The sequence below is a fragment of the Eleutherodactylus coqui genome, chromosome 1 (assembly GCF_035609145.1).
Source record: "Eleutherodactylus coqui strain aEleCoq1 chromosome 1, aEleCoq1.hap1, whole genome shotgun sequence".
Classification (NCBI taxonomy): Eukaryota; Metazoa; Chordata; class Amphibia; order Anura; family Eleutherodactylidae; genus Eleutherodactylus; species Eleutherodactylus coqui.
The window spans coordinates 430,936,587-431,008,675 of record NC_089837.1 but is presented as its reverse complement, the minus strand read 5'-3'; the positions used below and the strand labels follow the sequence as shown (position 1 = coordinate 431,008,675).

Here is a 72,089-nt window from a genome sequence, read left to right as displayed (position 1 = left end):
AGGCAGGTACTCGGTAAGGACGATACTCGCTCGAGTATCTGTCCTTACCGAGTACGCTCGCTCATCTCTACCTGCGATATCCACTCTCATAAATCGCTATCTGCTCATCTAAGTGGATATGTGAATGTTCTATTCTTTTAATGTGTGCCTAGTACCGCGGATTCCGCAATAGATATCCAGTCTTGTGAGACAAGCCTCATTTGTGTTGTACCCTTTCCCCATTGTACAATGTCCCGATTGCTTGGCATGGACTAATGACCGCTCTCTACTGCTTTAGGACTTGGTTAAGAGCCACCTGATGTACGCTGTAAGGGAAGAAGTGGAAGTCCTCAAAGAGCAAATCAAGGAGCTGATTGAGAAGAACTCGCAGCTGGAACAGGAAAACAGCTTGTTAAAGACCCTGGCGAGCCCCGAGCAGCTCGCCCAGTTCCAGGCTCAGCTTCAGAGTGGTTCTCCACCCTCCTCCTCATCTTCCTCATCATCACAGCCTGCAGCAAGCACCTCGGCACCGGCACAGCCAGCCTCACAAAGCTCGGGCCCACCCGCATAGCTGCTTTAGCTCTTCACAATCCCTTGGGGCTCTCCAGTCCATAAGATGACCTATCCAGCGAGCGTACATCTACACCATCCTGACAAGTGCTGAAGAGTTCTGTTACCATCAGGTCTTATTATTCCGCAGAGCCCCCATATAATACCATCTGATGGTAGCATGGTTGTGAGTGCTTGGAGTTTGACATTTACTGAGGAGGTGGCCAGAATCTCAGCCTTCTTTTCTAGCTATGAAGTGTCCTAATAATTTCAGTGACTGCCGAGTTCACCAGATTCTCTCACCCTTGGATGTGCCTCCGATCTGCACTTATTTATAAGGAGCCGGTAGTACTACGTGCCTCCTGCTTACCGCAACTACCAGCTTCCCACTATTCAGTATTACAGAGCTGGGTCACTCCACCTCCTTTATGAAGCGTGTTGCATTGGGAATGGTCTGGTCTACAGCGGACTACAAGCGACATTGTACATACACAGGACACCGCCTTGTATGCCAGCTGCCATTCCTTCACATGTTTTCTTCTTTCGTTTGTGTTTTTTTTACTTTGTTTTCTGCACGGCTGTCGACGGTGCAACTATGGCAGGCATAAAGGTTGGAATGTAATGGATTGGACTGTAAGTAGCTTCTCTGCACCACGGAGGAGGATTTTATGCCACATAGACACATTCCCGATGGGGTTAAGGTATATTGAAGTGTACTCCCTGATTTCGCTACACATTGGTCAGCTGAGCCCTTCATCTTTGCAATATCTCTCATGAATCGGATTGGATCCCTTCTGAGAAGATGCAGTTGGAAAATAGGAATATTATTTCAATGAAGTTTATTTGCCTACTGTATATTTGTGTATGTAGTGTAAGTACTCTGTAAAATAGGACAAACTTGTAAGTACTACTTAGGTTGTACAGATTGAAATTTAGTGGTTTCATTGGATGAACTGAAATTTTTTTTTTTCTTCTTTGTTTTTTTTTTTTTTTTTAAAGCTGCTACCCTTTACGTGGCCGGAAGAACTGGAGATGCAGGTTCTCCCGGCAGTAAAGGCGTTAGCCAAGAGCACACCCGCACAACTGTTTTAGGGTAGAGTTAGGCAACACGTGGCTCTGTAGTTGTTATGGAAGTACAAGTCTCGCAGCATGCGCTGTCAGATACTGGTTGACAGGGCATGCTGGGACTTGTGGTTCAACAAAAGCTGGCGAGTCATAGATTGCAACAGTCTGGATAAGGATGTGGCAGATTCATGCCATGTCTTGTGTACTCTTTTATTGAATTTTTTTTGCCTTGGCTGGTGAGTATCTTTCTGAAGTAAAATCCAGTTCACTGAAGTTTTTTCTTTTTTTTTGGTTTAATCACTCCAGATACTGACCACTTTCTGCTAACCTAATGGAATATTTGAGCTGTAAGGTAGTATGCATACGTTGTGCATGTTCTCTAAACAGTTGTAACACGTCATTGTATTTAACTGTTGCACTTGTCAACTTTCAATAAAGCATACATTGTTGGTAAAGAAGAGTCGGAGTACTTCAGCTTGCTCTTTCCGTGACCAGACCCGTAGGACGATGTGTAGGATCATTTCTCCCGTTAGCCGGATCTCTCAGGAATGTAGGACTTTCCTCGGGAAAGACGCTGCGTTGGCAGATTCCAGAACGTAGGGAGTTACAGCTGATCTTCAGGAGACACGGCTTCACCTTAGACCAAGCCATGAAGGATTTCCCATGCAAACAGCCTGCAGGCACATGAAGATTACATGGAAAATGTGGCGTGGTTTTACAAATCCTGAGAGCTGGGATGTTGGCATGAGATGTTAGTCTATTACAGCAGCCGTATTATATGACTTTCAGTGATCTTCAGCCATTTCTGAGGATATTTTTCCATACCCGCTTTAGTTTCAGAAGCGTTTTACTACATTTGGCCGTCTGCCTTCTTCCAAATCCCCAGTGTGCGCCCCTTTCTTTCTGCTTGTTCAGGGTGTGGTCACGAAACATTGCTGATCATTTCTTGCCTATTTTTAGTATTTTCCAAGATACTTTTTCTCATTTTTTTGTTTTGGTATTATGGCGGCATGTCCTTATAACGATGTCCTCTATGTATAAAACTGCGCTGTGGTTTTCAGTATAAACGGAGACCACAATGCGGTATCAGGTCTCGTGGGTTCTTCTGAAATGTCCAGCTTTTTCCTGAGAAAACGGCACAAGCAGCGCTGAGCGCTATTTCTATTTGCTCGGTGTGATGGTCTGTTATAGCCTAATATATAAACTTCTATAGTAGTGTCTTGAGTATATATACTGTACATACAGTGGATGTAAGAAGCCTACACATCCCAGTTAACATGCCATGTTTATGTAATGTTAAAGAATCCAACAAAGATCAATCATTCCGGATTTATTTCCACCCTTTGGTGTGACCCGTTATCTGTATGATTCCATTGGGGAAAAAAATGAAATCTGGAAAAAAAAAAATGTGTGTGTGTGATATATATATATTATAAATTTAAAGCGGTTGCATAAATATTCACACCCTAAAACTAATACTTTGTGGTACCCTTTGTCTCTAAGACAGCATTCAGTCTTTTTGAGTCGGTGTCTATCGGCATGGCACATCTTGACTTGGCAATCTTTGCCCACTCTTCCTTGCAAAAGTGCTCCAAATTCAGATTGCGAGGGCATCTCCGGTGTAGTGCCCTCTTCAGGTCAACCTGCAGATCTTCAATAGGATTCGGGTCTGGACCCTGGTTGAGTTATTCCAAAACTTCAATCATCTTCTGGAAAAGCCATTCTTTTGTTGATCTGGGGGAATGCTTTGGGTCGTTATCCAGCTGATAGGTGACATTTATTGGCAGCTTTTTAGCAGAGGCCTGACGGTTTTGTGCCACAATGGACTGATATTTGCAAGTGTTATAATCCCCCCCCCCCCCCCCCCAACCTTGACTAAAGCCCCAGTTCCAGCAGAAAAATAGCCCCAAAGCATAACGCTGCCTCCACCACCTTCACTGTGGGTATGGTGATCTTTTGGTGGTGCGCAGTATTGGTTTTGTACCAAAAATACCTTATGAAATTATGGCCAAACAGTTTAACCTTGGCTCATCCGACTAACATGTTCTCCCACATATTTCTTGGATTGGATGTATTTCTTTGTTTGAAAATGCTTCCATCTTGTCCCCCATCTCCCACAGCCCAGACATATGAAGAATACAGGAGATGGTTGTCACATGCCCTACACAACCAGTACTTGCCAGGAATCCCTACAGCAACAGTAAAGGAGCTGCAGGCCTCTTGGCAGCCTCTTGGGACAATTTTATTCTGGTCTTTTCATCAATTTTTGAGGGACGTCCAGTTCTTGGTGATGTCACTGTTGTGCCAAATTTAATCCACTTCCTAATGACTGGCTTCACCGTGTTCTAAGTCATATGTAATGCCTTGGAGATTGTACGGTACCCTTTTCCTGACTGGTACCTTCCAGCAGTCAGTTCCCTTTGATGATCTGTAAGCCCTTTACGGCTTTTGCTGAAAAATGCAAGAAAATGTCGGGAAAATCTTTCTAGAACTTTATATGTGATTGGCTAATTCTGTACACGTATTGTATAAACCACCAAATCTAGGAGGGTGTTCACACTTATACAACTACATTATGTTTAGTTTTGTTGTATTGTTCCACCCTAAATGATGCGCTTGGTTTTCATTGGACTTGTACAGATAACGGGTCGCACTGAAGGTGGAAACAAATCTGAAATGGGCCATCTGTCGGATTTTTTAACCTGACAAAAGCCTGGCATTTTAGCAGGGGTGTGTAGACTTTTACATCCACTGTAGACGCAGTTGAGCGATTTGTAAGCAAGGACTAAATTATGTGATGCCAGATATCGCACTATGCAATAAGCAGTTTGGAGAAGACAGCCCTATGGATGTATGTAGTCCATTCCTGTGGAGTGAATTATGCAGCATTCACAGTACAAGCCACGTGGAGGGGGTTCAACAATCTTTGGTGGAAATTTTCTGCAAAGAATTCGTAGCGTTCTTGAAAAATGCTGCAGAGTTTAAATCCGCAGCATGTCTATTTATCCTGTGGAATTTGACCCTGGCAATGCAAGGGTTAAACTTCGCTGCCGATCTGCAATTTAAAAACCTGGCCAAGTCCGCACCGTCTAGGTCTGCCACGGATCTCCACTGTCATCGCTGCGGGTATTCCGTTGCAGAACGCCCACAACAATTTTGCTTCTGTAAAGTCCTTTTACAGAGGCTGATTCTTTGCAATCCACAATCCAGCATGTCGATGGGCACTTGTTGTTTCAGTGACATGGCAGAGGATCGCTAGTATGGGCACTATCATTGATACTATCGTTCCTCCCTATACTGTGGCATTCGTCAGCAGCACATTCCTCTCTATACAGGGAAATAATGCTGCTGATGCACCCACGCATGAATGATGCGATCAGCTGATGTATGAGTGTTGGCTGACCATTAGCATATCCACACGGGCCAATCAGGAAAATGAACACTCGTACGTTCATGCACGATCATCGGCTGGTGTACAAGGTCCTTTATATTGACACCTCATAAGAAAAGATTTTCCGGACAGGTCATCAATAGTTGATCAGTGAGGTTCCCGAGCAGCGAGCGCAGCAAGGCCGGACATCGTCTGTGGTAGGGGCTGGAACACGGTTCAGCTCTTCATTGCGGTCAGTCGTAAGTGTAGTAGAAAGCATGACTCCCATTGATTTCGATGGATGGAAAGCCATTGTTACACCTTTGGTCTGGACCACTAATGACTGATATATCCGGGCTTACTGCACTGACCGGGTCCGAGAATCAGGTAATCGTTGGGTATCCTGCGCTTAGCTCCCCGACGATCAACTATTTATGAGCTATCCTGAGGATAGTCAGCAATAGCAAATGCCTCTTTAAATCTGATTAGTTTTTGCTGTGTATGGTTGAAATTCTTTTCTATGCATCAATCGGAATATGGGCAAATGTCATTATAGTGATTATTTTCTAATATACTTTGCAATTTCAGAAATGGCAGGACTTTTCCTAATCTCCATAAATCCCTTCTATCTGTTGCCGTTACCGCTATACTACATGGCACGCAACAATTGTACTTCATATGTGATTACCACTGAACAGAAGCCTTCATCCCGGGCCAATGCTTTCCCTATGTTATAGCAGTCCATAGTCAGGAGGACAATTGTGGACTACAGACTCCTACTGAACAGTCCGGTCGTCTATATTTAGTGGGGAAAGTGGCATCGTGTGACTGAAAACACCCTGCGGCTGCCATGCTTCATATACTGAGCGCATAGCAGGACAATTTCTATACAGTCCTGAAAACTAGTATGTCGTTTAATCCTTGGAGGGCTTCTCCATATTATTGCAGTGTTCTGCTCATGACAATATTTGTATCTATGGTCGGCTGTTTTTGCATTCTGCCATCTGTCTAATGCATTTTTAATAGTTACGTAATGAAGTCTTGATGAGTGCTCACGGCTTAGTGATGTGAGGTGTGACTAACATGGCACGGCTCAGGATTAATGGACAGGCTGGAGACCTCCTACTACATGATGCAACGCACGGTGGAGAGGAGATGTTTAAGCAGCTTGTATGATTTATCCCCATTCATGTAGAATCGGTAGTAGTTCAGCAATGGTGTCGCCATTAATGCTTATCTTGCTGTGGAGCTGCATCCTTAAGGAACTGCAGTGGATTGCTGTTCTGTCAGGGGTATCGCCCTCATCTTGGCGGTGAGGCGGGGTATCGCCCTCATCTTGGCGGTGAGGCGGGGTATCGCCCTCATCTTGGCGGTGAGGCGGGGTATCGCCCTCATCTTGGCGGTGAGGCGGGGTATCGCCCTCATCTTGGCGGTGAGGCGGGGTATCGCCCTCATCTCGGCGGTGGGGCGCGCCTCAGTCTGCTGCACCTATAATAATGCTCATTTAATCAGATTTCTTATTCATACGGAATCTGCAAATGTAAAGATGAGACATTTACTACACTTCGATGATCAAGGATGCTTTATTTCCTGGAGCAGGTAGTGCATGGTTTTGCTATGATGGGATGTGAGGATGCGCGTAGTGTTCTATTCTGGCGTCTTTTATCATGGGGTATTGCAGCAATTGCTACAAAAGCATGTCTTGTTGCTGCAATTTTGGATCGTTTAGTATGGAGCAGACGTTTAGGCTTCACTCCTGCGCTGTTTGTGTTGTGGCAGGCATGGGATCGGAGATGACCGTTCTCGAGGTTTCTCCAGTTTCCTTTGGCAAACTCTGAAACGCTTACGCAGACTATGGTTTCATCCGCTCAGCCGTAAGGATAAAGGGAACCTGTCATGACATTCGGGCCCCATAAACTACTTTATGGGGCTAAAACGTGAGGAAACAGATTCTGTGTTTTGATATTCACCGGCCGCTCTATTCCAGCGCTGTGTCCCTCACCTTTCAACCCCATGACAGTTTCCCTTCTAAGGTCCTTTTAAACGGGGCGATGATCGGCCGAACAAACATTTGTTCCTGATCATTATGCAGTGTAGATATACCTAGTAATGACAAAATAGAATGTTCATCATTCATCACCTCTCCTATGTGGGCATAAAAATGATGGTTTGTCAGCGGCACATGGCCTTGTGGGAGTGGGGAAGGGCTGCTCACAATGTAAACTGGTTCATACAGATGACCGCTATCAGCAATACTTGTAGCATGTAAGACTAATGAGCGCTGATCAACTTGCTATGTTGTCAGCTGATGCTCGTTATAGGCAATCTGCCAGTGTAAATGGACTTTTAGGATATATTCACACATGACAGATTTGATGCAGAAACTTCTGAGCCTGGCCCATCGACTTCCAAAAGTTCGCTGCAATCAACCCCATTCTGACATATAGAGTTTCTGCAATGAATGTGTCTCGTATGAACATGGCCTTATAGGGGGAAACCACAAAATAAGATCAAGGCAAATGGTAAGGGGTATTGTATATCTTGTGCACTGCAACCTGCGATACTCTCAGGGAATGGTACAATGTAAACACTGGACATGCTGAATTATGGGAGTAGGGTGGCCATTGTTCCCAGCGTCTTCAAGACACACTAATAATTTCTAAGATTATAATCTTTGTCCTTTCAGCCCAATTCACACTTTGTGACTTTGGTTTAACCAAAAGTAGTAGTGAAGGCAAAAAGGGATGAGAGAGAGCTGGTGACAGCTGGGGCTTTGGTACTTCTAAAATGTTACTTCTATGTGTCACTCATGTTCTTGAACCAGTCTTGCAGTTGCGGATCATTGCCTCTGTGAATTGTGAGCCTGTTCTGTCCATTCCTCCCCTGCTGGGACGGCATTACACTAGAATACTCCAGCCTTATAATGTAGGCAGTGTGTTTTACAGGTTACACGACGTCGTAGGAAACACTTTTTTTTTTTTGAGAGTCGGAATATTTGAAATCTAAATGTCACTGGTCATTCGGTGCCAGAACTAGAGTCTGGGCGTACGTCCCAACGACGAGGGCGCCGGGTCATTCTGAATGGTAATGATCTGAGAACGGTGAGCGGTTAAAGGTAGCTTTACACGGGCCAACCGTCAGGCAACTGATTGACTAGCTCTCCTGTGCTTTCAGACGGGCAATAGTCATTTAGTGAATGGGGGTTCGAAGTAAGGTAGAAACACAGCAGCCCTCACCAAAACCAAATATGGGGACGTTCCTTCTTTCACACCCTGAGTGCCTATAAGATCGGATCCAGATCCAAAATACTTGTAGAACAAGAAAGCAGTAGGTTCAGGTGCAACGTGTATACACCCATCAGGATACTTCTTTATTCCTCAAACATCATAGAGAATATGCGACGTTTCGACCCGGGTCTGTGAAGCTGAATGGAGGTGGCACGCCAGAGAAGTCTTCCGTCCCCTTCCTCCATTCATTGCAAGCAAGCAGTTGTTTAAAGATTGAACGAGTCCTGTTTAAACTGAGCGAGAAGTTGCTCACGCCTCGCTTTGTTTCACTGAGCTGAAATGACGTGAATAGCTCAGCGACTTGTGTTGGTGACACAGCACGACTAGCGCTGACATTGGCTGTTTCAAGCTCTTGGGCGGTTACACCACATGTAAAAGTGCCTTTTGTCTTATCTTACCCACACACAGATTTAAGTAGGTCTCCACCAGCACATCTCAGCTCTGCAGGTTCCATCCAGCTACCATGTCTTTCCTGATAAGATGATACTGGAATATCAAGCTGGAATAGATAGTCCCACGTGGCCATCCTCCTCTTCTATAGTAAGTAATTATGTTAGGGCCCAATTACACGTAGAGCTTGGCGCTCAAAAAAACAAAAGTGCGCCATAATCATTACATCTAAATGCGGGCCATCGTGCACTTTTCATTCGCTTTTTGTTTGTCGCCCAGTTTCATAAAAATCATCGTTATTTTGCTCACTTCTTACTTTTAAACACTCCCCACTGTGTTTTACATAGGAATGTGAGAACTGAAGGAGAAGTGAGCGATTCTCAATGATCATCTGCCTGTCTAAGCAGGCTAGTGCGAACCAATTAGTGGTGATGTTACTCGCTCGTGCAAACGACACTTGTCCCATGTAAAAGGGCCATTAGGGTATGAAATGTCATCTACTACTTATTGTAAGCTACGACTCTCTAAGGCATTGTAATACCGCACTCTGCAGAAGATGTCTTCCTTCATGTCTAGAATCCCGAGGAGGATTCGCCGGCGCTGTCATGTGGAGTGATTTAGGCCACCCCTTAGGAGCACATGGAACTGATGTCTATACGATACCTTCTTCCAGCATCACAGGCAACGTGCACAAAAATACATTTTCCAGAAATGCCTTTTCTTGTGGATTCACTGCTATTTGTATAAGCAGGACGAGCCCAACATTGGAGAAATAGAAGAGTGTAGATTATGATGTCACTTTATGATGCAATGCACAGACCGGCGGCGATCATTGCACCCCTTATTTTCTCCATGCCATCGGTGTCTGCTGTGGGGATGTGCTGAAACCTCTGTGCATAGGACGTTACTACTCGAAGGACTGGAAGAAAGTCATTTTCAGCTGAAAGCAGATTTGAAATGTACATTAACCCCTCCCTGCCGCAACCTTTATTTGAAATGAAAAAACAAACTTTTAGATTTTTCCTCCAACTTATCCAAATGAGGGCTTGTTTTTGCAGGCTGAAGTATATATTTCAGTGGTAGCATTTAATGTATCATGTAATATATTGGAAAACTTGGAGTGAAATTAAAGAAAAAATTTTTTTTTTTGTTTTTTTTGGGGGGGGGGGGGGAGTGGGGGTAAGGTTTTACAGTATTCAGGGTGCAATAAGTGACATGTTAACTATATCCTGTGGGCCAGTATAATTAATGCAATGCCAAATGTTATGTACCTTCTTTATCTTGTACAGAAAAAAAAACCCTAAGCCTGGGTTCTCACACCCCGGAATCCCAGCGGAAATCTTGCGGTTTGGCCGCAGCGAAAAAACGCAAGATTTCCACTGGGAAAGCACTGCTTCAAAACCCGCGGCACTTAGCTGCTGGTTTTGGAGCAGCTTGACCGCACGCTTTTTTGTTGCGGACGGTGCTTCCATACAGGAGAGTGCGACCACAGCTGAAAAAATAATGAACATACTGCGGCCAGGGAATCCGCATCCCAACGCCAGCTTTGCCACAACGGATTTGCCGTCCCGTGGCGAAATTCCGGACGGAATTTACGCGGCAAATCTGCCCTGTGTGAACCTAGCTTAAAAGGACAAATTCTGCCAGGTGAACAAAACAGCCAAGCATGGGCCTTCTCCGAAGAAAAGCTGTAAAACTTTCGAAAATTTTGTGTTCAGAGACTGAAATGGGAGGAGAACACAAACAGCACCTTTTTTGAGGTCACTGTGTGCTCTTCATGGAAACATGAGAGCTCTAGCGCTGTATTTTCATATTGGCTTATTTCACATCTGGGATGAGGAGGAAACCTTGTGGAGGCTGGTGAAGGAGAGTTCAGCAGTTCCACCACCAGCAGCTCCTGGAGGGCACAGTGTGTGGTATTGATATACATCTATGCTCAGCCATACTCCCCCCTGCACACGGGTGGAAGTTCTGCGGCGGGATATCCCGCGGAATTTCCGCCCCTGGATGCCTGCATAGGATTGCATTGCAAAACGCAATCCTAGGCAGACGGCTGCAATTTGTTCACATGAAAATACACGTAGAAAACAAATCGCAGCATGTTCTATTTCTGTGTGGGTCTCGCATGCAGCGGGGCATGCAAGCGCCTCTGAAGCCTCATTTACATGCAATGATTATTGTTCAATTGATAATTGTTGCATGTAAATGCTACCATGATTTTTAGGTGAGCATAAAATCTATCTTTCAGCTGGAGAGATAATAGTGATCGCACGCTGTGTTCTCCACAGGAGCAGCTGATTACATTGTATTCAGCTGACAGCCTGTGGCAGCCTGGGCAAGGACAAGGAAGCAGAGTGCAAAGTCCAGACCACATGCTGGGTTTTGCAAACAGCTGCTGGAGGCTCATTTACATGCAAAGTACTAATGGGCATATAGAACTGTCAATTTTTCAATTGTTTTAAGGATTCTTTGTGTGTAAATAAGCCTTAAAGCATGTTGTGTAAGCTCTGGCCACTGGTCCAGCTTAGACATCCAGAAGTCAACGGGCCAATGCCATGTCTGATTACATCCACGTGGGAGCTGACATACTCTTGGACCAACTTGGATAAGCGCTATCTGTGCGTCCTACTCTGTGCTTTTGCTGTAGGCTGGGACAGGCTGAAAAAACTATGCCACATCTCTGGTGTTGGTGTCTGCTTCCTGCTCGTCTACCATGAATCGCAGAACTTCGATCTATTGCAGCTGCATCCCCGCGGCCATGGGAAAATGCTCTGCTCAAGCAGCGTAACAGTTTGCCCTCATACTGCTCCATTTTGAGCTCTTCCTGCACTGCTGAAATGCAAATTGTTATTTTGGCCTTGTAGAAGAAATCAAAGAGGATGGCACCCAGTAATGTTTTGATGTGGGTTATGCAACGGTCCTTCTTCAAGCACTGTAGCATAAAAGTACTCGTATGCATCAAAGTGCCCAAAGGTGATGGCTAGAGATGAGCGAGTATTGTTTTTAGCGAGTACCTGCCCGCACGTGAGAAAAGATTCGGGTGGTGGGGGAGAACGGGGGAGGGGGGGGGGGGGGGAGAGATCTCTCGCTCACTCCCGCAACACACCGCTCACCCCCACCCGAATCTTTTCTCGTGCAGGCAGGTACTCGCTAAGGACAATACTCGCTCGAGTATTTGCCCTTAGCCAGTATGCTTGCTCATCTCTAGTGATGGCCCATATTCCGTTGGGTAAGGCTTTAGGCCTCATGTCCACGGGGAAAATCAGATCCGCTGCAGATTCTACATGTAGAATCTGCAGCGGGTCCCTCCTGCCCCGCGGACATGAGCGCCGAAAATAGCAATTTAAAAGTATTTACCTATCCGGCGCGGGCGGGGAATGTCAGCTGTTCCTCACGGCCGGATCTTCATTTTCGGCCGGCGGATGAATTCCTGACGCCGGCGGCACGTCGCCGGCACGTCGTCGACGTGCCGCGCGCATGCGCCGGGCACATCCGCCGAGCCGAAGCAAGGAAGATGCGGCCGTGAGGAACAACTGACATTCCCCGCCCGCGCCGGATAGGTAAATACTTTAAATTCCTATTTTAGGTCTCCCGGGGATCCGGACGGCTTCCATAGGCTTCAATAGAAGCCCGCGGGAGCCGTCCCCGCGGGAGACCCGCACGAAAATGGAGCATGGTCCAGATTTTTCCATGCTCCATTTTTTTTTAAATCCCTTTTATTGACGATCCGCGGGTATTTATCTACCCGCGGGTGGTCAATGCATCCCTATGGGATGCGGATCCGCATGCGGGAGATCCGCTGCGGATCTTAAATCATATTTTGCCCGTGGACATGAGCCCTTAGAGTTTCTTCTGGCCAGTCCCGCCATCCACAAAGAATAGCTGGGGTTAGTGATGGATGGAATGAATATGTTGTAGCCCCCCTCTCCTCCCATGGGTGGTGAAATGTATTGGAGAAGGCACCTCCAGTTCTTCCCCCAAAGCCACTCTCCCTGCAATGTTGAGTAATGGCAGACTGGCCAAACATTTGGGAGATTGGTACCCCTACTTCCTCCTAAGACAACATGTCATTGTCCCTGAAGCCTTGTAGTGTCTGTTCCAGCAGGCAAACTACAGAGATCATACTGATCACTGCGCCATCATGACTGACAATTTTGGTTGCTTCCTCAAAGCAGGCTAAAAAGGCACAAACATCTTTGATATGCAGCTACTCCTCGAGCTCAAGTGCCCAACCTCCATACAGCGCTTTCTAACTGCATACACCATCTGGCACTCCATGATTGCTTTCTATTGCTGACTTTGCCTCTGCAATTTGGAATTCCACCATGTAGGCACATCATAGAGGAGATGGTTGGGTGGTAGCCCAAACTGTTGCTGCACCTCCGCCAAACGAAGGGAGGCTGGGTGCGAATGCTGAAAGTACAAGCACAGTTTCCTGGTCTTTTCCAACTCTAGATGTAAACCTGAATAATTGTATAGAAAGCACTGCACTACCAGGTTTATCATATGGGCCAGACTAGGTACATGTGTAAGATTTCTGAGGTGAAGGGCTACCAGCAGGTTGGCCCCATGGTCAAACACAACCTTGTCCGGCTCCAGATTGTGCGGGGTCAGCCTTGGCCTGCAGAGCCAGCAACAGGTCTTCGGCCATGTAGCTAAGCTTTCCTAGACATGAGTTTTAGGATATCATGTTGGCGTTTCCCATGTATAGTGCTAGATGGAGGCTTGAGTTTTGTCGCATACAGACATTTGTGCCGAGGTGCAAAAAGGAGGGCACGGACACAGATGAATATCCCATAATAAAACCTGGAGCAGCACTTTTGGCTTCATGTCCCACCTGCAGGACATTGACCCAGTGTGATGTTAAGGATATGTAACGCCCCTGGCCATGCTTGCTGGCCCACATGTCTGGTCAGGTGCACCCTGTCACTGACCGCTCTGCAATGCCAGGGACACGTTATCTATCACGCACATGGTGGTGCAGGGCAGTGACGGCTTCTTAGACAAAGCAATGGCAGTTGGGCATCTAGTACTGTTGCTTAGCACAGAACATCATGTTGCTGAAGACATCTTGTGTCCACTAGCCTAAAGAGCAGCATTTTTTATGCAAGCAGCTGTGCAAAAAGCAGACAAATCTCAGGAGCAAGATGATGCCTGATAAGAAGAGATGAGAGAGTATCGTCCTTTTCAAGTACCTGCCTGCTCGCCCGAAAAGATTCGGGTGCCGGCGGGGGTGAGTGCTGTGTTGCAGGAGGACCCGGGGGGGTGGAGAGAGAGATCTCCCCCCCCCCCCCCCCCCTCGTTCCCCACCCCACCTGCAGCCGAATCTTTGCGGTCGAGCAGGCAAGTACTCGAAAAGGACGATACTCGCTCAAGTGTCTGTCCTTACCGAGTACGCTAGCTCATCCCTACTGATAAGCATCAGACAGGAGGCTGCACTGCATGGAAGTGAGTGCAATATACAAAAGCAACAGACAATCGGGTGAGGGGTGCAGGGACGGAACATAATGTTTTTTGTTTTATTTTTTGCCAGAGTGGCCCTTTAATATAACATTAGGTTAGGATTAGAGATGAGCGAACCTACTCGGCCACGCCCCTTTTTCCGCCCGAGGGTGAGTGGGGGGGGAGATTTTGATGGCTCCCCCCTGTTCGGTGCTGCCACCCCTCACGCTGCCACGCCTCCCCTGCCCCCCGGCGCCCCCCGAATCTTTTCACCCGAGTACGGAAGTACTCGAAAATCGCGGTGCTCGATCGAGTAATTACTCAAAACGAGTATATTCGCTCATCTCTAGTTAGGGTGGTTAATACATGTTATATTGTGCTAGTGCTGCTTTGGGCAGAGATACAAAAATCAGATATATAAATGAAAAGAATATATCACCAAATGTTTATCTCCTTCCAATTACTGATGATATCACTGAGCAGAGAAAAAAAACATATAAAATATAACTTTTATTGAATCTGTAATAACACCCTAAGGGCTCTTTTTCATGTTTATTTTCAGTTTTTCCTCACCACTTAAAAAAACACCCACTTATTTACCTATCAACATGGGTGTCCAAGGGCTTTATTGTTTGCAGGGTGAATTGTATTTTTTAATGGTACTATTCAATGTACCATATAATATACTGAAAAACTTTTTTTAAATTTCTAAGCGGAATGAAATGGGGGTTAGGAAAAACTAAATTCCGACATTTTAGGTCAGAGGGTTATTTATTTTTATGGTGCACACACTGCGGCGAAAATGACAACTTTATGGATCAGTATGATCAAAATGATACCAAATTTATATCGTTTTTTTTTTATTTCCTTTTTTGTTGCTGTACTAATTTTTAAATATAAACTATCTTTGGAGAAACATAACTTCTTGCCGCATTTTCTGACAACCATAACTGTATCAACGTAGTTGTTTTTTTTTATGGGACATACTGTAATTTCTATTGGTACCATTTTGGAGTACATAAGACTTTTTGATTTTTTTAATTACATTTTTTCTTTGAGAGGAGGAGTGACCAAAAAGCGCAACTCTGGCGTTTTCTTTTTCTTCTAACAGACGTCATTCACCATGCGGGATAAACAATGCGTTACTTTGATACAGACTTTTATGGATGCCTCGAGATCAATTATGTTTTTTCTTTTTGTTTTGATTTTTTTAATTCTAAATATAGGAAGTATGTTTATTTTAACTTTTAATACCTATTAATTTTTTTTAATTATTAAAACCTTTTAAAACTAATTTGATCGCTACTACAGTATAATGTAATACCATAGTTTCACATTGTACTGCGATCTGATAAGTGATCAAGCCATGCCACAGACAAGGCTTGATAGGCAACCAGCCATAGCAGCGCGGGGGGCTGCAGAAGGCTTCAGACTGCCATGGCAACTGAAAGGCACCTCACAATCTCATTGTGGGAGGATGTTTGGAACCCCACAAAACTGATCAGGGCATTTAAAACCACCTGTCTGAACTGACAGTGGCATTTACAGGGATAACAGCCACAATCAGTGTTAACACTGATCGCAGGTGTCAGCTGTGAGAAACAGCAATACCTACATTGTATGGAGCGCAACCAGCTCCTGTGTCTTTTAACGGTTAAAAACTGGTATCGGTAAACTTTGTCTTAATTCAATATAACAGCCACACTGAACACTACAGAAAAGTATTGTATGCCTGATAATGTACTACAGTCCATACATACATGACACATATGACCCTACATGTTGCACTGTGATTTCATCAGGGGTCCATCATTTCATCCATAATCAGACTCACAGTGATCACTAATAAGTGGTTTAGTGCTCTGATGCTAGCATACACAACACCACCAGTCCTGCAGCCAGAAGCTTGCTAGCTCTCTAGCCCTGATATCAGCATACGTAGCAGCTCCAGTCACACCTCATGCACTCAGTAGCCTGCTATCTGCACTTCCATAGTGACACATGCTAAATCCTGACATGGGTCAGGAACTTAGTCTTTCCTCCTTAGGGAGAGCACCTAGAAGGTGAGTGAGTGAGGAGACTTATAAGGCCATTCATGCTCCTCTGGGTAATATGCAAATAAGGGAGATGGAACAATAAATCCTGACCAATCATGAAATCATCCAGGATGGAGACTGATCACTTTCTACAGTTTCCTTATCTAAGCTTGAGCTTGTGGGGTGAACAAAAGCCTGAGTGTTATTATATGACCACATATACACTGCACCGATCTTAAATAAAAGCCATAATCTGATACCTCACTAAGAAAATTGAATAAACCACCAATATCTCTGTTGTTTATGTGGAACACACAAGTGCATTCGGAAACTTTCCAGTAAATCGCCCAACAGAGCGTTCCAGCCCTGATGTTCACCGCAGGCTGAGTTTTATGGTGTGATAGGAGGATTCTTGGTGGATATTTATAGGTTGTGTAACTCTTATTAGAATCTTGGACTGTAAGAAGTAGCGCTGTATGTACTGTCTCCCAATGATGGGTAATAAAACATCAACAAAATGTTCTTTATTCAAACTCCAGTAGCTAAAACGTCACAAAGTATGTTCACATGTATTAAAAACATGAGGTTTTACAGTGGTTTTTTCCCCCTTCATCGTGGTGCAAGTATCTAATGTTCGAGTGGCTTCTCTGCAAAACCATGTAACCACTTTCCCCTCTTCCGTGATTTTTTTTCTTAACACAGCCTTTACTACAAACATGGTTTCTGACCGCATTGCATGAACATACCCTAATGTATTCATTTACCATACTAGTCACAAAGCTCATCATCCATACATAATAAATAGATAGAAAATAAGGTCTAAATAAATAAATCATATTACAACAGTCAACTGATACACATCAGCTGAGACAGGTTTAGAAAAGAAATCAGTCCTTCCTTGGAGCAGTTGCTGAAGATTAAGCTCATCATATCAAGGATAGGTACATTTGACTCTTCCTTCTTCGAGATAAACTTCGTAGGCACAAAATAATTAATGGGTTCTCCAGATGTCCACCAACTCACAGCTGTGGCTTTGTCCGCTATGACTGCTAACATAAGGCAAATGTCCAGATGCTTTGCTTATTTTCTCCTTCTCTCACATACCCATCCTGATGCTCTGGATAATTTGAAAGATTGCTGGAAGATAAAAAAAAAAAAAATGCAAGAAAATTTTCAACATGAATAAGAGGGTACAATGCAAATTCTCTGAGATTAGTAGCAGAGGAAATATTTCTTCGTACAAATAATTATGTGGTTCAATAAAAAGGATGTCCCACTTCTAGCTGTTTTGCTGCAGGAAGCAGACGGCTCCATACATTGCACAGTGGCCCAGGTTGGTATTGCAGGCTGAGTCCCATTCCTTTCGATCCACCCCCAGCTCGTGGCTCCTTTCATCCATTCCCCCTCCTACTTTCCCCTCAACTCCCCACAGTCTCCTCACATCCAACCCTCCCTTCAAGCAATCTCTTCTCTTTTTGCCCAACAGGAATGCGCTCTTGATGCAACGCTCATGGACAGTTACATCATACTTGATGTTACTGTCCATATATATCAGCCAAAGAAAAAAATTAAAGCAGCTGCTTTATCTATCATCTATCATCATACCTTCTGGCTCAATTGCTCATTCACCCTTACTCTTTAGCGCCCCCTACCCTCTTTTCATCCATTCTCCTGACTGCAGGTTTTCAGCACTGAGCATGCTCATCACCATCCATTAATACAAAGAAGTGGGAACTTTAATTAGTTTTTAAAATCATTTACAAATTTTAGTTCACCTGTATGTATCAAGTGCTTTAGCAACATTAAACGGCACTAATGTACTGTCCCTCACAGAAAAGAACCCTAAAATATAACTTTTATTGTATCTTAATTAAAAACTGAGGGCTACAGACAAACAAACAAAACAACAAACAAACTGTCCCCTAGATCGGGTCACCACATATACAACAGGGATCTCCCTCAGGGGCAGGTAAAAGGTGTAATTGCTGAGAATCAGTGACTCCTGGTCCACCGTATTCCCTTAATAATGGATCGAGAATGAAGTGTGGGAGATGGCCAGCCAAAACTAATAAAGAGACATGGTTGGCCCACCCATATAGATATCACCTCTCAGTTTTATTGCATCTTGTCACCACCAGAAGAATGGGTGGAGACGAGATACATGGCCACAAGAAAACGATCCCAATGTGATTGGCTATGCTGCAGAATGGCAGCCCATGATCTCCCCTCCTGCCTGATTTCAGTCACCCCTCCTCGGATGCTTGCCTTAGTCCCTTTCCCTGCTCCTCTCTGGCGATCCCGCTGAGCCACCGTGCTGCTGCTGTAAGTATGTGCCGCTGGTCATGTAATTTTGCTAGTGCGCCCCCGCCCCCATGCCTGTGCTGACCCGTAGCCGGGGGCTTGTGCTCCCGGGGCTGCTGTTGGCACTCTGTCGGCTGTGGCCTGGTGTACCCCCGAACCCGCTGTCAGTCTGTCCGCCCTGCGGCATCCCATGTAAGCTATGCTGACAATTGTCCAACGCTGTCCTGGACTCTGTCGTTCCGCCTTTCCCTGGCTGCTGTCAGTGGGGCCGGCGCTCCATGACTCTTCCCCTGGTGCCCTGTGCTCCCAGTTGCCGGCCGCTGGCAGACAGCGGCTGGCCCCGGCTTCCGTCGAGATGTGGGGGGATTGTATGGTGGAGGTATGCCACAGCCCCAGAAGTTGCCATGCCAGAGAACAGTAGGGAAAGGGACCAAGGGCAAGGCAAGCGTCCGAGGAGTGGTGAGTGCAACGAGGCAGGAGGGGAAATCATGGCCTGCCATTCTCTAGCACAGCCAATCACATTGGGGGCTTTTTCTTGTTGGCGTGTATCCTGTCTCCACCCATTCTTCTGGTGGTGACAAGACACAATAATACCTCACCTCTCTAGGTTGGGGAACTTGCGGAAACCAATACCAGCAAGTATTTCGGGTTTTCCCTGCAAAGCAGTTTGCCTGTTATTTTGTCTAAACTGCCTTGCGTAAATTCGTTATATATATTGTTGGTTATTGGGGAAGTCAAGCGTTAAAAGTACCTATTTCTGTCTGTTGAGCTATTAGCCCAATCACTAATGTTCTCACTAAGGTTTAGGGACAGGTATGTAACATAGCTATAGAAGATGATAGTGCTTCAGATATAGCATAAGATCATGATAGATAGAATTATCAGAAATTTGATGAAAAAATAGTTAAAGGTTTGATGTGTTTCTTTTGGACACCTCAATTATTCAGGAACCATGTAAGTCAATAGATATCTTAATATGGTAACAAGTCTGAAGTATCATTAGCACAGATACTTAGTGTGAAAATCCCTAAGGAACTCCCCTAAATAACCCAGTGTACAATCACCCCAGGCATTTCCCAGGAGCTCAGAGCCCAATTCTTCCCGGACACAGAAAATAAATAGAGTAGAGGAGCAACAGCAATGTCAGCCCTGATGGTGGACTGATGTTGCTATTGCTCCTCTACTCTATTTATTTTCTGTGGCTGGGGAGGATTGCGCTCTAAGCTTCTGGGAAATGCCTCGGGTGATTGTACTCTGGGTTATTTAGAGGAGTTCCTTAGGGGTTTGATTCATCTAGGTAGTGATTACTATATCAGTAACTACTTATTATTTTTGAGCGCTCTTGAAGCGCTCCGCACCAAGTATCTGTGCTAATGATACTTATCTGCAATTCTTAGACCCCTTTGCCTCGGTGATTTCTCGCACTAATGTAGTACAGAAAGAAGCTTGTAAATTTATATCCTAAACATCATCTGAACTCTTCCACAAAATACAATGGACAGTAGTAATATATACAGTTATCAGACTTGATATGGAGCTTCTTGTGTTAGTTTTATAAATTCCATCGCCATGTTAGTCCTTCCTTAAGGCCCATTTACACTGGACGAATGTCGGGCAAACGACACTTGTCACCGCACATACCCTCCCTTGCGGTTATTCATAGCTTTTCTCCTTCTCATGGATCATTACATTATGCATTACAACATTCCAGTAACTAGTGCACAAGCCTTATACTATTGTCTGCTTGCCAGCCCTGGTGCATTTATAGTAGTTTTTAAGTACATGCTAACATATAGAGGCTGAACAAGCAGACTAATAAAAGAGAAGATGGTTAACGCATTTCAAACCAGATCCATTATGATACAATTACACATTATGGGCGAGCAGCAATAATCACATGCGGATTACAGCGAACTGTCATGCTTCACCTGTCCGTGCAGCGAAACATATACGGGTCAAGCACAGCAATTAGTGACAACCCACCAGTGACTTCTGCAGCTCAATCGCAACATGTAATAACACCTTTAGGTTACATTCATACGTAAATTTGCTGTGGATTTTGGTGCGGATCTGTACCTAATTCCTTGTCAAAAGGCACATGTAAAATGCGGATTGTTAACGCAAATCTGTAGCAAACAATGGACATGCTGCAGACTTAAGAGCTGCAGCACACATCAATTCCGCACTCTTTTTTTTCTGCACCATGTGGATGAGATTTGTTAAATCTAATCCCCATGGTTTGTACTGTATATGCACACCCCGGGTAAATATACCCTGTGAGGGTTTTAAGGGGTTTTCCGAGGAGGGATTTTTTTTTTTAAATATAGTTTTAGCCCCCTCCCCCCCCCCCCCCCCCCCCCCCCCCAATGTCCAAAGTTCTATAATATCAACATACTGTGGCGCCGGAATAATGTAGACGCCCCAAGCAGGTTTATGGGGCATCACTGATGACATCCCTATGGGCACTGCAGTTGTCATGTGAGTAAACAACCCACATAACTGCTGCTGACAGAATAAGTAAAGCATCAGCAGAGCAGTTTTTTTTAAAATGCCCAGCCCCACAATGCAACCAATGTGCCCTAACAGGGGTTAACTCTGAAAACCCCTTTACGGTACCTCCCTATTTACTTGCAATCATCTCAGACTTAGACCAGCTTCACACGAGCGTGACGGGCTCCGCTGCAGAATATTCCGCAGTGAAGCCCGTCACGGCGCCCCCCAGAGACCCCATACTTACCAGCAGAAGATAGCGTGAAGACGCTTCCCCGCCCACCGCCGTCGCGTCATGTGACACACCCACTGCGTCACATGACGCGGACGGCCGTGTCACGTGACGCGCCGGCTGCGTCATATGACGCGGCGGCGGTAGGCGGGGAAGCGTTTTCACGCTATCTTCCGCTGTGTTACAGTGGGAGATAGCGTGAACGGACGGCTTCCATTGACTGCAATGGAAGCCGTCAGCGCGTACACCCGCAGCATATAGAGCATGCCGCGGGTGAGGACGGGAGATTTCACGGTGCGAAATTCCGCGGTGGAATTCCGCATCGTGAGCATTGTGCTATTAGGTTCAATAGAACCTAATAGCAGGGGGCAACGCAGCGGATTTTTGCCGCGAATTTACGCGGCGTAAATCCGTTCATGGGAAGGAGGCCTTAAAGGAGTTGTCTCGCGGCAGCAAGTGGGTCTATACACTTCTGTATGGCCATATTAATGCACTTTGTAATGTACATCGTGCATTAAATATGAGCCATACAGAAGTTATACACTTACCTGCTCCGTTGCTAGCGTCCCCGTCTCCGTGGCTCCGTCTAATTTCGCTGTCTTCTGGCGTTTTTAGACACGCTTGCGCTGTGCGGTCTTCTGCCTGGTGAATGGGGACGCTCGTGCCGGAAAGCTGGTCACCGCGTCGTCATCGTAGCTCCGCCCCGTCACGTGTGCCAATTCCAGCCAATCAGGAGGCTGGAATCAGCAATGGAACGCACAGAGCCCATGGTGCACCATGGGAGAAGACCCGCAGTGCACCATGGGAGAAAACTGCAGTGCATCCCTGGGAAAGGACCAGCGGCCATCTTAGGGAGAAGATTTTTATAACTCCATATTTCGTCGGATCGGTGAGTAGCAAGCGGTTTAAAAACCGCTTTAAATTGCTATTTTATGCCAGGGGGGTGACAGGGGGAATGGGGTAAGGTAAAATTTTGATGTTTGCCGCGAGACAACCCCTTTAAGTCATTTCAATATAAAATTGCAACAGAAAACTGAAAAATGCCCCATTTACTATGTTTTAGACACTTTTCACTGTCTGAGAAAGAGCATTCCTTCGTAGCATGGTCCAAATGTGACACTGTTAAAAAATGGTGCAATTTTTGTTGCAAACGTTAAAATTCGATTGATCATTCAGCAGAGCTAATGTGATAAATCTAGCACATTTTAGTCCCTCTAGTCTACGTTTGTACTAGGCAGTATTAGTAAGTCTGCCATAGACTGCATTTAACATTTATGATCTGCAATTCTCAGCTCCTTGAAGGAAGACTTTCATTTCCAGGATTATCTTAGAAAATATAAATACATAGAGATTCCCCTGAAAGCAAAGAAAAGCCGAACAACAAAGAATGAAATCCATACTTTCGTGATACTAAAATGTAGAGCTTACAAGGTCTTATAAGATGTATTTAACAAAGGATAATAATGGAAAGGATTCTTTAACCGTAACTTTCGGCAAACATAATCAATGTAGAAGGACATATATAGGGATATATATATATATATATATATATATATATATATATATATATATATATATATATATATATATATATATGGGGGCCTACTGGCTGCTTCGATTTCATCACACCCGAACCCTTCTCCACAGGAGATACAGTGCGTGGAGCAGCTTTGTCCCTCCGATCATTAAAATAATGTGCGCTATGTCAAGTTGTGTGCATGTTTATGGGACATTCGGGAGAGAGAACTGTTAGATAACAACTATCTAATGCGTATGGCCAGTTCAAGCCATAAAAGCCAGTTCATGTAAACCATCTAAAAGAACACTCTGATGAAAAGCCAATTGGAAGATCATAACATCCTTATGAAGATGCATCCTAAAGAAGTCTGACTCCATATTACTTTGTGGTTCATCAGGACTGCTACGGTAATCTGTCATCTACTTTGTGTCATAGTTAGAAGTTGGCTGAAAAGAAGATTTTTTTCTGTAGTATGTTTAGTTCCAGTGGTCACTTTGATCAATATCTTTAAATGTGGTTCTAGGAGAAGTACATATGGATCTGCTGGCTACACAAGTCACCAAAGCTGTACAGGGAAGGGCAGCAAAAGGTCGTAAACCTGGCAGTCAGCCATGTCAATGTATGTCACTAATTCCATCCCGTAGATTGCCATCTGGAGATACTCCAGTAATTGTTCTACTAAAATGTCATTTGCAGGATAAGTTACTACTTGGACCAGATGACCCAGGAGGCCCCTTCCAACTCTGCCATTCTATGATTGTACTTTAATCTTAATATGCAGCATATTTCATTTTTATTTATTCTTTGTATGCTGTAGGACCCCCATATCCAGGAGCGATAAGTTCAAAACCCGGAGTGGAAGCCCGAAACCACGGATAGCAGCAAGCACTATACAATACATAAGTCAAAGTTCTTGAGTTGATGAAACAACACCTACATGAATGTACAAAGTCCACATTGAATTATACTATACCATATTTATAAAAATTTATTTTTTAATAGGCTGAAGTTGGTACATTTCTACCATCTTGGACTCCACCAAAATGGGACTCTAACTCCGACTCCACAGCCCTGTTTTTAACACTTCAAATTTCTCTAATGTCCGTATTGCTGGCTCTTCTTCATCTACCACCTTTTCTTCTGAAAAGGACTTGACAAATAAAGAATTGGAATAACAATTCTCAATGTCTTTCAGTATGTTCTTCCACTTCTTCATGGTGCATATACACAAATCCTTCACCAACAGGTCTCAATGCCTCATTTATTTTCCTAAATTCCCCATCTATCCCTGGGAAGCCGGTAAAATCTCAGGTTTTAATCCACCAGTGCAACTTTGATAGATGTTACAGCATCAGCAATATTGATGGATTTCTGGCACTGCATTATGTCAAGATTACGATGTGCATGAATGCAGATCGAAGGCAATCAAATACCAGATGTGTATACGGCGTTAATAAACCAAAGGACTCTGTATTGGCACTTAAAATTACAACCTCAACTTTTTGATCCTCATAGCTAGCAGATTCAGGATGGCCATGTACATTGTGTATTACTACTAGGACTTTAAATGGCAACCCTTCTTGTTACAAATACTCTTCACTTCTTGTATGAAGTGTAGGTGGAACCATTCCATAAACAAGATGACTGTCACCCAAGCTTTCTGATTCTTCTGCCAGAACACGGGCATATCATTTTTGTTTTAGAGAGCGGGACAACCGTCGCTCCTGTGCTTTCACAAAGTTATGACAGTTGTTCAGTGAATGGAGGCTGAATGCTCAAAGATCTCCAATGGATGCCCACCTCGATTCACTGAAAAGGCAGTAGTTCATCTATGAATGACTGCCTGTTTACAGAGAGACATCGATCATTAGTTGCTTTGTTTCAGTGAGCTGAAACGAAGCAACTAACAACTAATTGATTTCTCATTCCGTGCCCTGACGGTTCCCGTTTGCACACAGGAAGACTAGTTCTTGAAATTGCTTGTTTGAGCGATTTTTCTACTGATAGTCGATGTGTGTAAAAGGGTTTTCTCACTGTGCATGGCCGTAGTAAATCAATGTCACTAATATTTTACTGGTGGGAGTCCGTCAGCTCGGACATGCACCAATCCCAGCAACAGGCGCAATTGTCCCTTGTTTGCATGGTGTTGTCACGCTCCATTATTGTGAAGAGGATATGCAAAAAAACAGCTGAGCGCACTTACTTGCCGGCTGCTGTACCTTATGGAATAGCTGCCTCTCCAGCACATATGAAGGACACAGGGCATTGAATGTAATAAGCTGTGGCATGGAAATGAATTTAAGGGATATATCTGAGCCCCCTCAATGTGACCACCATGGATCAATATCCACTTACATGCATATCTGCACTAATTATATAGAATATCTTAAATATATTGAATTCAGTAGATGTGTATCAAACTAATAGAAGCATACAGAGAATTCGTAATTGTGCAAGGAGACAACTAATGAATATTGCGCTGTCCCCTTATGCACTCTAATAAAGCAGCCATTTACTCAGCATGATTTGGAGTTTTATGCATCAGAAATTTCATATATATATATATATATATATATATATATATATATATATATATAGTGTGTGTGTAAATAAGTATAATATACAAGATTGCTGCTGTGATTTTGTATCTTTTCCATCATGTGCCCCTTGCCTCTCCAGTTTACTTCATTTCCAGAATCCTACTAGTGTGGCTGGCTTGGCTGCTGGCCAGACTACTGTTTCCTTCATATCTCCACCACTCCCCTCCCCTCCCCACCTAACCTGGATGCAGGCGCAGTCTAAAGACTATCAGTGATGCCCACTTACAAACGCACTCTATTTATAAGCCAATATTTGAAAGACAATATAGAAAGTCCATAGATGCAGCTAATAATGACAATAACATATTGCTTACATAGAAGACCATGAAGAGAAAAAAAAGGAAAAACTGTTTTTGTAGAAATCAAGGACTTTGATAACATATATAATTTGACAGGGCTCTTTAAGATGCAGTGATCTGATAAATGATATTATGCCATGATTGATGTTATTCAGTGTAAAAACAATAGAAGAACTTGGCAGCTACAGACTTGGCAAATCTACACTTGGCATGAACATTAATAACAGTTATCTGTCATATTGCAGCAGTTATGGAGTGTGAACACTGCACAGATTGTTCAGGGAACCTATCTGATGTAATGTGACATGTACCTGGCATTTATACCAACTGTGCTGTACATGATTACTCAGCATGTAAAGATCACGTGCCCGCAGGCTGTGCTAATTATACTGGGCACTACTGCATCTGTTAGAAATCAGGGGTGGACAACTTCCAGGAGTAAGGTAGCCAATGTACCTAAAAATATGCTACTGCCAGCTCAATCCTGAACGTAGAGGAGCTGCAATACCATTTTGAACCACTACAAAGTGTACGGAGGTGTGCTGGTTCAAGCGCAGAGTGGTTCCTGCAAAGTGATTAGTGGCGAGTCCGGGCTCTGGACCCTCACCAGTCGAACATTGTTAACCTATCCTGAGGATAAATCATCAGAAAAGGCATTTTGCCAAGTTCACAGAGTTTGAGCGGGGGCGTATTATTGGAAGCAAGAAGCTGAATGGTCGTATCAACGAATTGTCTGTCACTTGGGCCCTTCTGAGAAGACTGTTAGGAGATGTTGGGACCAGTGGATGCATGAGGGCACACACACAAGGCGGCCAAGCTCAGGGCGCTCTCGACAGACCAGCAGTAGAGAAGATCATTTGATTGTATGATAAGTACATGCAGCTCCAACTGTTTCATAGCCCACCATCAGAGACAGGTGGCACCATTGTTACAGACGCCTATGTCTATGAACCGATTCCAGGCGCTTGGCTGAAGGACATTTGGTCTCACGGTGTCCATTATGTGTACTGATTGTGACATACACCCACCATCGCCTTCATTTGCAGTGGTGTCGTGAACAATAAAACCGACTGCTACAGTGTGGAACCAGGTTGTCTTCAGCGACAAATCCAGGTTTAGTTTGGGCATGGACGATGACCTTGGGGTGAGCGCCTCAATCCTGCTTTTGCTGTGGAGCGGCACACTGCCCCCACTGCTGATGTGATGGTCTGGGGGGCCATCGCATATGACAGTCAGTCATCCCTAGATACAAGAGACAATGACAGCTCAGCCATATTTTCAGGACATCCTGCAGCTCATGTGTGCTCTACCACTGCTCCATTAAACCTTTTCATCACTGTGGGGGTGCAGTAAGTTGGAGAGGGGGACACAGAACCCACTGTTCTAGGAATCAGTGGGATTCTCAGCGGTGAGACTAACACTGATCAGACTTTTATTACCTGTTTTAAGAATTTGCTTCATAGGTATGGAAGCTAGCCAAATCCAACATCCAAATCCTTTCAATAATAGCCAATAGGTTCCTGGGGAATAATAGATACTTGGAACACTTAATTTGCTCTTGGGTATCCTTCACATGTGATTTGCTGCTTTAAGATGCTACAATCAGAATCTTGTGGTACATGTACTGCTATCTATTCTTTTTCATCACTTTCACAAGCCTCTTGACCGTAGGTCTCTGATTTTTTACTACACCCTGATGTACATCTCAGGGTGCCTATCACTCAGTCCTATGCACTTTTCATATTTAGGTTTTTATAACTTCTAGACCAAGAGAACATAACTGGAATGCACTTATTGAGACAATTGCAAGATATACTTAAAGGGGTTTTGTCATAACAAAAAAAAAAAATCTATACTCACTAGGGATGAGCGAGTATACTCACTAAGGCACTACTCGCTCGAGTAATGTGCCTTAGCAGAGTATCTCCCTGCTCGTCCCTGAAGATTCGGGGGCTGCCGCAGCTGACAGGTGAGTTGCGGCGGGGAGCGAGGCAGAGCGGGCGGGAGAGAGAGATCTCCCCTCCGTTCCTCCCTGCTCTCCCCCGCAGCTCCCCACCCCACGGCGGCACCCGAATCTTTCGGGACGAGCGGGGAGATACTCGGCTAAGGCACATTACTCGAGCGAGTAGTGCCTTAGCGAGTATACTCGCTCATCCCTAATACTCACCTATTCCTCCCCCTGTCAGACTCCTTACCACATCTTCTCCTCACTGATCTTAAGCAGTCCCCCGTAAGCCGTCTGGATTCTATTCTGCTTGTTATGAAGCCGGCATTCCTCGCATTTTACTTCCGGCAGGTCAGTGAAGGTCACGTCCCTGTGAAGGAATGCTGATCTATTGCAGAGACAGGGGACATGAGCGGTCTCTGCAATAGCTCGACACTCCGTGCCTGACTGTTATTTAATGACATAAAATTTTTGTTCTTTAATGACAGAACCCCTTTAAAGGGGTTGGACAGGAATAGCAAAAAGTGATGTCTTTCTTAAATAGCACCATACCTGTCCCCAGGTTGTGTGGGTTTCCAGTCACTTGAGGCTGAGCTGTCGTGCTATGTCAAAGAAATCAGCCATGTTTTCCTAATACTGTACAACCCCTTTACGTCACGCATACTGCAAACTTCAAACTGATTCATCTGTAGTGGGCCAGAACACCATCCTGGTCCCCTCCATAAATGTCATGCATGTTTGTCCTATGTAGATGCACTGTGCAAGCCTGTCTTGTCATTTCCAGTATGTGTTGCACAGCTACAGCGCTTGAGAGGTTAACTTTCATAAAAAAACATAGCCTGCCTGTAAATGTATCAGTATTTTATGTGGTGTGAGTGAAGGTATAAATAGGAGTGCTTGAAAGCAGGAAAAGAGTTCTGTCTTCAATCCGAGCGGGAGTTCCTGACCCAAGATAGAGCCTCATGGAAGCACCTTCAGCTTCCACGTAGGTGAAGAGGGAGGAAAAGAGGAGATATCCCGTAGCGACTGAAGTCTGGATGTGAATGGAGTGAGTCCCAAAACCCATAAGAGAAAGCATTCATAAGTAATTTTGTATAGAGAAGTTCATCGTAAAGGTACTAATTCTAAACCACAAGTTGTTCCTGCGCGGCCATCCAAAGTTAGGATCACCGCGCAGAAGTACGATACAAGTCACACCCACGCGTCTCCCGTGCGGGGTGTCAGAGCTAATCTTTTAAGTAAATAATTGCTGCCAGAGTGTCTGTGGAGTGACCCCTACACCCTTTCCTCCTCCGAAGTGCTCCCAATCCAGGAGCGGTACTGTACAGATAACGCAGACTGTAGGACCGGTTTCATCCTGTGTATCCTCCCTGACCTCTGAGCTCTGTTCTACTTTCTTTGTAAAGAATTGTACCTGCATTACTGTGCATAATTGTTTGCCAAAGTTTATCAAGCAAAGTTATACCGTGCCCTAACCGTTCCTGGGGACCCGAGGTACTATACACAAGTCTCTGTGTTTATTCTCCGCTGTGTACCATACCGATGTGTAAGAACAGTGGCGTCATGCGTGATAACCATTACCCCCATCATCCCGTTTATTGGCATGCCCTATCCTAGGGGTGTCGAAGGTGGCCTGCAGTCCAGCTCTGGCCTTGGCTACGTGTCATCCCTGCGGGAAGAGAGTCTGGTAAGTGCTGCCGTGACAAGCCAACACTTATCCCCCCCAGCTCTTTATGTTGGTCAAGTGTCTGGGGTATGTCTCTGGGGTGTTGCACATCAGTCTACAATGCAATAGAGAGCTTCTTAGTTTACACAAGATCTTGAACTACTATGATACACTTTCCTACCAAAAGTAATTGCACACTTGAGCAAGAATCAAAAGCAGTACTTATTTACATATGTTAAAACGTAATAGGGCAGAGGCCCCACTAACATTGGATACTCTCCATGGCATACTTTCTACTAACGTCTGATACGCTTCAGCTGGTACTTCCCTTCATCCTTGGAAAATGTTTAACGAGATCTTTCAAAGATGGACGCTGTTCATATTTCCTGACTTGATGTCCAGTTTATCCCAAAGATGTTCAGTAGGGTTCAGGTCGGTCCAATCATGGAACATCCGTACCAACAAACCACCATAAAACAGTGTTGGATTTGTGACAAGACGCATTGTCTTCTTGGAAGTATTGCTGACTATTCCCAGAGTATTGCTACATTGTCAGCAGCACATTTCTGCAGGTAATCTTGGGTCTTGGCATTCAGGTGGATGTTACTTTGACACGTACTATATACTTAAACACTGTACAGACTAAGTACACTACTTAATTGCATTCCCTAATGGCAGTATCATTTTCAGCAGAATATTGTGCCCTACACACTGTAAAAATGTTTAGGAATGGTTTGAGGAACACGTCAGGTTAAGGTGTTGCTGGGTCTCCAAATTCCACAAATCTCAATGTGATCAAGCATCTGTGGGATGTACTGAAAAAAAAAGTCCGAAACATGAAGGCCCCACCTCGCAACTTACAGGAGTTAAAGCATGTACCGCTAACGTTTTGGTGTCTTATCTCCAGAGGTCTTGTAATGTCCATGTCTCAGTAGGTAAGAGCCATTTTTGGCAGCACAAGGGGAACCTACACAATATTAGGCAGGTGGGCTTCATGTTATAGCTGATCTGTGTATTTAACAGAAAAACTTGATACAAAATATAAAAGTATCATGACAAATGTGTATTCCAACTCTGAAGATTAAGATAATATTAAGCAACGATCAACAGGAAGGCTAAAGAGGCTGACCACTATGACCACATTTGTGCCCTCACATCTATATGTATAAAATTGAATGTATGTCTGTGTGTGTGTGTGTCTGTCTGTCTGTTTGTCCTTTATGCGCTACTACACCATTCATCCGATCGCCATGAAACTTTGGGAAGTTGTTGAGTACACTCCTGGGAAGATTATAGGCATAGTACATTTATGCTACGATAAATGGCGCGCGTGCGAGCGTCGTCGACAGTTACGACCCCCCCACGTAGATCGTTCTATTTCCATCATTGCCAGTAATTCTCTCACTTCCCGATGTTGTAGAAACATGAAATTTGACAAGAGCATTGATTATGTCATAAATAGGAAAAGCTAATGGGTCCCAACTCGATTATTCAATTGTAAGTGCCAAAGAATTAGCGTCTAAATTTTACGTATAAAATCTAATTTTCTCGCTTCCCAATGTCATAGAAACTTGAAATTTGGCACGAGCATTGATTATGTTATAAATAGGAAAAGCTAATGGGTCCCAACTCGATTATTCAATTCTATGCGCCAAAGAATTAGCGTCCAAATTTTACGTACGGAATGTAATTTTCTCACATAGAAACTTGAAATTTGGCACGGGCATTGAATATGTCATAAATAGGAAACGCTAATGAGTCCCAACTCGATTATTCAATTGTAAGCGCCAAAGAATTAGCGTCCAAATTTTACGTACGTCTCACTTTCCGGTGTCATAGAAACGTGAAATTTGGCACGAGCATTGAATATGTCATAAATAGGAAAAGCTAATGGGTCCCAACTCGATTATTCAATTCTATGCGCCAAAGAATTAGCGTCCAAATTTTACGTAGGAATGTAATTTTCTCACATAGAAACTTGAAATTTGGCACGGTCATTGAATATGTCATGAATAGGAAAAGCTAATGGGTCCCAACTCGATTATTCAATTCTATGCGCAAAAGAATTAGTGTCCAAATTTTACGTACGGAATCTAATTTTCTCGCTTCCCAATGTCATAGAAACTCGAAATTTGGCACGAGCATTGATTATGTCATAAATAGGAAAAGCTAATCGGTCCCAACTCGATTATTCAATTCTAGGCGCAAAAGAATTGGTGATCAAATTTTACGTATGGAATCGAATTTTCTAACTTCACGGTGTCATAGAAACTCGAAATTTGGCACGAGCATTAATTATGTCATAAATAGGAAAAGGTAATGAGTCCCAACCCGATTACTCAATTCTAAGCGCCAAAGAATTAGCGTCCAAATTTTACGTATGGAATCTAATTCTCTCACTTCCCAATGTCATAGAAACTTGAAATTTGGCACGAGCATTGATTATGTCATAAATAGGAAAAGTTCAAGGGTCCCAACTCGATTATTCTATTCTAAGCGCCAAAGAATTAGCGTCCAAATTTTACATACGGAATCTAATTCTCTCACTTTCTGATGTCATCTATATATATAAAAATGAATGTATGTCTGTCTGTCTGTGCTTTATGCATTACTACACTAGCTATATAAAAACAAATGTATGTATGTATGTATTTCTTCGCAGCAACGCGCGACGGGTAAGCTAGTATATATATATAATTACAAATACGATGACAGATAAAAAGTATCCAGCTTTCCATATGCAGCTATATAAGAATCAAAGCTTTCACCTTATGTGCCACATGGACTGAAAAATACAATACTTTATGAAAAGTTGACTTCTGCTGACAACTAATGCTGATTTCATAATTATCTTACATCTGGATTTGCTTCATATTCATACCTGATCCACAGACAACAAATACAAACAGTGCCAGTAGCCATGGTCCTACAGGATATTTCTCTTCTTGTGGTCTCTAAAATGTGGAAAAAAGAATTTAGAATATGAGTGTGAAAATTACCGTATATGTCTGTCCAAAAAATACAAACATACAAAGTGTTAAAAAAAGGTCTATTATACCACCATTATGTATGTATTGATTAGCATTTCTCCCAGAAAATACCCGGTAAGTGGAAGACCCGGAAATGAACTTCTGTCAAGTTACTGAGAATTCTATTCAACCCGCTCTTTGCAACACATGATGCCAGCAAAGGTAGGCATCCCTTTTAGCAATGTTTCTTAACTCCACTCCTTAAAGGGATTGTCCAGTTGTAAAGTTTTGATGGTCTATTCTCAGGACAGGTCATCAATAGTAGACCTGGTACCAGGTCCCTCACTGATCAGCTGTTCTCTAATGTGGTATGCTCATGCACTAAGCCTTTTTCTGCAGGAAGCAGACAGCTCCATTCCCACTGCAGTGGCCAGGCTTGGTATTACAGGCTGTTAAAGCGAATAGGAACTTGGTCTGTAATACCAAGATTGTACAGTGGGAACAGAGCTCTCTATTCCCTAAAGAAAGCAACTCATGAGTGCTCCAGCCCAGAGAACAACTGATTGCCGAGCGTACCAGGATCTTGAGGATAGGCTATCAATAGGTTACAACTGGAAAACCTCTTTAAATATCCCAACAGGTAATGTTTCAGAATTTTGGTTTGGAAATTGTATAAGCACATGTGTTCTCTCTATGGAATTTGCTGTGATCATGACCTGTTAGTATACTTGAGTTGAAACACTGACTTAGTGTTTTCATATATGTCTGTGTAGTAGTATTCTATGGGCCTATATGGAAAGTCCATGTGCTCAGTTTTATATAGAGGCTGGCTAGGTTTTTTCTCTCTCACAAATTATGTATGAAATGAGGAATCTTTGCATGTTCAATTGAATGCCATATCAAAGAGAATACCTCCATAATACAGCACACAACTTTTTTTTCACAGAAGCACCATACAGGGGCATAAGGAGTGCCTAAGGGGTTTAAAATCACCCAACTTTTACCAATGTGCCTATGCAGTAATATATACTCTGTGTGCAGAATAACTGCAAAATATGTACTATGGTAGCTGCAGATGTGATTCAGAAGATTTATGCTACACACTCTAGAAAGACTACAATGACTAATGTAAGACCTCATGCATACAGCCATAATAGGGCTGACATAGAACTACTTGGGACCTTCACTGAATACCTCCAATTTCATACTGGGGCATACAGATGGTTTTTTCTATTAGTTCTGTATGAATCCAACAGAAAAATAAATCTGTGTCAAGCTCCATCTGACTCGACATGTACGGAGGTATTCTCCTCTTGCTTCTATGCCACTTTCATATTTGCATTCGTGTTTCCATTCAGGATTCAGTGGGCTTGACGAAGCAAGGAAAACAGAATCTCTGAATCCATCCAATGGTGGAATCAAATGGTGCGGAACTCTACAACATGGTCCATCCGGTTTTTGCCCTGCCCTCCAGCATTTCCTATGTTTTGGACGTTAATGTGCAACAAGGTAATATTGTAAAAGTATGTTCACAAATGGCAGATTTGTGGAGTCAGTAAGCAAAATTTCCAACTCCTCTATTTTTTCACACTATGACTCCAACTTTCACCCTCTTCTAAATGGTTCATTTATAATAAACAGTAACAATACATTTACTGGAGAAAAATAGTACTATCAGGCTTAATCTACACTCACTGTCAAAAAAAGAGATATCCATAGTAAGAGATTAAAAAAAAGAAAAGAAATCAAGCCCCTAGAAGAAGTTGTGGGAATATAATTAAACTTTCTTGGTGTGATTGTAACATTGATATAAGTGCTTACAATATCAGTGCAGACAGATAATTTATTGCAAAAAACCTGACCCCATTGAAGGGAGGTTCTAGTACCCTGTTGGGCCACCGCCAGCTTTGATGCAAGATGTGATATGTTCCGTATGGTATTCTGCTGCATATTGATTTACATTTGTTGTAACTGAGCCTCTAGATCGTGCAAACTCGTAGGATGTCAAAGTTGGCATCCCAGATAGTCCCATGCATGTTCTATTGGAGATAAATCTGGTGACTGGGCAGGTCGTGGAAATGTGTCAATGTTGTGGAGGCTCCTGTGACCCCTTGTGTGTGCAGCAGAGCAATATATTGCTGGAAGATACCTCTTGGAAGCCGCCATGAGAGGAACACATGTGGCTGCAGGATGCCCTGAATATATCACTGGGCAGTCATTGTCCCTCGTAACACTACTAGGGGTGACTGACTTTCATATGCGATGGCCACCCCAGACCATCACAACATCATAGGGGCAGTGCGCCAATCCACAGCAAAGGCAGGATTGGGGGGACTCACCACTAGGACTCCAGATACAAACAGAACAGTCGTCAGTCCCAAAATAAACATGGATTTATTGCTGAAGGCAAACCATTTCTACTCCATAGTAGTCCAATTTCGTTGTTCACAGCACCACAGCAAATTGAGGCTACAGTGGGTGGGTGTCAAAGGCAGTACAAGTAATGGACGCTGTAAGACCAAATGTCATTCAGCCAAAAGCCCAGAAATGATTCCGACAGGCGGAGGGGCCTGTAATGATGGTGTTAACTGTCTCTGGATGGTGGACAATGCAACAATTTAAGCTGATTGTCCTTGTCAGATGATCCTCTCTATTGGTAGTCTGTTGAGGGCATCCTGAGCTGGGGCACCTTGTGTGCCCTCACACAACCATTGGTCCCAACATCTCTTAACAGTCTGGTCAGAACGGCCCAGGTGGCAACAATTCATCAATACGACCATCCAGCTTCTCGTATTCCATTAATACCCCCTCTCAAACTCTGGTAACTGGGTAAAATCTCGTCTCCGCGTCGCAGAGGCGTCTAGTGGTTAACAAGCTCTACACAAGCGGAAAAAGAGGTCACTACACAGAAGGAGCCTCTGAGAGCCTTTTTATAGGCCAAGGGTGGTACCACATTTAGGGCCTCAGGTGGTAAGACCATTCGTATATTCACACCACAACTCTAATCATTTGTATATCTGTCTGAGATGAAACTGTATGCTGAGTTTTGCAGCAAAACGACAACTTCTTCTAGGGGCTTGATTTTTTTTTTGGCAATGTGTATATATATATATTAATATTCTGCATTTCTATTTTGAATCTGGAGTTAGAATTGGTGCATTTGTACAGATTCCACAGCCCCAAAGAAGCCTCAAATTTACCTCTCTGTTTCCAATTCCATACAGGGGCATATGAAGGATTTTGGCAGTGGTGCAGTTTTGAGGATAAACTGCCATTTACCTGCAAAATCCTGCAGCTAATAAAGCATATTCTCTTAAAAGAGCTGTCTGGTTACATTTTGACACAATACCTTCTATCGTGCACCCTGAGAAATAGTACTGTAGAATATACATTCTGTCTCAATAACCTGTTATTGTTAAGCAGCCCGATCTCGTGATCCAATTGTCCCACATAGTCTTTCTTCCATGGTATACATGGTTCCTGCGTCGTTCATAGTAATGGCTGGAAGGCATTCAGAAGAGCTTCAGAAGATTCGGCCTTTGTGGTATGAAGACATCATTGATGACATGCCGTTTGGCGTAATGGCAGGAAGCCATGTACTCCGAAGTGAATGGCACATCATGGAAAAATCATGTGGGTGAACTGGATTACGTGATTGGGCAGCACAACTCAAGTTAGAAGGGCATTATGTTAAAATGTAACCGGAATAATTGTACGATTTTGCAATTAAACGTGTATCCCCCAAACCACGTAGCTAACAACAATTAGAAAAAAAAGAATGTAAAGAAAAATGAAAACTTCCGCCGATAACGTGTCAAAAGGCACTATGTAATTCTAACCCGGTAGGAATTTTGATAGAGGAGAGATGATGAACCACTAGTTATTTGGAAGAGTCCTGCTTTGATAGATTGTTGTGAATAGTGACGAGGTGACAACTGTGACACGTGTATACAAGTGTGTATCTGTCAAACATGAATAAATAGTTTTCTATTCTTCATTGCTTATTATGGGTGGCTTAAAAAAAATCCTCCTCGCATCCTGAGTGCACATCTCTAAGAACATGGGCCACAAATATGGCTTTAAGAAAGTGCACCAACAAAAGAACCGTGCCTAAACTTAAAAAAAATGCCAACCACAGGGTGTAAGGGGGGAATTACTTAGCAGGATGCAGCTCTCATGTATGGGACATCAGAGCCAATGAGTCAAGAAGTTAGGCGATATGTGAAACAGCAAAAATGTCAATTAACTAATAAACAGGGTTACTGGCCACTTTTCCTGCTCTATATAGTTACTACTTCCAAAGAACTTTTTACTACTTACATGGGATTATATCATCCTGTCTTATTGCTACTCGCTTATTCTATTTCAGTTTATTGCATACTATACATATTTATTGTCTTACAAAGTAACTATTGCATGCTGTTTCTTAGAATTCTTTGCACTTTTCCCTACCGCACGACAGGCCCTTAAGACATAAGAAGACAGCAATGATTGGAGCTCAGATGGCTACGACAATTATGAGACTGCAGAAGCCACAAAGTTTTGGCACTCATATTACAGATAAGTGTCCTGGCCTGACTGGGGGTCTACTGATCCAACGCACAGCATTATATATCCGCTCGGCTTCATTTAATTCATGTGAAAGCACCCAAATTATACCAGAGTTACTATTAAAACTACACTGAATGGCCACTTTATTTGAGTCACCTGTCCTTTTGGGATTGGGGCTTCACTGTATGGAAAGTAGACACATGACCATAAGGGTGAAGTCACACGAACGTATATCGGCTCGGTTTTCACGCCGAGCCGATATACGTTGTCCTCGTGTGCAGGAGGGGGAGGATGGAAGAGCCAGGAGCAGGAACTGAGCTCCCGACCCCCTCTCTGCCTCCTCTCCGCCCCTCTGCACTATTTGCAATGGAGAGAGGTGGGACGGGGGCGGAGCTAATCCACGGAATTTAGCCCCGCCCCGCCTCTTCCCATTACAAACAGTGCAGAGGGGCGGAGAGGGGGCTGGGAGCTCAGTTCCAGCTCCTGGCTCTTCCATCCTCCGCCCCCCTGCACACGAGGACAACGTATATTGGCTCAGCGTAAAAACCGAGCCGATATACGTTCGTGTGACTTCACCCTAAAATCAAGTGACCAAGTTTTCCTTGGATCAATTTTAGTGTGAATTCACATTAGAACTGGAAAAATCAAATGATCTGAGTGACTTCGAACAAGACATGCTCATCGGTGCTAGACTAGCTGGGGCCAGTATTTCAAAAACTACCAACCTTGTGGGGTTTTCTCGTGCAGTGGTGTTGAGTATACCGAGAATGGTGTGTAATCGAGGAAAACCATCCAGCAAAAGGGGATCCTGTGGATATAAATAACTCGTCGACAAAAGGAGTCAGAGGAGGATGTCAAGAATCGTTTTGACAAACAGGTGGTGCAGGGTCATGCAAATTGCAGCTAAATACAGCACTGGTGCTCCAACTAATATGTCTGAATACTCAACTTGTAACAGCAGAAAACCCGTAAAATGCCTTTGCTGTCTTAGGGCATATTCACATGGTTGTGTGTCAGATCCTTGTCAGATTTTTTGACACTTACTACACAGTAGAAGTCCGAGGCTGTTCATTTTTTCCCCACAGATGCAGATTTCAAATATCCATCCAATTCAGCAACTGAATACTAAAATGGTGCAAATTTTGGTATGGAATCTGCACTAACCGTATGTTATCTTAATGGGGCCCAAGAGTAACAGAAATGCAAGACCCAAATGGGCAAAGATTGGATCACTGAGCAGTGGAAAAACACTGCCTCATCAGATATATATCCAGATTTGTGTTGCACCATCATGATGAGAGATCAGAATTTGGAGCAAGCATCATGAATTGATGAACCCTTCCTGTCAGCTGTTCAGAGCTTGTTGGTACCTCCATTTAATTTGCTACAACAAGTTATCCTGTCCACTTGGGCCAATTATTCTACAGAACAATTTCAACACCCAATGGCATCTATGACTAATTGCTGCAATTCTGAAGGCCATAAAAGGTTCATTGTGCTACTAGATGGGTGTGTGTATGACTCTGTTCACACCTCATGATTTGCTCTGTCCAGGGGTCCCATCAGGGTTTCTGTTTAAAATCCTGAAAATGGTACCATTGGATGGGAACCTATCATGGCCATTAATGAAAACAGCTGAAACGGAGATCAATAGGTCTCCATTCCGGCATGTCTCAACTTCATTACTGGCATTTTGTGCTGGAAAGAATATTGCAGTCTACCACTCTATTCTTCTCGGCACAAAATGACCTAATAAAGTGGCTATTCAGTGTAATAATATCACTATATTAGTACATGGTAATACACAGCAATATGGCTATAAAACGTCACCTTTTTCTTAGGGCTCATTCACACTAGTGTTTTCCCTCTGTCCAGGCTTTCCATCTCTGTTCTGTTTTTGGAGGCTGCGAGATCTCGCATCGCAGTCCCATGGGGTCGGTGGCAGCAGCGCCATCCCCTTTGAAAGCAATGTGAGAACACCGCGATCCTCTGAGGGGCTTCCTTTCATCCATGCAGTGATAAGAGGCTATTTTCACATGAAAACACCTCACATCCATGGGGCTTTCACATGGATGGTGAGGGCGATATCGGGCTGTGATTCACGGCCGGGTATCGCCCACGCCAGTGTGAAGGAGCCCTTAGAGTCTTGCTTTTAGTCTATGTTCAGATCAGCATTTTGCTTTCAGCTCTGTTACAACTTAGAAAAATGGAAAGCCAGATATGTCATATGAAGGAACCAAACAGCACCAGGTGGACCCTATTGAAAAATAATGGGGTGTCTCTGGCTTCCATCATGCCCTCCAGCATGTTCCCAAAAGTAGTAGTGCATCATGCTGCACTATTCGACTGATTTTCAAACAGATTGTTGTAGGAGGCTCAAGCTAATAACACACAAACCGTTGTATCGTTCCTATCTTTTATTGAGCACAATGCTTAAACAGTTACAGTACAGGGAGAAAAACCTCTGTATTCATTTCTTCAAGAGATAATTGGCAAAAGATGTTTGACGAAAAATGCAGTTAGCCCTGCAGATTATGTTGCAGAATTCCAAAGCGGAAAATTCTACTGCGTCCCTAGGAAAACCGTGTGAAAAGGCCCTTCAGATGTCTAAAGCTGGAAAAGGCTACAAAAGCATTGCTAAAGACCTGAGTGTACATTAATCTGTGGTTAGAGACATTATCTACAACCGAAGACAATTTGTGACTGTTGCCAACTTCCTCTAGGAGTGGGGAACCTGTTATGATCCCCATTGCAAATAGTGCAGAGGGGCGGAGAGGAGGCAGAGAGGGGACGGGAACTCAGTTCCTGCTCCTGGCTCTTCCATCCTCCCCCCCCTGCACATGAGGACAACGTATATCGGCTCGGCGTGAAAACCGACTAAGACGGCTGGGTTGTCATAGGCAACACTACTTTTCCGTGCTGTAGAAGCAGAACATACTGTGTAGGGCTTTCATGATTTCAATTGAATTCAAATTCAACCCTTAAAGTGTCTTTCCCACAATCCAACATCTTTGTTAAAAAGCCCAATACCATCATTAACTAGAATGTTACGTGCCCCAGTGAGCTTCCGATGTGCCTCCCTTCTATGTACTTAGATTCTGCTACTCCAGTTAGTGAAGTTTACTATACTTAGCAAGCAGGGTGGTCCTGCTCAGTCACATGACCAGCATCTGTAACTGGGGAACTACAGTTCACAGAAGCACCTGCATCACCTCCCACCTCCATTCATTTACCAGTAACCCTAATCTAAAAGGGTGCACTGAAACGGTTTATAGGAGCAGATTAACTCTTTGTTCTTCACCTGAGCCTAAGGGGTCAGTCACATGGGAATATGTCGACTGCATATTACGCACATTTTTTTTAGGCGCGAAATGCACAGTGCTAAAAGCCCATTGATTTATACTGGGCCGCTCACACCTACATTTTTTTTCATGTGCGCATTAGCAAAGAGCAAACACAGTAGGTCTCATTTTGCTGCATAATACGCTATAAACTATATAAGCTATTTGGGGATTTAACACAATAAGCAAATAGGCATAAAAAATACGAGCATAATACATCGGACACATAAGGGGGTTGGCGCGGGGCTTCCGCTCTGAGCTCTTTGTATTTGGAGGGGAAGTCTCTGCGCCGACCTCTGTGTAGTGGCCGGCGCTTGTGACTGCTGGTACATCTCGCGTTGATTTCAATGAGAGAGCTGTGCCTGCAGTTACAAGCGCCAGCCACTACACAGAGGTCAGCAGGGAGGCTCCCACTCCGACCTCTGTGTTATTGCGGCACTGACAGCATGCGCCCGCTCAGCTGATCGGTCATGGTCCCAAGCGATGGACCCCAGCCGATCAACTATTGATGACCTGTTCTGAGAATACGTCATCAATAGTATTTCACTGAAAAACCTTTTAATGGTGGTTTTAGACCGGACAACTATCTGCACTTTCACACAGAAGCGATAGTCATTCAATAAATGGAGGTGGAGCACGCCGGAAATCTGTCCCGGCCACCCGCCTCCATTCACTGCAAACAGGCTGTCGGTCAAAGATGAACAACTGCCTGTTTATACTGAGTGATAAGTCGCTGACTAGTCGTTCCCTTTCAATGAGCTGAAACGCAACGATTTGCGACAACTAAGCGGCTTCTCGCTCTGTACCTAGTCAGGTGCCGGGTCATACAGGCTGACAGTCATCCGTAACAGCTTGTTTAAATGATTATTTGGGAACTATCGGCCCCTGAAAAAGTACCCTTATTTACACAGTGTGAAAAGGGGAGCAGCAGGAGCTCTGCAAAACTTCTCTCTCAAAGTCCTGGTAAGACTGACTGACCTGTACCTGTGCATACGAAATGGTTAACCTTTTTTTTTTTCAGAGGAAGGGAGATGAGAAGAGAAGAGCGCAGATACAGCCAGTTCTGCCCATACTCATCCTGTGTGCTGAAGACCAGAACAAAGCAACTACATAGAAAGCAAGATGAACTGAGCATGCTCGACCAGAGTGAAGAACTGCTGAAGGACGTATCCAGGGGCAACCAAACGTAAAGAGACAGTGGAATGTTTAGGGGGTGAGAAATCAGGACTGCTACATTTGCAAGGATTAATGATTTTAAATACAGAACACACTGAGCAACCAATGTCATACTGGGAATACCCCTTTAAGAACAAGAGTTCAACTTCAGCTTTCAAAACTACATAAGAAAATTAAAGGCTGTGGACACCTTTGGGAGAACAATTTTTTTTATTTAAATGCATGTATTTTGAGGGAAGACAATCATTTTTGCAATAGGGTTTGATTAAAAATTTTCCACCATTTGTCTTCTGCAGCTTCTACATATCACTGTATACAGACACTGCAGTCCAAGGCCTCATGGCCACGGGCAGGTCAGATTCCACAAGCAGGAGCCAGTAGCGGAATCCGACCCTGGCGGCAGCGGCGTCTGTGCGTACCCGCTTCTCTTTTTTATACTGCGGATGGTCCGCATGGCTCACCGTCGGACATGCGTAGTACAGATTTTTTTTCAAACTCCCGCTTTTCCTGCGGGATTCCCAGCCAGTCCACAATGTCAGTTGTGGATGAGCCACGTGTTGGGCGGCTTCCATTGACTTTAATGGAAGCCATCTGTGCGGGAACCACAGTAAAATGGAGTATGCTGCAATTTTTCATCTGCGAGAGGAAACTGCGAGCTCTGGGTTCCGCATCAAAAGCACGCCCGTGGACATGAGGCCAAAGTTTCAATAGGATATCCATCAGTGAGGCTGGACTGATGGCTCGGGGACTTTTTAGACACATCGATTTATCATTTGAACGAGCGAATTACGTCATAGTTCGATCATGCAGCCCGTTTAGACAGGCAGATACATCGTTGGCTTGTTCAAACGATAAATTGTTTAGTCGTTCATATTCACTGTATATGGGCTCATTCACACGACCGTGATTTCGAGATTTGCGAAGCACAGCGGTGAATGGAGTCAATGAAAGTAAAAGGACTTTCATTGATCCGTTCACATTAGCGTGTCAACGCTGCGTGTAGATACGTACGAGAAACAGATCGCAGCATGCTCTATTTCTCAGCATACCATGCAGCGTGAGCCCTGTACTTTTGTGTAAGCAGCATAGGAAACCCTGTCCATATGCTATAGCTTGTGTATGGGTAGCCATTCATACGCAACCCCACTCAGGAACTGGTTTGGGTTGGCTGAATCACAATTCCAGCAACCTGATTGGTTGTTTGGGTTGGCTGATTCACCAAACAACCAATCAGCTTGTGAATCAAGCAGAAGTCTTGTGGAATAAGTTAATATGCCGCAGAGAGCCGTACAGGTGTCATGGCAGCTGGGGGCCTTCTGAAAGGCCCCAGGGCTGCCTTAGCCGACTGCCTATCAAGCCGTCCCTGTGTGGTGGCTGAATAGACTGCCTGTCATTTTATAGTATTACGTCATACTGCAGGAGCGATCAACGCATCGCTAGTTGTGGTCCCCCAGGGGGGCTTAAAAAAAAAAGTGAACATAAAATCAATAAAGTGTTATTAATTGTAAAAAGAAAAGTTATAAAAGTGTAAACCCCCCCCCCCCTTTGCCATATCTATAATAAAAGAATCTAAATCATAAAAGAAAAATACATATTAGGTATCGCCACATCTGTAAACGTCCTGTGCATTATTTACTCGGTACAGTGAACGTCATCCGAAAACAAAAAAATAAAGAATGCCAGAAATCACTTTTTCAGTCACCCTGTCTCCCAGAAAAAATACAATGAAAAAAAGCGATCAATAAGTCATATGTATTCGGAATTGGTAAAAACGTAAACTGCAGGACATCACGCAAAAAATGAGCCACGCACAACTACGTCAATGGAAAAATAAAAAAGTTATTGCGCGCTGAAGATGGCGGTAGAAATTTATTTTTAAAAATTCAATGTCTGAAAAAAAATACAAGTACTACAGCAAAAAAAAAAAACATAGAAGTTTGGTATTGTAGTAATCGTACCGACCCATAGAATAAAGTTATCAGGTCATATTTTTTTCAGTTTTTAGCGCCGTAGAAACAAGATGCACTGAAAGATGGTGGAATTCTGGGGGTTTTTTTTCAAATTCACCCCACTTAGAATTTTTTTTAACGTTGTGCAGTACATTAAATAGCACCATTGAAAAATACAACTCGTTCCGCAAAAAAACAAGCCCTTATACAGTGGAATCGCTGAATAAATAAAGGAGTTATGATTTTTTAAAAGGGGGGAGGAAAAAACTAAACCCTATTGCAAAAATTGTCACCCTAAAATGCAAGAATTTAAATGAAAAAAATTATCCCCTCCAAAAGGTGTCTATAGCCTCTAAAGATTGCAGCCGTGTCTCTCACCAGCGGTACCTGCAGGCGGTGCGCATGAGACACCAGCGGCACCTGCAGGCGGTGCGCATGAGACACCAGCGGCACCTGCAGGCGGTGCGCATGAGACACCAGCGGCACCTGCAGGCGGTGCGCATGAGACACCAGCGGCACCTGCAGGCGGTGCGCATGAGACACCAGCGGCACCTGCAGGCGGTGCGCATGAGACACCAGCGGCACCTGCAGGCGGTGCGCATGAGACACCAGCGGCACCTGCAGGCGGTGCGCATGAGACACCAGCGGCAACTGCAGGCGGTGCGCATGAGACACCAGCGGCAACTGCAGGCGGTACGCATGAGACACCAGCGGTACCTGCAGGCGGCACGCATGAGACACCAGCGGTACCTGCAGGCGGTGCCCATGACACACCGGCGGTACCTGCAGGCGATGCGCATGAGACACCGGCGGTACCTGCAGGCGGTGCGCTTGAGACACCAGCGGTACCTGCAGGCGGTGCGCTTGAGACACCAGCGGTACCTGCAGGCGGTGCGCTTGAGACACCAGCGGTACCTGCAGGCGGTGCGCTTGAGACACCAGCGGTACCTGCAGGCGGTGCGCATGAGACACCAGCGGCAACTGCAGGCGGTGCGCATGAGACACCAGCGGCACCTGCAGGCGGTACGCATGAGACACCAGCGGCACCTGCAGGCGGCACGCATGAGACACCAGCGGTACCTGCAGGCGGTGCCCATGACACACCGGCGGTACCTGCAGGCGGTGCCCATGACACACCGGCGGTACCTGCAGGCGATGCGCATGAGACACCGGCGGTACCTGCAGGCGATGCGCATGAGACACCGGCGGTACCTGCAGGCGATGCGCATGAGACACCGGCGGTACCTGCAGGCGGTGCGCTTGAGACACCAGCGGTACCTGCAGGCGGTGCGCTTGAGACACCAGCGGTACCTGCAGGCGGTGCGCTTGAGACACCAGCGGTACCTGCAGGCGGTGCGCTTGAGACACCAGCGGTACCTGCAGGCGGTGCGCTTGAGACACCAGCGGTACCTGCAGGCGGTGCGCTTGAGACACCAGCGGTACCTGCAGGCGGTGCGCTTGAGACACCAGCGGTACCTGCAGGCGGTGCGCTTGAGACACCAGCGGTACCTGCAGGCGGTGCGCATGAGACACCAGCGGTACCTGCAGGCGGTGCGCTTGAGACACCAGCGGTACCTGCAGGCGGTGCGCATGAGACACCAGCGGTACCTGCAGGCGGTGCGCATGAGACACCAGCGGTACCTGCAGGCGGTGCGCATGAGACACCAACGGTACCTGCGGGCGGTGCGCATGAGACACCAGCGGCACCTGCAGGCGGTGCGCATGAGACACCAGCGGCACCTGCAGGCGGTGCGCATGAGACACCAGCGGCACCTGCAGGCGGTGCGCATGAGACACCAGCGGCACCTGCAGGCGGTGCGCATGAGACACCAGCGGCACCTGCAGGCGGTGCGCATGAGACACCAGCGGCACCTGCAGGCGGTGCGCATGAGACACCAGCGGCACCTGCAGGCGGTGCGCATGAGACACCAGCGGCACCTGCAGGCGGTGCGCATGAGACACCAGCGGCACCTGCAGGCGGTGCGCATGAGACACCAGCGGCACCTGCAGGCGGTGCGCATGAGACACCAGCGGTACCTGCAGGCGGTGCGCTTGAGACACCAGCGGTACCTGCAGGCGGTGCGCTTGAGACACCAGCGGTACCTGCAGGCGGTGCGCATGAGACACCAGTGGTACCTGCAGGCGGTGCGCATGAGACACCAGCGGTACCTGCAGGCCCTGCGCATGAGACACCAGCGGTACCTGCAGGCGGTGCGCATGAGACACCAGCGGTACCTGCAGGCGATGCGCATGAGACACCAGCGGCACCTGCAGGCGGTGCGCATGAGACACCAGCGGCACCTGCAGGCGGTGCGCATGAGACACCAGCGGTACCTGCAGGCGGTGCGCTTGAGACACCAGCGGTACCTGCAGGCGGTGCGCTTGAGACACCAGCGGTACCTGCAGGCGGTGCGCATGAGACACCAGTGGTACCTGCAGGCGGTGCGCATGAGACACCAGCGGTACCTGCAGGCCCTGCGCATGAGACACCAGCGGTACCTGCAGGCGGTGCGCATGAGACACCAGCGGTACCTGCAGGCGGTGCACTTGTGCAGAAAACACTCAGCCAAATACGTAGAAGTGAGGATACAATTTTGATCAAAAATCATTCACTTGCTGGAAAAATTTCCTGCCTAAAAACTGTGGATTTTCATAGCCGATTACACCGCTAATAAGCTCCTTAGTGTCTGGCATCATACAGTTGCCATGGTTACCGATTAGCCCACTCGCCCGTCTATCTCTCCCTCAATCATTGGGGGCAAGCTTCAATAGGTTCCCCATCTAAGAGGGTTCCTGACCTCTGGGCCCCCCAGTGATCCTGAGAGTGAACAGGCCTCGGTGCTGCCCCTCAGTGAGTGTGCTGCTGCGCAGAGAACTGCAGGTCTCCAGTGAATGGGCCGCTCAGGTGGACTTCAATGGACACGACGCAATACTATGCTGAAGGGGAACGTCTCGTCGTGGGGGCGGCCGCAGGACCCCTCTGTCGATTTCACATAACAAGGGGTGCGGTTTAGCATCCGTATAAGGCTGGATTCACACGGGCAGAGGATACAGCGCGCACGATACACAGAGGATACAACCTATTGCTTTCAATGGGTCTGTTCAGATTTCCGTATTTTGCGCATGCAATTTGGTCCCGCAAAAAAATAAATAAAATAGGTTTATTTTTCTACATATCTGCGTACCAAAGATCCCCATATAATTCAATGGGGGGGGGGGGAGGGGGAGGATGCGCAAATGTGGGCGCAATACGTATGGAGATGCATGATACACTGCGCAATCCCGCTTGGAAAAAAAACACATCCGGAACTAATACGCCATTTCAATCGGTGGGTTTGTTTGCCACGCGCAAATATACATGTACTGTGGGCAGAAAAATACGCCCACAGAAAAGCATTGTTCTGTGCGCAAATACGTAGCGTTGAGGCGAGCGGAACAGCATTTACAGTTATATGAAGCCGGCCTGACAGTCACAATACCGGACTTCCCACAGTCTGACATAGACCGCCATAGGGTGCTAGTATGACGCCCATAATACAGGTGCCAACATGTCCCCCTGGGAAATACGTTTCATGTCTGGTGCGTTGCTATTGGCAACAATAGCATCTCTTGTTGTTAGTATTGATATGTACGCCCCAGGCGTGACACACGGATAAACACATGTACACACGTCCCCGGCCCCAGGTGTGACACACGGATACACACATGTCCCGGGCCCCCAGGTGTGACACATGGATACACACATGTCCCCGGCCCACAGGTGTGACACATGGATACACACATGTCCCCGGCCCCCAGGTGCGACACACACGGATACGCACATGTACACACGGATACGCACATGTCCCTGGCCCCCAGGTGTGATATACACATGTACACACATGTCCCCGGCCCCCAGGTGTGACACACGGATACGCACATGTACACACGGATACGCACATGTCCCCAGCCCCCAGGTGTGACACACACAGATACACACATGTACACACATGTCCCTGCCCCCCAGGTGTGATACACAGATACACACATGTACACACATGTCCCCGGCCCCCAGGTGTGACACACACGGATACGCACATGTACACACGGATACGCACATGTACACACGGATACGCACATGTCCCTGGCCCCCAGGTGTGATATACACATGTACACACATGTCCCCGGCCCCCAGGTGTGACACACAGATACACACATGTACACACATGTCCCCGGCCCCCAGCAGGCAGAGCATCTCCTATTCCTGTAATGGAGCCATCACTATAGGCTGCACTCTCTATAGGCTGCTGTGGAACTACAAGTCCCATCCCAGCCAATAGCAATGATTGCACCTGCAGGCAGGTGAACAGCTGGGCAGCCATCTGATGACAGCAGCATCTCCGGGCGTCGTGTACCCCCTGCCGGACCCCCAGCCGGTGCCGCTGCGCCCCCAGTGACCGCAGACACAAAGCCGGTCGCCTCCGCACAGCCGCCCCGCCCCCCTCACCAGGGTCTTCGCCACGTTTCCTCTCTGGGTGATGTTCTTGCTGTGCTTCTCGTTCGCCATCCGGATCCTCTGCTTGGCCACCATGGTGTCTGCGGGAGGAGGCCGGCGGTGTGCGGATAACGGGCGTGCGGGCAGCCGGAGCTCAGCGAGGAACACACGGAAGAGCTCCCCCTGCCGGCAGACACGGGTTCCGTAGCCCCGGCGGTGCTGGAGGCCACATGGGGCAGGAGGGTAACAATACCGTGCCCCATGCTGTCTGTGGCAGGAGACATGTCAACCTACTGGTGTGACCATCATACAGGGTGGGCATAGTGCTCTTATACCATCTATCACATGTGCCAAACTTAATCTGGGCCGCCGCGTCATTTTACGTGGCACAGCGAGGTCTGGGTCTACACTTTACCTGTAGGATGCCACCAACACTGGGTAACGGGGGTGGCACAGGGAGCAGGTGCCGTGTTGGATTCCAAGCACTGCCGCTCACCTCCACACTGCTCTGTTCAGCAGCACACAGGTGGTGGCACAGCTCTGCCCCCACTACCCGGGTACCCTAGCCACCCATTGAGATAGGAAGCTCCATCCCAGAGAGGTGGAAGGAGAGAACCCCGATCATAGTGCAGGTGTGCCGTAGCCATGTTGCGGAGTAGTTACATTTAGGCCTCCTGCCCACGGCCGTGTCAGACTCCACCAGCGGAATATCGCAGCGGAGTCCAACACGGTGCCCCCCAAAGACCCCATACTCGCCTCTCCGCATCCACTGTGCAAGTCCTGTCCGGCGTGCAGTACAGCGCATGACACGCGTAATCACGTGATACTTCCGCTGTGCTTTTTTATTAAACACACGTGTTAAATACATGCATGAAAGACACATGTCTGGATACCCCAATGGGGATCACTAGTCCATATACTGCGCATGAAACAATGCCTGCAATAGGAAGCACAAATCCGCCCGCGTGAACGAGCCCTTATGAACAGCCCATAATAGTGATGTGGATCTCTTTGACACCCCTGATCTGGGGGATAATAACATTGTCATTGTGCCCATTGGCCAGCCGTAGTGCTGAGCTGTATTCTCCATAGTATGTAGTGCCAGCCATGTATGGTAGTGCCAGCCAGCGTGAGTCTAGACTGTTACTTTAGTACTCAACTAGTTTTTGTAAAGGTCCACTTACCTGCGTCTGCCATCAGGTGAAGATCCAGCAAACCCAGGAAATAAGGGTTACAGGAAGGCACATGATTCCGTATACATTCCGGTACGATTACAGTGACTTCTCTGACTGGTGTTGTCAGTTTGTGCTTTTCTTCTGTCTGGACCCGGATCACCCAAACCAGCTACAGCTCATCGCTGCATGCTCTTCCCATCCTGCCGATATTCCCAATGCTCCTCTCCTCCCCATAGTAAATAGTGGCCCCTCTTAGTTATGCTGACCCCCTGTGGCACTTTTTACTTATGATGTCTCCCTGTGATCTTTCTTAAAGTGCCCCTATGTGGCACTGCTTAGTTATAGTGATTCCTTGTGGCCCCTCCTAGTTATACTACCACTTGTGGCCCTTCTCTTAGTGGTTGGTCCCTATGCTTATAGTGCCCCCTCCAATAACTCCACTATCATACAGTCCCATGTAAAAACACAATCCCTAAATTCATCATATCCTCCTCCATCATACAGTTCAATGCAAAGAACCATCACTCCCCTCCATTCAACCCCAACATACAGTCCCATGTAAATACCACGCTGTTACTCCTATCATTTCTTCTTACAGTCCCATGTAAGAAAATCACTCCCTCTGCCTTCAGCTCCTCAATATACTGCTCCAGCATACAGTCCCATGTAAGGGCTCATCCATACTGGTGTTGGCCTCAGTTATGCATTTCTGTTTCTTTGTTCCATTTGAAGAGCAGAGAAACAGAAATAAAACTGGAATTACACGGTTCCATTCTGTTCCCCATTAATTTCAGTAGGTTTTCATTAAGAACTGAAATATTTCTGTCTAATTCCGTTCAGTTTCATTTCTGTTTTTCAAACAAAACAAATGGCGCAGTTAGCGTAACCATCTTTCCTTCTGCTCCTTCTTTCTTTGATTTTGTGCGTATATGCGCAGTGCATACACAGGTTTTCAGCGTGTCGTGCGCATTTACGCAAGCCCATTTATTTCAAGATAGGTCCTGTCCCACATTTTTCACGCAATCGCACCCTGAGCATAAGTCATTAATAGTAGTTTCCCGGAAAACTCCTTTAAATCAGACCCTAGGCTATCCAAAATATATTAAGAACCCAGACCCCCTAAATATAGTCAAATCATGTTTATTAAATGCTTACCCCTATGTTAATTCAGACTCCAGATCAGTCAAAAATAATATTCAGACCCCAGACCGGACTATATACTTTGTTCAGCTAGAGGCATCAAGGCTAGAGATCAGCGAGCATACTCGTTAAGGGCAAATACTCGAGCGAGTATTGTCCTTTTTGAGTATCTGCCTGCTCGTCCACAAAGATTCGGGTGCTGGCGGAGGTGAGCGGTGAGTTGCGGGAGTGAGCAGGGAGGAGCGGGGTGGGGAGAGAGAGAGAGACAGATATTGCCCCCCGCTCTCCCCGGCCACCCGCCGGCACCCGAATCTTTGCGGACGAGCAGGCAGATACTCGAAAAGAACGATACTCGCTCGAGTATTTGTTCTTAATGAGTATGCTCGCTCATCTCTAATCAAGACACATTGTAGCAGAGTCCAGAGCTGCACAGGAGTGATAATGGTAAATATATAGAACACTAGATTAATCCCCTAGATAATGGCTGATATTGGTATTTTGCACAAGGTGAATTAACGCAATTGAACAGATTTTGCCCAGTTAGAGGAATGCATAATTGGAATGCAAGAAGCTGGATGGTCGTATCAATGAATTGCCACCACCTGGGCCGTTCCGACCAGACTGCTAGATGTTAGAATCAATGGATGCGTAAGGGGACACAAGGTGACCGGGCTCAGGACGCCCTCGACAGACCGCCAGTAGAGAGGATCGCCTGATCATCCAACAAGCACGAACAGCTCCAACTGTTTCATTCTCCGCCATCCAGAGACAGATGGCACCATCATTACAGGCTGCTGTGTCTGTCACTTGGCTGTCTCACGGCGCCCATTATGTGTGCTGTCTTTGACACCCACTGACCGTCACCTCAGCTAGCAGTGATGTCATCAACGATGAAACTGGACTGCTATGGTGGGGAATCAGTTTGTCCTCAGGTTTAGTTTGGGCACTGACAACTGAGTGTATCAATCCTGCCTTTGCTGTGGAGCGGTACACTGCTCCCACTGCTGGTGTAATAGTCTGGAGGGGCCATCGCATACGACAGTCAGTCACCGCTAGTAGTGGTACGAAGGACAATGACAGCTCAGCGATATGCTCAGGACATCCTGCAGCCACATGTATTCCTCTCATGGTGGCTTCCAAGAGGCATTTTCCTGCAGGATAATGCATGGCGGCATGCAGAAAGGGTGTCAAAGGAATGCCTCCTCCACATTTCTACACTTTCATGGCTGCCCCGTTGTCAGATTTATCACCAATAGAACATGTATGGGACCATCTGGGAAGCTAACTTCATCAGTCTGCAATTTTGCACGACCTAGAGGCTCAGTTACAGCAAGTGTGGAGTGATATGTTGCAGGATACCATATGGAATCTGTATGCCCCCATGCCCGCCCGTATCGCATCTTGTATCCAAGCTGAAGGCGGTACAACAGGGTACTAGAGCCTCCATGCCTCCCCATATAAAATCTTGTATCCAAGCTAGAAGCGGTACAACAGGGTACCAGGGCTTCCATGCCTGCCCGTATCACATCTTGTATCCAAGCTAGAGGCAGTACCACAGGGTACTAGAGCCTCCATGCCCAGCCGTATCACATCTTGTCTACAAGCTAGAGGCGGTACAACAGGGTACTAGAGCCTCTATGCCCGTATCACATCTTGTATCCAAGCTAGAGGCAGTACAACAAGGTACTAGAGCCTCCATGCCCGCCCCATCACATCTTACACCCAGCTAGAGGCAGTACAACAGGGTACTAGAGCCTCCATGCCTGCCAGTATCACATCTTGCATTCAAGCTAGAGGCGGCACAACAGGGTACTAGAGCCTCCATGCCCACCCCATCACATCTTACATCCAAGCTAGAGGCAGTACAACAGGGTACTAGAGCCTCCATGCCTGCTCCATCACATCTTACATCCAAGCTAGAGGCGGTACAACAGGGTACTAGAGCCTCCATGCCCGCTAGTATCACATCTTACATCCAAGCTAGAGGCAGTACAACAGGGTACTAGAGCCTCCATGCCACCCGTATCACATCTTACATCCAAGCTAGAGGCGGTACAACAGGGTACTAGAGCCTGCATGCCAGTATCACATCTTACATCCAAGCTAGAGGCGGTACAACAGGGTACTAGAGCCTCCATGCCCGCTAGTATCACATCTTACATCCAAGCTAGAGGTGGTACAACAGGGTACTAGAGCCTCCATGCCCGCTAGTATCACATCTTACATCCAAGCTAGAGGCGATACAACAGGGTACTAGAGCCTCCATGCCAGTATCACATCTTACATCCAAGCTAGAGGCAGTACACCAGGGTACTAGAGCCACCATTTTTCAGTATTCAGTTTTCTGCAATAAATTCTGCTTTTGCTCAGTTATTGTAATCACTTACTTATATCGATGTTACAATTACAGAGAAAGTTTCACTTGCTTCGGACAACTCCTTCTAGGGGGGGATTTTTTTTTATTTTTTACAATGACTGTATATTTATGTAACATATAATTTTTAAAAATGTTTTAATATAACAAAAAAGAACAAAATGTACCGTGCTGGAGTGTTTCATCACAGCCGCACCCGTGGCATCACACACATCCAAAAGGTTTATATTAGCTTACATTAGCTGCACAGTAACATATGCTTTTACACATGTGCTGCAATAGATGTATTAAAATAAGTAGTACAAAGCTTTTATAGCGATAATTGTGTCTCCTGAGTCATGCAGTCGCTCTGGAGGGCCGGGTCCTCTCTGCGTTACGACTTCTACACACAGCAGAGCCTCGTGCACAGAGTAGGTACGGTGCCCGTGCTGCCACGTAGTAGGAAGGCGTACAGCCTCCATCAGGTATGAAGATATTCTTCCCTGGGAGATATCTGTCCTTACAATCAGGCCATGTTTTTTTTTTTCTCCTGTTAGACTCCTGTTAGACTCAATTTTTTAAACCCTGTTGAAATCAATGGGAAAAAAGCGGATCAGTTTTCTTCAGTTTTATTTCAGTTTCCTGCAAAAACAGAGCAGAAAGATGGAAACCCTGAACTGACCCTAATGCAGGTGTGACAGCAGCCGCACCTCTGGGTGAAACAGCAGTGGGCATGGACCTTTAGTCTCATTGCATATGTATTGTAAAGTGATAATGATTATTAAAGGGTTTTTCTAAAATATTGATGACCTATCCTTAGGACAGATCATCAATATCAGATCAGTGGGCTCCGTCCCCCCTCCTCCTCCAATCTGTTATTTGCAGAGGTCACGGTGTTGGTGGTGAGCTTTGTGGCTTCTTTATTTACTAGATTGACCCGATGTTTGCTACGCGAACATAAAATGGTAAGCAAAAAGAACTGATTATTTTAATTGGCAAGGACTTCAGGATAAACTTCCACCTGAGCGTACCCCTTGAACTGTTCGCCATCCACGGCTCGGTCTTCCACGTTTTGGGGACATGGCAACAGTCAAACTAGTAAGCACTTGATATAAATGTTTACCAAGGCTTAACTCTCCCTAGAGGCGCTGCTGGCTGAAGCACAACCGCACCACTAGACTTAGGGCTCATGTCCACGGGCAAAATGTGATTTAAAATCCGCAGCGGATCTCCCGCGCGCGGATCCGCACCCCATAGGGATGCATTGACCACCCGCGGGTAGATAAATACCCGCGGATCGTCAATAAAAGGCATTTTAAAAAAAATGGAGCATGAAAAAATCTGGACCATGCTCCATTTTCATGCGGGTCTCCCGCGGGGACGGCTCCCGCGGGCTTCTATTGAAGCCTATGGAAGCCGTCCGGATCCGCGGGAGACCTAAAATAGGAATTAAAAGCATTTACTCACCCGCAGCGGGCCGCGAAGCTCTGCTCTTCCTCACGGCCGCATCTCCCTTGCTTCGGCTCGGCGGATGTGCCCGGCGCATGCGCGCGGCACGTCGGCGACGTGCCGCCGGCGTCAGGAATTCATCCGCCGGCCGAAAATGAAGATCCGGCCGTGAGGAACAGCTGACCTTCGCCGCCCGCTACGGATAGGTAAATGCTTTTAAATTTCTATTTTCAGCGCTCATGTCCGCGGGGCAGGAGGGACCCGCTGCAGATTCTACATGTAGAATCTGCAGCGGATCTGATTTTCCCCGTGGACATGAGGCCTTAAAATAGGAACTTTGCCCTGGCCGGACAGGTCACTCAATGCATCAAACTTACATTTTATGATTTTTCGGTGATGGTAAGGATGTACCAAATCTAATGACACCAAAATCATTCACCAAAGTTCACGCAAAGGGGTCAAAGTGTGGTGCAAAAAAAATGCATGTAGGCTTTTCTTATTAGATACCTGGCACAGTGCTGCACATTTTGCTTGGTACTGCAACTCAGTTCTCTTGAATGGGATTAGGTTGCATGTGACCAATGGACGTGATATCACAGGCAAAGGAAAAGGTTGCATCTCAAGCGCTGCAACCTCTTCAAAACAGTTGATTGGTAGGGGTGTCGAGAGCTGGATCACCACCGAGCTAATATTGATCACCTAGAATAAGGATCAGTGATTTAATCCTGGAAAACCCCTTTAACATCATGTCTATTTAAGACTTATGCAAATAAGGAAGCTGGAACCATACTTCTTCAGCGACACCTATTGATGACAGCATTTCTTCAAATCAATGCTTGACCCTTTATACAGGTCTGTAGAGCAATGATTGGAAATTGAAAACCAAGCCAGAATCCATACACAGACAGCCTTTTCTGGGTTTTTGCCCCTCACCAGCGTGTAGTAGGATCCTGGCTTGGCTAATGAGAGGCCTGTGACGCGAGTCAGGAAGGGTAACGTCACGCCTTAAGGAGAGCACCAAAAAGATGAGTGAGGAAACTTAGAAGGTCATCCATGCTGCTCTCGGTAATATGCAAAGAAGGGAGATGGAACAATAACTGCAGTGCCATTTATTGGATGGCAGCAGTCATAATCCCACAAACCCTCTTTAATTATACAGTATATATATATTTATGTGCTGCTAGATTTAGTCCACAGCAGTAACTTGAAAAATTGTACATTCTGCATTTGCCCTGCTTTCGATGTGTACCCTGAAGGTATTCCTAGGGTCCTGTATAGTCGGCGGATGCCAAGTGTGCTTTTCACATCTACCATACAGGCATGCGTTAGATACTTTTTAATTAACTGTATAGAAAAGCAGAGTGAAAAAATGTATACGGTGCAGTATCGTTGTTTATCATGGGAGCCTATGGATAGCACATGCCACTGTAATACCCACACATTGGCACTCCCGATGTGCACTCATAATGGAAGTCTCAAAAGTGATGTGAACAGAGCCTTGCTTCACAGAAAATGTGCAACATGTAACAGAGTTATATTTCTGTAACATGTCCTCAGTTTTTGCAGCGTCTGAATACATTGTAGTGGACGTTAGTAACAAATATGTCATGTGCGAATGTAGTCTGCCACCTCTTGGTGCGCTATTTGGGGAGTGATAGCAGCATCCTGTACCTAATGGCCTGAACATGATTCAGTAGTGTGGAGCATGAAGCCAAACTCATAAGAACATACAGTTACAATAAAGCAGCAGGCAAGTATTAAATGTTCTTGAAATTCTGTTGATGCACAGGTTATGACCTGAATGTTCATATTAATGAAGGGATCAGCAGAATAGGCAATGAAAACTGATCTCTACCATTAGTAACACAATCTGGAGCTGATGTACTGCAGCTGCTGAACGTGTTGAAAAGAGTGAATCATCCCTGTTAGAAAACACTCTGTCACCTTGTTGATTGTCCAGTTCTGGCAAACAGTTGAAGCCACACTAACAAGGGCCCTATGTGCTCCGACTGAAGAGCACATAATAGCAAGTTTTATAATGCTTCCTCTCCGAAATGAATCAGAGAAAGACACGGCAATGCAATCCACCATCTGTAAGGCTGCCTTCACACCTGCTTTAGGGCTCAGTTCAGGGTTTCTGTCTCTCTGCTACATTTTTGGAAAGCAGATAGGCTTCCGTTTGCTTCTGTGTTTTACAGAAAAGTGAGTCTGTAGACTGTGCTGTTTTCCCATCTAGAAACAGAAACCTAACAGAATGGAAGCAAACTGAAGCCTTTCTGTCAGCTCTTCTTGGTTTTTTTTGTTTTTTTTTCAAAACCCCATTAAAATTAATGGAGAAAAAAATGATTTGTATTCTTTCTGTTTTATTTCAGTTTCTTTTCTCCAAAAACTGAGCAGAGAGACGGAAACCCTGAACTGAGCCCTAGCGCAGGTGTGAAAGTAACATAGTATGTTAAGGCCCATTTACATGGAGCGATAATTGCTCAAAAATCGCCCAAAAGCGATCGTTTGAGCGATAATCGTTGCGTCTAAACGCACGGCCATCGTGCACTTTTCGTGTGCTGCTGGCTGATCATTAAATTCAGGCCGAACCAAAAATTGTCCTTCAGCCTTATCAGTGGTTCTCCACAGGTAGTGCTGATAGCATTGTTTCCCGTCGGAGAACAAAGGTACTGAAAGCAGATAAGAGCCCTTCGGCTATTAACTGCTTTCAGCTAAAGGCTTCATTTGCACACTAAATTGCTATTAAGTAGCTGGGTAGCTACTTAATAGTTTATGCAAAATGATCGCTCAAAGCTGTCACTCAAACTGTTGTGTAAATGGGCCTTTAGACTGAAAGGCCCATTTGCACAACACCCCCCACCCCCTTGCTGATCCATAGGAAGGCAAAAAAACCCCAATGAGGCAGATTTTTTTGGGGGGGGGGGGGGGGGTGAATAAATTCCTTCCCGACTCCAAAATGGCAAAATAATCCCTGGATCAACAATTAAAAGTTCCTACCTGACTCCAAGACCCAGATCAATAACCCTGCTGGGTATTTAATGTTTATATCCTGTAATTAAATAACCAGCATGGCTGTTGATCTGGGTCATGGAGTCAGGTAGCTTAACTCATCTACAAACCTATTCATGTACGCCACACAGCTGTAATATTGCTGTATCCATTTTGTATGATCTTCAATGCTATGGAAAACTTTGTGCATGAAAAATTAATCCATACATATCTTACTAAGTTCAAGTAGAAAAAATTGGGGCATTTATTGTTTTTTTGCTTTGAGTTTTCCTTCCCATGCACTTAGTAGCCTCATACTTAGTCTGTAGGCTCTGTTTATGTTCAGGTTTCTGACTCGGGATGTTTTCAGCTCTGATCAGCTGGTCTCTCTCATGAACCTGTACCAGCTCAACTCCTCCTATCCTCTCAGAGGCTGTGTAGCATAACCACATCCTCTGAATACTACACAGCTATCTCTCCGTCTATTTCATCCTCACTGTGCGCAGCTGTTTCCCCTCACTTGTGATATAGTGAATTACTGATCTCTGTAATAGCAGCTTTCTATCCACTGCTCTTGATCTCCTCTACCACCCCTAGGATACTGTTATACAGCCCTTTGTAATAGCTCAGTGGGAAGGCAAATAAGGCACATTCACAACACAGGAGCAGGCAAGGGGAGGAGCTGTCAGTTTACTCTGACTATCAGAATTTACTAAGATTTCAGTCCTCCAATTTACAGTGCCTTGGGAAACAAGAGAAACATAAAAATAACTGAAAACCAATCACAAAACATCTTGATTTCCAAAAACACATTGATTAACCCCTTAAACATGTTTGTGTCCTAAAGGACCAGACACTTTTTAATGATTTCACTTACATGATGGTTTTATGGCCCTACTTTTTCTATTACTGTTTTTCTATTACTGTTTTTCTTATATGTCACATATAAGACTATTTTTAATACCTTGAATAGTAAACAAAATACCAGTAAAGCCATCAATAGGTGTTTATCGCTTTGTTCATACTATCATACCACATTCTGTCTTCCTGTACCATTATGGGAGCAAAAGAACAGTGTAACAAACTGTGCCTGACAGACCCCAATTGACTATATTGAGGTCCATCCAACTTCCATCATGCTGTCCGGCTTTTTTCCTGTACAAAATAGTGCAGCATATTGCACTTTTTTGTCCGGTATTGTATGCAGAATCTGTGCCAGAGGCCCCCGATGCTGAAGAATCCAATCCATAGATTAGGGGTCCCCTGTCCCCATTCCTCCTCACTGGGGGCTCGTAACACCCCTGCTGGGAGAAGCTTAAATGGAGCAATGGTTTCACATGTGCAGCTCCACTTCATTACTTTTCAACGGTACTGCCAGAGATAGCCAAGTGCTTGTACTCAGCTGTTTCCATTAGCACCACTGACATGAATGGATTGACGCCATGCCACTCCATCCAAAATTAAAATGAAGGCAGCGATCAAAGGTCCAAGAAAGAGAACTTAAATATTAAAAGCTCCTGAAAGAAGATCTCACCTGGTGTCATCTGTCACACCTCTGTCCAGGTTGGAGTTGAACATATAAAAAAAAAAATCTTGTTATTTTCATGACACCAACTTATTCCGAGTCAACCTTGAGCCGGCTACCTGAACCATGCAGTCACATCCGAACCAGGCTGTCACATCTCAGTTCAGGTTGGAGTTGAACACATATAAAAGAAAAAAAATTGTGTTATTTGTATAGCGCCAACTTATTCTGCAGTGCTTTCAGGTAATTTATTTATTACCCCCCAGCAAGCTGGGTACTCATTTTACCTCTCCCAGAAGGATGCAAGGCTTAGTCAACCTGGAGCTGGCTATCTGAACCAATGCGGGGAGTCAACTCACAACCTTCAGGTCGTAATGAGAGATTAAGATTGCATTTCTGCTGCCTTAACACTCTGCGCCACATGTATTCACTCCATCATAGGGGGGGCCCTCATCTTCTCAAGACATCCGATGGTCGAGAGAATCTACAGGAACTCGGAAGGTGAAACTTTGTCTGTATATGAATAAATCAAAGTAAATTAAAAATAGCAGCGCTCCAGAGGATTTAATCTAAATAAAAACAATGCAGTGGGAAGTAAAAATCAAATTAAGTTGCACTCGCGTTCTAGAGGGGTCCCAGAACAATGAACCTCCTTCCCCCCTTAAATCCAGGTACACCTTGAACCAACTGTTGGTATGAAATGAGGTCCTAAGCCACAATCCTAGGCTATCACTATTTATTTTTTTTAAATACACAAATATGGTACATCAAAACGAGTATGCAACGCGTTTCAGGGGTTCTACTTCCGTTATCAAACATAGATGCAGGAAATAAAGACATTAATAGTTTTCGTTAGTTTCCTCCCATCTGCGCAAATGGCAATGGGGGAGGTGTAGTTATGATTTTCCAACTATCGTTCTATTTGGCGCGTCTTTACCTGCGCAGCCGAGCGTATGCGGCCGCGGGAAGTGTAGCGTGGCACTACGTCACTAGTTTGTGCTCTCCAGTGACTGGAAAAGTGGAAACGCACCTGCGTTCTTTTTGGGGAAAAAACATACTTTCTACCAACCTGAAGTATAATCCTACTCAGATTAAAATGATTCATTTAAAGTTATAATAATAATATATTAATAAAAGGTGTGAAACACTTAGAAAATATATAGATCGCTTAAAAGGTTAGCAAATGTACTAATTCCATAATAAATTCATCAATATATTAAAAATAGGAGTATTAGAAGTAAAATTAGCAGGTGAGGTTGTGGTGAGACTTCATCACTGGCAGTGATGTAAAATGATGACACTTAGTGTGTTAAAGCTCTAAGATATTGGCCGACAAAGGGGGAAAGGGCTAAAAAAACACAGGAAGATCATTTATTTTGTTCTCAGCCTGGAAAATTCCACTAGAGAAGATCCCGCAGGGGGAATATTCCGGGCTGAGAAAATGTTTTGGATGTTTTCGGTTAAACACACTTACACCTAATGGCCTAAATGAAGTACTAGAAAATATCTGAACCATATTTGGTAACCTTTTATCAATGTTTCACATATTTTATTAATGTATTTTGTTATTATAATTTTGAATGTATTAATGTAATAATTTTGCATGTTTCTTCACCAAAAGAAATGCAAGCGCGATCATTTCCACACTTCTGCACACTGGAGCACACAAACATTTGTGCGCTCCTGCGACGTAGTACCACGCTACATTTCTGGAGAACGCATTTGCTCAGCCCCGTGGGAAAAGATTGTTTATCATCTCTGTGTTATGACATCAGTGTGTTTATCCTACCTGGTCTATGACATCACTGTGACAACACTTTTTGCAATAACCCTGCAGTATGACTTAACAGTGTTGTATCCATGTACAATGACATCACTTTGTACATCATGCCTGCACTGTGACATCACTGACTATCCCTGTGCTGATACTTCACTCCTTAACCATGCACTGTGACATATCAGCTTATTATCCCTGCATCGCAACATCTCTGTATATATTAGGTTCTGGGCACACAATGTTCAAGCCTTTCATCAGAGGTATAAGTCAGGAGGTTTTTCTGATTTATACCTTCGAAGGCAGGCTCCAACATATTCCACTTTATAGCCAATGGCCATTATGTTAACAAGAAAATATACTGTGTGAGAACACTCTTTTGTCTCCATCTGTTGAATAGAGTCACATAAATATGTTTGGCATATATGCTAGTTCAAGAAGTTTGGAAACTGATTTGAATTGTCACTATGCCCAAATGCCTATTACTGTATCCTTGCACTGTGAATAGTTGGCTGCCCTCATGATTGCCATTGTTATTTTGTTGCTAATGACATTATATTGCTCTGTGAATTGTGCCCTTGCTGTTCTAATATGCACTTTGCTTACAGACTGTCAGCGTTAAATTGTACAGTATACACTATGTTAATGACGATGATTGTTGTACACTGTATCTTTGAGGCTGACACTTATCCTGTTCAAAAGGGGCTTTAAAGTGCCCAACAACCATCCCAGCTATGTTCACTCCTGTGCTTTCACACACCAACGATCATCACTCAATGAATGGAGGTGGAGCCGGCCGGGATCGTTCCAGACCACCTTCATTCACAGTAAACAGGCAGTTGTTCATAGATGAAGCAACATTAAGAACATGACTTATTTACTTAGTATTCTCTATTTAAAATGTTATTCTTCTTATTCCCTCTTGTCATTAAACTATCGTCCCCTACTGCATTGCTTGCAAAACCTATTGGAAGACTGGGATAAATACGCTATCTCTAATGTACATTATATGGACAAAAGTATTTGGACACTGCAGAAGATCACCAAATACTGAGTTTGCCGACTGGTATGCTGGGAAAGGGCATGGGTAAAATAAAAAGCTGCTCATTTTGTAATAACTATTCATTCATCCGATCGAATACTTGTGGGACGGACTGGAGCAACGGGTACGACACTGCCACCCACGCCCATCCTCACAACAATCTCTTCTCATGGCCTTGCATGAGGAATGGCGAGTTAGTCCTGCCCAGACTTACAGAGAACTTGTGGAAAGTATGCCTTGACGTGCTGCCGCTGTAATACAAGTAAAAGGAGGGCCGACACGGTGCTAAATAGAAGAATAAAGCACTTTTACCGAAAAACATGCAGTGTCCAAATACTTTTGTCCATATAGTGTATTTATCCATTTCTACTCCAATAGGTAGAAATACCATGATACCCCCAAATTAAGACCCTGTCTTATATTAAGTTTTGCCCCCAAAGAGGCGCTAGATCTTATTTTCAGGGGATGTCTTATTATATTTACCTAGCAAGTTTCCCTCTCACTGCTCTCTGGAGTCCTGACATACTTCTTGCAGTCCTTGGCCACCCACAGAAGATCACTTCCTGGTTATGGGATTGATAAATCCCGCTTCCAGGAAGCATTTGCTCCGATTGGTTTTCAAGCGCTGCTCATCCAATCCATGCAGCACTAGATGAACCAATGCAATGGCTGTGATTGGTTCATCGAATGCTGCATTGATTGGTTCTTTGACCGCTGCTCAGCCAATCACAGCTATCGCATTGTGGAGGCGGGATTTATGAATTGGCTCAGACATGGCATTGATCGGGGAAAGAGGGTAGTAGTCTGTTCTTTGTTCTCCTCTTGCCTTCGTCTATTTCTAAATCTTGCTCACATTCTAATTCCTTGTATATTTTTCTCTAACAGTATGCTCCTCTTTTGAAGGATATAGTTTTATAAGTTTCTCACTCTCTTCTCTTCCTTCTCTCACTCTTCTGTGTTCTCTCTTCCTTTTTCCTCTTATGCTCTACCACATTTTCTGCACACCTTGATTGAGAATTTTTGAGCATTTTCTTTTTTCTCGCTACTGGCTTCAGTGGTTTATTAGGTGTCATTTTGCTGCATTGTAACTATTGTCTCTTGACTTTACTTGTTTTATTGTAAAACTCTCTTCATAAAAATTCCAGTTAAATCATTTTATACTGTTGTTTACTGGCCTATAAAATTCATGTAATTATTATTATAGCTACTTTACCTGTTTTGGTCTTGTAATTTTACCTTGTAATTGTATTCCAATTTTTAGTATTTAAAGCTCAGGGCTGTAAAGTCCTACCAGTATGTAAAACCCAACGGTGGTCCCAGCCTGCACACATTTAATTTGTAATGAGAATTAATCCCAACAGTAAGTAAGATCAATAACAGAAGTGGTTATGTTCCCATAATCAGATGCATGTCTAGAGGAAGAAGGTCACTGTCTACTCACACGCTTAATATGTAATCATCAATTTATGCATTCTGTGTCACTTGTTGAATAGGAATAAATAATTCATATATCCTGTAGTTTCTGTAAGTCTAACTGAACTGAAGAAATAATTGTTCCTGACACAAACATAGATGGGGAGGCTACCATTGCATTATGGATGGATGAGTCTTTGAAGAGGTCTCCAGACAGAGAAAGAAAGACACTAGAGATGAGCGAGTATACTCGCTAAGGCACATTACTCGAGCGAGTAGTGCCTTAGCCGAGTATCTCTCCGCTCGTCTGTAAAGATTCGGGGGCCGGCGCAGGTGACAGGTGAGTTGCGGCAGGGAGCCGGGGGAAGCGGGCGGGAGAGAGGGAGATCTCCCCTCCGTTCCTCCCCGCTTTCCCCCGCCGCTCCCCGCCCCCCGAATCTTTAGAGACGAGCGGGGAGATACTCGGCTAAGGCACTAATCGATCGAGTAATGTGCCTTAGCAAGTATGCTCGCTCATCTCTAAAAGACACCCATGACTCCTACCTGGACAGTGTTGTATTCAGATAGTCCCAAATCTATAATGTGCAGCCTAAAATATTCTTTTTTGTAAAATTCTTTAGCAGTGCGTTGAGAGATCATGTCACTAATATGACATGGAAATTTTATGATAGGGCATGTTCATTTCCCTGCAGCCAACAAGACATACCACTTGAAATACCTAATTATTTCTAGATGTGTTCTTTTTCCAGTGGAATTGCGCAGTGTATTACGCATCTCCTAGCGTATTGTGCGTGCAATTGCACAGAGAAGTTGAGCATGCTACTTCTTTTGCGTGACTGAAATGTATGCGCAAAATACGCGCATGTGAACGATCCCATTGAAATCAGTGGGTTCTAATCTCTGCGAATTAGTAAGATCACGAGTTTTGTGGTCTTCACTGACTCCTGTATCAGTTGTCAATGGTCTGTCAATGCTCTTCATTCCATCATTGCTTACTTTTCTCCACCTTTACCTGTACAATTAAATAATATCTCCTTCTTCACCATCAGAAATCCTAACTATCACTTCAACATTCCATAAAATTGCATTAGCCTAAAATTATTTTTTCTTAGAGGGTACATAGAACCACCCTTTGTGGTTTTCTCAAGTCCTCTTTGAAGGAACTTCCCATCTCCGGCATCTTCTGAGACCAAACACCTTCAACCCACACTGGCTTCAAAGACATCCAACTACAACATTTCTACTGCATTACTATCCAAGCTGCCAACTTCCATTGTGCACTATCAGCCCATGAACATACTGTACATGTCTGTCTTTCTCTTACACCCAGTTTGCAATCTCATAAATGCACAAACTGTTCATCTTTCTTCATACTCAGCAATTTCACCCACTTTGTTGTACATCGGAGAATGAACTTGGAACAAAATTTACTGTCACTCTATGGCCTCCATAGCTCAAGAGGAAAGTTTCAGAATACTGGCATAATAGCATTGTGAACCTGCCATCCTTCATAGATGGTACCACAGTTTGGAACGCCTGCTGGGGATGTGATGAGGCAAGGGAAATGGTGACACAGAGTTGTCTTTCCTAAAAAGCTTTCTGGATGTACTTCTGCATATCCTCCATGAAGATTCGAAAGCTCACTTTAACATCATGTATTTTTGTTAGCCATTCAAAGGTATAAAAACTACAAGATTACTTGGTTTCTCTTGCTGGGAACAATCACATTTTGAAATTACTTGTTGTTATGCAAGAGTAGGGAGTAGAATTCCCCAGGTAATAGATAAAATATGGATTGTTATGTTCTCATACTTATGTCTGTGAATGGTACCTGCATACAATCAGGCCTAGGAGTTGGAATGCACCCCCATGTTGTATTACATTGTTCTCGAGTTTCCTTTCCAGGATGATGTTGTCAGAAGAGAAGAGCATGGCATACCTTGAGGTCTCTTGTGACCTCCCACAATCTTTCAAAATAAATATTCCAAACTGTTGGAAAATTGTGACTTCACAAACCTTAGAGGAATATTTATGGAAGTGGCCAATAAAAGAACTAATAGCTCAAATCCCTGGGGCTACAATCAATGCAGCAACATTGGTCCACTATTCAATCCACCTGTACTTACTACACCCTTGTAGACTAACCATATCCTATGACTATGATGCTCCCTTAGAATATCTTTTGTGAATTCCTAATTTTCTATGCATCGTTTGATGTCCTTAGTATTTAGGCTGCCTGCATACAACCGGGTTTGAATTGCAAAATCCGCAATCGTCATGACAAACCACAGTATTCCGCACCGATTCAAACCAATAGAGCATCCGCATGTTCGCTCACGCGAACAGACTGCGATTTTCCACATCATCCTCTATTTTTGTGCAGATTCTGTGCCGACAGCTTCCATTGAAATCAATGGAAACTGTCCGACCTGAAATTGACATTTCTGAAAAACAGAAGATTAAAATAAAATATGTACTCTGCATGTCCAACGGTGAGCCGTGCGGGCCATCCGCAGTACAGAAGAAAAGCCAAAATGACAGGTACGTGCGGATGCTGGCCTGGCACAGGTTCAGATTCCACTTTGGGCCATCGAATGCAGAATCTAACCAGTTCACTTGCAGGTGGCCTGAATGGGATCTGTAATTTCTCCTTTTACCGCTCCATGTGTTTCACAGTCACCCCAACCCTCTCCCCTTCTCTGCCCAGCCTTCTCTTCTTTCCATTTCTTTTGTGCTTGATCTACCTGTGGATTATACCTCAAGATGCCTCACATACTCAACTTCATCTTGAAGACTTTCCATTCACAGATGAGTGCCCTAAAATTTACCCTTTATTGCTATCAATTTAAATCTAAGGTCTACAGACTAAGTAACAAGTAAAATAGACAAAACATAACATAAGTATCAAGGCTCGAGAACCTGTCCTACACAACCTCCCCTATGGAGGGGTTCCAAAATGGGACTATATATCTCCAAGGAATGGGAGAATAACCCCAAGCAAGAAAACTCCCTGTCTGGATTGTCTCTAACCCCCACGCCAGAGAGGTGTCCTACTGGAATGTGTCTGTATGCTATGTATCAGGGTTAATTCTGAAAGCAAAGGTGCCAGTATCCAGAGTTAATGTAGAAATAAATTAGGTATTTCCAATTTCCTATTAATGCCTGTTTAGTGGACTGACACAGCTTGAATTACAAGTCACCCCAATCCTAGCAGAGATAGTTACTATGACAAAATATAGTTAACACAATTGATACACTATATAGAGACAGAATGAAGTTTGGCAATTAATCCATGACTCAAAATAGTTGAGCCAAAGACAAAATTAATGAGGAGGTTCAAGTGGGTTCGACGCATTTCTGTTGGACCTACAACTCATCAGGACCCTAATTGTCTTGATAAAAATGGATTCAAGTGCTACTGGATCATATAGTTCATATAAAAAAAATGCTCTTTGGACTGGTGATTAAGGTTCAGAATAACCCACCCCAAACAAGGAGTGTGATCCCAGGAGGCACAATCTTCTCCTCTTCCTAAAAATGCTAAATCCAATTAAGGAGACAAACTAAAGGCCCATTTACACCAGCAGATGATCGCTCAAAGATCTCTCAAACGACAGTTTGAGTGACAGCTTTGAGTGATCATTTTGCAAAAAGTATTAAGTAGCTACTCAGCTACTTAAGTACCAATTAGGTGTGCAAATGAAGCCTTCCCTGAACACAGTTAATAGCCCAAGGCTATTATCTGTGCTCAGATCCTTTGTACTCCACGGGGAAATAATGCTATCAGCTCTCCCTGTGGAGAACTGCTGATAAAAGAGAACAACGAATTTAATGATCAGCTAACAGTGCCCGAAAAGCAGACGATGGGTGCACATTTACACACAGCAATTATCGCTAAAACGATCGCTGATTAGCGATTTTTTTTTAGCGATCATCGGCTGTGGTAAATGGGCCTTAACGCTCAGATGGATAATGAGGACATAAAAGGACCCTATACTTCCTTAAACTCCCTAATAGGATGCCCAGAGGACCCAATAATCCCTGGGCTCTGTTATAATCTCCTACCGAGGGAACAAATCCCTAACCAAACAAATAACAAAAGGAGAAAAGGAAACAGAAAAAAATGGTAGCAAGACCGCCAGCCCTGATGGTAGAGTGGGGATCCCATTAGGGAGCTTAAGGTAGTGTGGGGTCTTTTTATGTCCTTTTTAGGACATTATCCATCTGAGCGTTAGTGCTCTAAGTTTTAAGAAAAGATACTCTGGAATTATTTCATGGAAGATATGCGTATTTACTAAAACAAAACTTTAACAAGTGCTGATAGGTGCCTTTTAAAAAGGGCTCTATTCTGCAGACAGCTTCTCCTCCTTACAGTGGCCCGCTCACTGCCGGACCTGATGCACTTTCAAGGTGTCAATGGATTGGGTATGCAGTAGTGTATGTCATCATAACCCAATACACTGAGTCCGTGTATTAGGTACAGCAGTAAGCGGTTGTGCTGTGAGGAGGAGAAGCCGTCTGCGGGATCAGAGGGCTTCTCCTGACACAGCACCAGGGAGAGTAGCAGGAACAAAAGGGTTTATAGAACACCATGGTGGTGGGACAGACACATTGAAGCAAACAGCGGAACTGAGATTACATTAAATAAAATGCAGCTATTAATATAATAGAATTGTATATTGGCAACACCATGTCTACAACTGTTCTAGAGAGAACAGCAGTAGAAACAGCTGCAGCTACCACTACTGCCATACATTGAGGTGAAGACGGATTTTTCAGCCCGTCTTCACCTAACTGCACAAGTGAAGGGTTGTTTTGTAAGTAAAATGTACAGAATAGGCTGTTACAGCTATAGCAAAAATGCTTAAAATCCCCTATTTTGTACACTTACAAAAAGTGAAGGTACTCTTTAAGGGATGCTACCCTGGATTATCTTGATGAAATCACATTTATATCAATGATTTTATGATGGATTGGACTTGTCAAAATCTAATCTGTTTATATGACGTGGAAAATTCCAAATTGGTTTTCAGTATGTCTATCGATGTAGTATATGTTAAATTTTCAAAACCATTTGATATTGTACCAGATACACAGTTGGCACATAAAATGAGGAAAATACACATTTTACATTTATTAAGGATCATGTACGGGAAATGTCTTACAGTATCAGTTTTCCACATTTTCGGATGATATTGAGCTCTTTAGGGTTATGAGCACAGGAGAAAATATTATATTACAGAGGGATTTGTAGAAATTACATTGGCAAAATAATATAATATAAAGACATTTACGCAGAGGTGTGACATAATACCTTTCACTTGTACACTTTAAAATGGAGAAACAGAAGGCAAAAAGGACAAGGAAGAAGAATTGGGATATCAGTGGATAGCAAAGTGACTTTTAGTAACTAGAGTCAGAAAGCTGCTGCCAAGGCAGATAAAGCCATGAGATGATCATAATTGGTCTAGACGTATTCAATACATAGCTTTATGCTTATATAAATCACTAGTTAGGTAACACATGGAATACTGAATACAATAAAGAAATAAATACAAATTTTCTAACTACCAAGCGCTGTACATCATATGTGATTGGTTGCTCATAGACTACAGACTACTCTTTCGTTAGATCCTAAAATTATGAAAGCTATAATCCTGTACATGATAAAATCAAAATGCGAGCGCATGCCTGTGAAACTAAATGAACTATGTTTGAACATTGATTACTTTTATGCCTAGCTAAACTGTTAGAGAAAGGCTCAGGTCGCTCCTTATGTAATTCCAGCTACCGAAGTTTTTTATTGTTTTCAGTAAGTTACAATAAGCTTTTGTCAGGGCGAATTGTGTGCTATAATGTGGGGTAGATCCATTTCTCAGGCCGACCTTCAGCATGCGAGAGAGAACCCAAACAGTGGGCGCTATCCACTTACAGTGCTACAGGCGTAAAACCTGATTCTTGAATCATTGATAAGACTGGTTTCTTAGCAACCACATTCATGTAACACTGATAATAGCAATATAAAACTCAACCACTTAGACAATTGTTCTGTGGAAGCCTTGGCAAACTACAGAACATGAATCATTTATATAATCTCAGGTATAGCGGTGTCTAATTCAGACAAATGGAAAACTTCTTTGGTATTATTACTATTATTATTTTTAGTAGATGAGGTTCCTTATTAACATGGATGTTCTATGAATAAATACTATCTTGCCAGTACATGTAGTTCCTTTCATCCCTGGCACAACAATACTTCCAACATGCTTGTTTTTGTTTGTTTCAGTTCTTTCGTGAGCGGGTGGTGGTATAGTATTACGCTGGTGGTTGCCTCTAGGTACAGAGACTGCTTCATGAAAATGTATAACCTAGCTAAATGTCTGTATATGATTTTATCTGTCCTATTGTGCTTATATCAGACACTTGGTACATGCCATTTCATATCGTTTAAAGTATTTGCAGTTATTGGTGAGAGCATGTGATATACAAAGGAAGAATGCAGAACGACAGTAGATGGAGCTACACTTGAGTTGAGTGTGTAGAGCCTTGATGGTGCAAGCTTCCAATTCATACAGTTTGAGGCAAATAAGGTCCAACTTCTCTTTTATTAATTATTAGCCAGCAATAAAGATATGTTTCGGGGCAAAAAACAACATTCTTCAGCTTAGCTGGGAGGCACGCTGTTCTTACGGATGATTTATTCCTGTGGATATTGGATAACTTTATGATTGGTGGTTGTCTGACCGCTGGGACTCCAGCAATCCTGAAAATGGTAGTCCCATAGGCCCCTGCAAGCATGCTGCCAATTCCTTCATATCAATGGTATCATCAGAATTTGTTGAGTATAAATGCTTGTAAATCTAGGATGCTCCCATTGAAATGAATAGAGCAGTGGCGTGCATGTGCAACCTTCACTCCATTTATGCAGGGATCTTCGGGACCCCTGTGGGCATCCTAGTGGTCAGAGCCTTGCCGATTTTAAAATGATCCCCTGTGGATAGGGGAGGTCCTAGGACCTGTCTCCATACTGTGATGCATGGGTCTCCCGTCCCACCCCCAGAACACTCCTATGCTGTGTTAATTGGGCGGGTCTCCCATCATCACTCTCTCCAAGTACCAGCAATAAGTTTAAAGGACTCCTTAATAGCTTCTTTTACCAATTGAGGCAATATCTTAATGAAGCTTTCCCATATATCAAAGAAATTTTGAACTTGAGATTCTTTTGCTAAGGTTGCTTCTGCCCAATCAATGCGCACGAGGGACATAACCCCTTTAAGGCCGCATATTATTGCCCATCCTTAGCCTTTCTTGAGTCCTTACAAAACCTTTCTGCTCTTAGGGTACGCCTCATTACCTGTAAAGTCTTACCAGCGCTGGATTGGAGCCCAGGTGTAGTAGCCAAGCAGGACTGGACAGTAGTCAAGTGGAAGCGGGGTCATTAGCAGGTGGTCTCAGTCACAGTACAGAGGATGAGGCAGGAATTGTAGTCAAGTGGAAGCGGAGTCGTTAGCAGGTGGTCTCAGTCACAGTACAGAGGATGAAGTAGTAGTGGAGCTTGATTACAGGCTGGGAGCTCAATAATCACGCACTGAAGGAGTGGCGGGGCTAGGCTTATATAGAAAGTGCAATCAGGAACAAAGGCGGGGTCAGGACGAGGAGGCAGGAACTAAGTAACCTGGGAAATATAGAACAAGGCTAGGTTTCAGCATTGGAACTGTCCAAGTCCTGATAGCCTAGCAGAAAGAGCTCTAGACTAGCATGTAAGAGGTTGTGGGTTTAAGCTCTAAATAACCAGAATACAGCTAGTACTTTTATATTTCCATCTTTGTCAACAATCCTATGACAAACTATGATTTTTGGACATTTTAGATCTTCAGATGTAAGGAAAAACATTAATGACACTTCTTGAGTAGTGAAATCTCTAATAGCTAACTTTAAGAAGACTCCCAAATAGTTTATATCATTTTGCCATCATCATAAACACAAGTTTTGGATTAGGAAGTTATATTGCATGTAAATAAAGCTTTCAATATTCAATACATTAATTGCCTTATATAATAACTTCATAGTAGAACAGGATCCATAGTTGAAAACGCCTTTATTGGAGATTCAAAGTAAATCCATCACAATGACTGTACCTCCAGGACAAGGCTCCCGTAAGATTTCACCAGATTAATTAGAGTATTGATGGCGCAGACCAACATTTATCTTCTATCTGTACTCTTTCTTCTTGTTGCTTATTTAATATATGTAAATACTGGAAAGATAATTCCATGAAAAATATGAATTCCTCTGAACTCCCCTCATTACAAATACCCTAACCAAAGGGACGTAAGATGAATCAAAGCTTCCTTTAATTAGGACCACATAGAGTTTTGAATATGTTCTCATGAAGCATGATTGGCCCCTGGTTATCTCATGGATATTTAAATATCAAAAGGATGGGACAAGCATTAATTCCCAGAAGACAATATTTAATAAAAATAAGAAGGGAGGCAATGTTATATAGTCTTATGATCAAATAGTTTTTTTTATTTTCTTGCCTGGTTGAGGGAGGTTGGTAATGATTTTATGATGCAGGGATCTTTTCTTGCAAATTCAATTCATTTTGTAACTTCACTAACATTTTTAGTAATGTAAATGACATTTGGTAATTAAATTATTATGTGTCCTAAGGTCTGGAAATTATGCAATTTAAAGTTGCTGAGCAAATGTCACGAAGATTTCTTTACATTATTTTCTTCACCGGTCTATTATATAATTATGGATTAATATAGATCTGTGTGCAGCCTGATGTCTATAAATACAGAATAAATGAGAACTGAAGTTCTCCAAAGGGTTTGTAAAAATCTATGAAATATCAGTGTGTGTTTGCTTTAGGGGATATTCCCATCTCAGGAATTATATTTCAATGTGTTAAGAAATTGAAAATAATGCATTCTCCCATAAGATGTTTATTTCCAAAATTCTCCATTCTGAGTACCATATATTCTTGAGTATAAGCCTAGTTTTTCAGCACATTTTTTAATACTGAAAACCCCCCCCTCGGCCTATACTCAAGTGAGGAAAAAAACAAACAAAAAAAAGACCCCCGCAATACTAGCCTCCCAGCCTGCGTCTGTTTCACCGGTGTGATGGTCTTCCCGGCGGTGTTGAAAGCTTCTTGAGAATTCTCCCTGCTGTCTTCTCCTTGCTCAGCTTTGAATTCCTCCGCTGTCAGCGCTGTGTAGGAAAGCGCTGTGATTGGATTGAGGGCTAGCCAATCACAACTGGCGCTCGATCATTCACAGCCATTCAGTGGATGACATCACTGAATGGCTGTGATAGGTTTATCGAGTGCCAGCTGTGATTGGCTGGCGCTCGATCCAATCATAGCGCTTACCTACACAGCGCTGACGGCGGGGAATTCAAAGCCGAGCAGGGAGATGACTGCGGGGAGAATTCTCAAGCAGCTTCCCGCACTGCTTGGGAGACCATCGTGCCGGGGACACAGACACAGGCTGGGAGGTGAGTATTGCAGTTTTTCTTTACCTAGTATATACTCAAGTATAGCTCAGCTTATACTTGAGTCAATAAGTTTTACCAGTTTTTTGTGGT

General features: G+C 44.4%; 2 protein-coding genes across 3 annotated transcripts in view; one reads left to right on the top strand and one right to left on the bottom strand.

The window, feature by feature from the left end:
* Positions 1–2,051, top strand: part of TSC22D1 (TSC22 domain family member 1) — an 82,461-nt gene extending 80,410 nt beyond the window's left edge. For both annotated transcript variants that reach the window (XM_066581863.1, XM_066581870.1), the window contains exon 3: positions 278–2,051. In XM_066581863.1, the coding sequence (XP_066437960.1) occupies positions 278–550 (273 nt within the window). In that variant the 3' untranslated portion in view covers positions 551–2,051. The remainder of the gene's footprint in view (positions 1–277) is intronic.
* A 14,885-nt stretch (positions 2,052–16,936) lies between these two features.
* On the bottom strand, positions 16,937–47,752 carry SERP2 (stress associated endoplasmic reticulum protein family member 2). The gene is made up of 3 exons (XM_066581850.1): positions 47,643–47,752; positions 32,052–32,124; positions 16,937–17,255 (listed from the first exon to the last, which is right to left on the bottom strand). Exons 1-3 carry the CDS (start codon positions 47,724–47,726, stop codon positions 17,215–17,217), a joined length of 198 nt encoding a protein of 65 aa, XP_066437947.1. The 5' UTR covers positions 47,727–47,752; the 3' UTR covers positions 16,937–17,214.
* Between the last annotated feature and the right edge of the window lie 24,337 nt (positions 47,753–72,089).

What these genes read in the sequence shown, in the direction of transcription:
- SERP2 (XM_066581850.1), bottom strand. Translation starts at nt 47,726, where the DNA reads ATGGTGGCCAAGCAGAGGATCCGGATGGCGAACGAGAAGCACAGCAAG. An exon ending in GAAACGTGGCGAAGACCCTG is followed by an intron (nt 32,125 to 47,642) that starts GTGAGGGGGGCG and finishes TCCACATTTTAG; the next exon opens with AGACCACAAGAAGAGAAATA. An exon ending in ATTTGTTGTCTGTGGATCAG is followed by an intron (nt 17,256 to 32,051) that starts GTATGAATATGA and finishes TTTATCTTCCAG; the next exon opens with CAATCTTTCAAATTATCCAG.